This window comes from Pinus tabuliformis, chromosome 1_1 (assembly GCF_031772625.1).
Source record: "Pinus tabuliformis cultivar Carrire ecotype Pingquan chromosome 1_1, CPIR1, whole genome shotgun sequence".
Classification (NCBI taxonomy): domain Eukaryota; kingdom Viridiplantae; phylum Streptophyta; class Pinopsida; order Pinales; family Pinaceae; genus Pinus; species Pinus tabuliformis.
Window position 1 is genome coordinate 810,987,843 of NC_142297.1, and position 72,089 is coordinate 811,059,931.

Below are 72,089 nucleotides of genomic sequence, written 5' to 3' on the forward strand. Positions count from 1 at the left end.
TCCGCAAGATGATTTGTTTGTTCGTATCGATGGTCCTTTGTATGTTCAACACTACAAATTCATACTCAGCATCGATTTTTGTGCATTTTAACTTCAAACAACTTGAAATCACACATTGTATGTCATTTCGAATGACTGAGATACACTCAGTCCTTGAACCATCATGTGTTTTAGATTCATCAAGACTCATGGCCCACATCTCGCCTGTACATGGACCATTTGGCATGCTAGTACTACTGCTTCTGTTATTGCTGCTACTACTGCTACTATTAGAAAAATAAACTGTACAAGTTTCATTACCATCAGTTGGGAAAGGAAGGAGTCCCAACTGTGTGTCTGATGAGGTTGGAGTTGGGCATGCAAGATAACACACCAATGTTGTTTCGAGGAGGCAGTTTCCAAACATGAGTTCTGTGAAGGCCAATGGTTCATTCTCGCCATTAAGCGGAGTTCCATTATGTTTCATATACCTCTCTGATAACACCAGGATTTGGTTTCATTTTCCCTCGTACAAAAGCCACATGTGAGACTAGTGGGTAGCAGAATATCCATTTAGCTTGTTAGACCAGTATCTGCTGAGTAGTAGGCCATATGCTTCCGGTATGTCCACAAAAACTATGTTGATGAATTGGTGGACTTGAGTGTCATCAGATAGTCATATGATCATGCCACGTAGTCCACCAATAGCTAGTACCGATGTTCTATCAAGTTGGATGATTCTTACGGACGTTTCGCTCCATCGTGCATTGATCTTCTTGGGAATGGAAAGCAGCATAACATTGGCTGTCGTGCCAGAATCAACCAAGCAGTTGTGAACATCATAGTTGAAAACTTCAAAAGAAAGCGGGAATGGGGGAAAACCTGAGTTTGCTTCTTCCATCCAGAGTGTATTGAGCACAGTGGAAAGTGATCCAAGAGGTGTTCCTGTTCCCTTGCTGGTAGAGGTTGTGCTATCTGTCCCAACGTATGCAGCAGGATATCTCGCTGACTCTGGACTTTAGCTAACTCAAACAAACTAATGTTTGCTCAATTTTTTCATCATGTCCTCAACTATGTTGTAGTCTAGAGGTGGTAGATTCACCGAGGTGTTCGGGGTGGAACGAATGTTCGTGTTATCCGGCGGAGTGTTATGTAACTTGCTTATCATGGTTGTACTCTTGTCTGTCATTGTCTTCCTAGACTTTCTTTGTGTTTGTTGCTTTGAGGCAGCCAGTGGATCGACCTTCTTTATTAGTTACCTCACCTTCTCTTGCATTTCCCCAAGTGTAGGGGGAGCCCCTTTACTCCTAAGATTGTAACAATCATTTTTCATACAGGGCTACTTCTCTGTGTTTATCTTCGAGATTACTTGCGAGAACTAATATGCATTCACCACATGCCCAAAAATTGTTGTTTCATCAGGTGTAACCTCTTCGTTATCATCAGTGTCTTCTGGCTTCTCCTGCATATCTCCTTCCACATCAAGTGTATGACTGCAAACAGAGCTAACGAATCGCTTCCAATCTAAACAAGAGTTCTCGGGGTGAAACTCTTCGTGGAAGGAACATAAATTAGGATCAGCACACTGATCGAGTTGGAACATAGGCTTCTGTGCAAATTTGGAAGCGAACCAGTTGTTTCTTGATGAGTCGGTTGATGAACTGCTTGCCTATCTCTGTCTGGGTGGATGACTGCTTATGAATGTGTCTGTTTTCCGTTGCTTGAGTTCAGACATTTCGGTGGTCAAGTTCTTGACAAGGCGAGTGAGGGTCTCAATATTAGTTGCTTCCTTGTCTCTACCCTTGCTTGTCATTTCTTGGGGATTTCTGCTCGCATCCTTGGAGTCTTTCGTTGATTCGTCATCCTTGATGACTCCAATTGTGCACAAGTCCTTTTCAACAACAATATCTTCTTCGCAGCGTTCTAAAAGTGTTGGCTTCACAACTCACTTGAAAAATTACGCAATGGTGGTTGGCAGTGCAGAAGTGTAATAGTCAATGATGACGGAGTCACGAGGTTTAATGTCTGTTGCAAACTTATTCAAAATACGCATAAACCTCTGATTGAAGTCTTTCACTTTCTCTTATCCCTCCATCTTGAGGCTTTCCAATTCTTTGAGTAGCATGGCTTGGGTCTTGTCATTAGCAAGCTTTTCAAGGAACATACGTTTGAAAGAACCCCAGTTCTATATGGAGTTGGGTGGAAGGCTATGATACCAAGCAGCTGCATAGCCATCCAAAGTACATGGGAATAATTTGCATGATACGTCATCATAACGTACCTTAAGAGTCTGCAGCTGTAGGTAGTTGTCTAAGTGGTATTTTGCCTTCATTATGTTCTCAAGGTTGAACTTGATGTTCATTTTCTCCACTCGCTTTGGCATCTTGTGCAGAACAGACGAGAGATCCAATGGTCCCTGAGTCATCCATTCAAGATTTGGGTCAACCATCTCTTCATATTATTCATCATCTTCACCTTCTTCTTTCTCTTCCTATCCTTCAGATTCTGATGGTTTCGGATTTGAGTCTGATAGTTCGTCTCCGTCACCACCCCCTCCGCTGCCTTCCCCTCCGCCTCCTATAACAGAGTTTGATCCCAAGATCACAAGAGTGCCTTGTTCGTCTTCAAGGAAGATTAGAGGTTCCTCTCCATCTTCAATAGCTTATTCTAAACCTTCAAGAGTGGCAAGGACTGCTTCTTCCATCGTTGATACAACAACTCCTGTTAGAGTGGCTTTTGGCTTCCTAGACACGTGTGGAATATATTATACGCCTGGGATCAGTCCAACTACTTTCGTGAAATGGCAAGTGATGAGATGGACAGAGTGAAGGTGTTGATATGAAATCTCATGTTCAATTCTAGGAGGTGAGGAGTTACCAACTACAGAGTCGCGTGTAGGTGAGAGGGAGTATGAGTTACTGTCTTGACTAGATGGTTGATGAATGAGTGTGAGGGGAATTTCAGCCACGTACAACTGGCTGCCCTCCTTCTAGCGCCAGAAATGTTGACGATGTTGGACCCGCCAACATTCATGGGATCTCCCCGGTATGAAGTCCCAACTAGACCTCACATTGTTTGGTGTAGGGGTCCCATCCGGTACGATGGCCCAGTTTCCATTATCTTAAAGATCTGCCTCAACTCTTGTTTGTCAGCACAGGAGAGTGGTTTTCTTTGTCTTCAAGAAGTGAGGTTTGTGTGCCTGGTGAGTGTGAGTGTCACTTGTGTCAATGGTTCTTTCACTATCGAGGGAGAGGGTGAGAATGAGTTCCAGGTTGATTGGGAGCAGTCCCATCGTTGCTAGGAAAACACAACACAATAGGACATGCACAACTTCCGGAGGAGCAGTCCACACAGATGCGGAAGTCACAACATACAAGGTAAGGTAACACGTACAACACTCAAAATAATGCAGAAAACAGGTTAAAGAAACATGCATTACAAGTGTTCAAGATCAGTCTTACAACAAATATAATACATGTGTGAAAACGCGATGGCCTGTTAGCAGGCTTTTGAATTAAGCGAAAGTTCCAAGACACGTCATTACACCATACAGTACTAACCCCGAGTGCGGGGTGTTAGAGCCAATACTTACTCCTCAAAGAAAAGATTACAGACTCTCTTGGCTATGTGGGAGGAGCTAACATGAAAAGTCTGTTCATGTACAAATGAGGGGGTATTTATAGCCAAGGGTGAAACTGACCCTTATGGCTGTTCAACTACCCTCATGACTATTTGACTTCCATGAATTTTCAACTTACATGACTCTTTGTTTGACAACAAGTGGGTCTCTTGGACTTCCATTTACATCAAATTGATTGACAACAACCCCATAGTGGATGTGGGAGACATGACTCATGACGTGACTCGACATGACTTGACATGACAGTGTTGGTACATTCGTGTTGTTGCTAGAGTCCATGTCAAGCTACAATGTTGCTGGGTGATGGATGTCTTCATGGCATATCACATCTTCATCTCTGCATGGTGAAGTGCGCAGATTCTTCGATGGTCCTTGGTTCGCTTGATGAAGCTTTAACATGTTGTTCCTTGTTTGCATGTTGGAAGGCTTGACAGGCTCATTTGTTCACGAAGGTGTATGTTCGTCGTGTTTGTCCATTTCACATGCATCGTTCGTTCATCCGTTGGTGAACCTGTCCTTCTGCATGTTCTCCCTTCGTTCATCTCGTTCATCGTTTTTCCATGTTTGTTTGTGTACCTATACTTGCAGTCACTCATGACGAGACAACATCAAATCCAAAACCTCCTAGTCTACCATGACGCATGATCATTTTGGCTGCAGGTGACCGGGAGAGGTAGCAAGGTTTTGAAGCAGGATGATGGCTTTGGGCACTGCTGATGAAAACTTTGCAAGAGTCACTGAGTGATGAAGACGGGCAATCTGAGTTGACAGTGACTAGCTGTGAGGTCTGGCTCGACTGGGAGACAAAATTGCGCAAATTTTTGGAGGGACAGTCCAGGTTGCAGGAGGGCAAGGCAGGTGAGATCTATGCAATTTTTAGAATGAGCGGGAAGCAGGGGCTGGAAGGCCAGATTTATGCAATTTTCTAGAGGAGCGGGTCGGGTTGCATGAAGGGTCAGTAGGCATGGATTGCGCAGTTTTTTGGGGGAACTACCGAGGACACTGGAAGCCAAAACTACACAATTCCCAGAGGGAACTACTAGTTGGCTACTGCGGCCACTCATAGCCAAAATTGCACAATTCCCAGAACTGCCAGTAGGTCGCTGGAGACATTGGCAGCAGAAACTATGCAATTCCTGGAGGGAACTGGCAGTCTGGTGCTAGGGGATGTTGGAAAGGGAGACTGCACTGAGGCCGAGAGGCCAACCTGCTGATCATCTCTGGGCAATTTCTGAGCTGAGCTGACTGATGGGCAACAGAAGGCCTGCTCATGAACACTACACAATTTCTGAGATGAATAGTTGGTCGACTATCAGAATGATTGACTAGGAAATCTGCGCAATTTTCTAATGGAGACGGGGACGAGCACTTGGTGTCCATTGGGCCTATCTACACAATTTCCTCAGCCGGTTGAGCGAGTAAGGTCAGTTGCCTCTGCGCAAATTTTTAGGGGAGTCAGTCCCGGGGTGACTTTCGGGTCCGACTGTCTGGGTGGCCAGCATGAGGGTTGATTGAAATGCTTGTGGGTAGCGTAGCTTGAAAGGACTAGCTTGGTGCTTCTGCGCTGTTCTTATTGACAAGCGATCGAGTGGAAAGCGGGGTAATGGTCCGACTATCAGAGGGGAGTCTGATTGTTTGAACTTCAACAAAAATGATTAAGTGTGTGAACGATTGAAAGACGCATAGGTGATCATACGAACACACACTCACATGACTTGATGATGAAATGACCCAAAACATTCAGACGCACATGCTCAACATGACTGATTGACGGTGCAAGTGACACTCATGATTGACCGTTCATTGATCGAGACGACACTTGCACAACAGTGAATGTGACTCAGAGTGTGTGTGACAGATGCTTTCATAGCGAGCACAATAAGCACATACAAAACGAAGACTTTGAGAATAACCAGAACATGGTCGCAAGCATGAATTAGACACCAACATGCAGAAACTTGAATGAAAAGAGAAAGCAAGGCAGATACAAAGACTCACATGAGCTCACAGAGTGAATCCAAGTGTGTACAGTCATCAAGTGAAACTCTTCAAGGGAGGCTCTGAAATTGGTGCAAGCCAAAATTTTGGAGGGTGGTTGTAGCCACTATAACAGGTTATTTATGACAACAATTGATACATAACATCAATGCTTCAATCTTGAAGTTTTGTTGAAGTTAGTGGGTCTATTTGAGATGGAAGCTCTGGAAGCAAACCCTCCTAATATCTAGTTTGGGGTAGTGAAAGACTATTTGGGGAAGCATAGGCTAGTTCAAGGATCATTGGAGAAACAACTCACATTTTCTAAGGAAATTTTTCGAGTAGGGCTTGATCTAGGCCACAAGGCAGACATGTGGCAGCCATTGGACTATGGCAGCAAAGAAGAAACGAAATATGGCTTATTCCTGAGGCTTAAGGCTAGACTAAAAGTATTAGGATAATAGGGTTTACTGATGCATTAGCAATTTTTGTGTATCTAAAATTGTAGTGTGAAATTTGGAAAGACTATGGGTTTATAATCCATTATGTACTTCTTTATTGGTTTCATGCATATGAAAGGTTGGTAGAATTTAATGTGATCACCTAGGAATAGGGGAATCCACCAGGTATTAGAGCTTTTCTCTAATTGAGTTTCTCAAGGATTTCAAAGGTTGTGCTCAAGGATAATTTTAGGGACGAATGTTCGCCCTTTGGCGAAATTAAGGGGTTTTAAATTTTTAGTGGGCGAATATTTTGTATCATAGTACACTTTTACAAATCACCTCAAATAGCCCACCTTATTTTAAGGGAGAGGGTAAAAAAGGTAAATTTAGCCCTTGAAATTAGGACTTACAACCTTCCATTCGCCCATTTTCAAGAATAGGTTTTATTTAAGTGAATCCATTCGCCCATTTTCAAGAATAGGTTTTATTTAAGTGAAACTTATGGGCCAAATACCATATTTATAAAAGAGGTATGGTAAATTAATAAAAATATAAATAAATGAGAGGTATGGTAAATAAATAAAACATTTTTTATATTTACTCCATAAGTCACCTTATATACATGTAAGGGTGTAAACAAATAAAAATATAAGTAAAGTAGAGGTATGGTAAATAAATAAAACGTCTTTTTATACTTACTCAAAAGGTATGGTAAATAAATAAAAATATAAATAAACTAGACGTATCGTAAATAAATAAAACCTCTTTTTATATTTAGTCCATAACCCTCATTCTATTTATGAAAGCTCAAGAAAGAGGTTTTATTTAAGTGAATCCTATGGGCCAAATACCATATTTGTAAAAGAGATATGATAAATTAATAAAAATATAAATAAACGAGAGGTATGGTAAACAAATAAAACATTTTTTTATATTTACTCCATAAGTCACCTTATATTTAAGAACACTCAAAAAATGGGTTATATTTAGGTGAAACCTATGGCCAAAATACTATCGGACAAATACCATGGACTAGATTGTTATTAATACCATACAAAAAATCATTATTAACCCAAATATTAGAATTAAGAAAAATAAAAATGGCACATGGTATTGACCCATGGTATTCACCAAAATGGCACATGGTATTGACCCATGGTATTCACCTCGAATGTAGCCTATTTAAACGGGGGAATTAAACTAGCATGTAGCCTATGTTAAGATTCACTAGGACTTTACAAAGGTTTATTATTTAGTGAAAGACTTGCCAAGATCTTACAAGATTTTATAATTGAGTAAAATATTCGCCATGCCTGGTGAGAGATTCGCCAAAAAATTATATATACATATTATATTATTGATAAAATCGCCTTCCATTTTTCCTATATACCATGGAGATTCGCCCATTTATTATATATATAAATTTAGGGGGGTTCTTAAAATTTTCCCTGGTTGTGCTTACCTATTTATAGGATATAGAATTTTGTGCAATAGATCTTAAGAATGGCATCAACTAACCTCATATTTGAGAACATAGTGGAAGGTGTGTCAAATTTACTATCTTAGACATCATCAAAGATGTTATACCTAAAGATCCACAATATTTCACAGTTTAAAAGAAGGAACTGAAGCCCAAATGAATGATTATGGATATAATAAAGGATTATTTGATCCCTCACATAACCATGAAGAAATAAGTTAAAATATTTTCCACACCTTGGTTGGGCTCTACCAAATGGAGTCTCTTTCTATGGGACCTAGGATTCCTCATTACAACAAGGATGATTTAGTTAATTCCTCCTCAGAATTTGGATATTGCATCCAAGTTTGATGTATAATAAATCTAACTATTTACAATATCTCTCATCAGTTAAATGCAGGAAAGTGTTTAAGTTTCCATTTTGTATATATACATATATACCCATCCAATTAATGGCCAATTAACAATATACCTTTGAAAAATGTTCAACTAAACCCTCAACAATAATATATATATTTCTTCATGGAATATATGTAAATAATTTTTAAGTGAATTTGATAACTCTTCATTTTATTTTCACCTCAAGAGAGTTGACCCTTCTCTGCGCTTGATTGATCCAAGATTAAGATGGATCCAAGCATGATTCCAATGGGTGCTTAATATGTGAACAATGGGGCATCTTGGTATATGGCGTTAGCCTAATGATTGTTTTCTACTCTAAAATATCACAAATCAAGGGTTTAGGTTGAGCATGGTGATGATGGCAAGTACCGAGTAGTATGGGTTTCTACTATTCCCTTCCAACTCTAGTAAAGTTACTCTTTATACTTTAACTATGTTTTCTTTGTTCCAATTCTCAAGAAGAACCTACTTTCAATGTTAAACAATGGAGTATAGGATCTATATAGTAGTGAACCAATAGGTCCTCATTAGGCTCAGGGAGTCTAACCCAAAATCACCCCAAGTAATAGGGGTAACAAAATTCAATTTATAAAGGTTTCCCCTGTCAAAACCTAGTTCACAACAATGACAACTTGTGTGAGGTGTGGCACAAGAGGATAGTGCACCACATCATAAATCATTTCCTGTTCTAAGGGAGATAGTCCCATGTCTTCCAAATTTCAACATTGTGAAATAGGTTGCATGCAGAAGGTGCACATTTGGAAAACTTGTCAAGGCTACATTCCCAAACAACAAGAATAAACCTAGGAAATAATACCTTAAAATTGATTGGGAAATAAACCTAGTCTCCAATATTACAAAACAATAATTATGATTAGAATATGGATATGTATCAAAGATATCATGCACACCACATGGCATTCCATTCTACTAGCACAAAACATCAATCTAATATGAAAGAAAGTGAGTGCACTATTCAACACAAAACAACATTGTCAATCACCCTGGTCCAATACATCGATTAGTCAACTCTAGGAGGTACTCTTAACAAGGTGTAAAACTATCATCGCTATAGCCCAACCACTCATTGAATAGATCATGATGGTTGGAAAAATAAGGGTCACATTTACAGTGAATTAAATCAATGTATCGAGATGCTAGCTGACTATTTGGCTTTGTCAATGTTATCAAAGAAAGGAGTATTTTTATGCTACATAAGCCACTATAATTTAAAATTTTAATAATGTGTTATATTTAAAATTTGAATTATGTTTCTTTATTTCCTATTTTCCACTGTAATAAAATGTAGTTTATTTTTCTTTATTATTTGTTGTAGACGTTTTATGGCTAGATTAGAATGCAAAAGCACCAAATTTATAGAAATTTTATATGCTAGTACTCAACCAAAGTTATAGCACTTCAATATGCAAAGACAATTGGAGTGTGTTTGAAAAAAATACACTCAAAGAAGCACAACAGGTTAGAACCTCAACTAAGAAATTATGATAATTATAATTTATGGCCCTCTAACATATTCGTGACCCTCAAAACTCACTAAATTTATTATGATCATCTTATAGGTTGGATTCCACACAAATGATATAGGTCCTTCTAATGGAAAAAATACCAACCATGAGCTCTTCCTAGAACAGGGAGAGACAGATTTGATGCTACATAGCTAGCTGATATATTTGCAATTGTAGATGATTCATGATGATGATATACATTTAAATATTAAATGTCATTGATTTTTGGCTGTCCACTTTTGAGTCCTTGATTGGAAAGCTATCAAGGTTCAAGATTAAGTATCAACTTTGATGTATCATTTTTTATTTGGCATCCCCTACATCATATGTATAGATTTTTTTTCCATATTCATGTGCTGGTATGTTTATTTGAGATTGTTGGTTTATATGTTACAAAAATTGAAAAAAAAATGAATTTATTTTGTAATTTTGTTTTACATATATTGCTAAAATTGCTAATTTTTTCACCAACGTTGCTGAGAAGTTGTATTCCAAAACCTCGCCAATTTTTTCTAGTGCCAATTTTTCACAATGATCCTAATAGTGCCTTGCCAAATGACTAGTGGTTCATAGATAATGCTTAGATAGTTATCTGCAAGATTTGCAGTAAGGATCACATGACAATCTAGAATAAGCCTTTAATGATTATCAAAGAATAGGAGCATCATTATCATAAAAAAGTTCATTAACTCAATATGTTGTTATCATATAACCATAATTCCTAAATAGTTTGTTGAAATTCATGAAAAAACTACAGTGTATTGGCTTGAGCTATAAAAATCACTTTACCATCTTTTGGCTAGAAAATTCACACAAATTTTACAAAAGCCTTATGGGAACCACCAAAATATGCCATAAATTGTGCTATGGGAAGTGAAGGAATCAAGGGTTTTGCAAATTAGGTTAAGAAAGAGTATCCTTCACAGACGAAAAGTCTAGTCTTCATGTTGCCACAATGTATCGTAAGGTTTTCATATCTTTCTGCTTATTTCTAGAGAGTAATCCCTTATTGCTAGAGTAAGGGAATGACTCTATACAGATCATTCAGAATCATCAATTTTCTCATGATCAAGTAGCAATTGTATGGTGGTGAAAGTGGAAGCTAAATATAGGAGGACTTCTTACTCACCTTGTTGTTCACATTGATACATTTGAGCAAATTGAAAACAAAAATTATCGAAGTTGATGGTCTTCTTTCTCAACAGGTTTAACTCTGCATGCATAATTTTTAAGAGATATAAGAGTTGCTTTCACCCTTAAAAAATGGATGCACAGGTGAATAATGCCATTGGGTAGATGGTTTTCATTTGAAGTTTGGCTCTATGAGAACCTTTTATGCAATTTTTTTTTAAAATTTTGACACATTGGATGAGGTCAGGCATGTTGAGGAAGTCATGTAGTTCATTAAATCAACATTGAGTATCACACACTCTATTTTGTTTTGATAGGTGATTTGGCCTTTCTACACTAGAATATATCCATATTAACCCTAGAATTATCCAGCATTGTGAAGGATCAAATCCATCAAGGTGTGAATCCTTTTTATAGTGAAAAAAATTGAGACTTCCACCCAAAAACAATTAATTCAAATCCCTTTCTGCAATTGATAGATGCAGGGTTAAGATAAATACATGTTGGTTTTCTTTTTTATTAATTTTTCAGATTCTCTTTGACACGTGTGGAGGGAAAATTTTATTCTATTTTAATTGATATGCATGACACATGTCACCACGTTGGGCTATAGAATGTGCTTCTCAGCACAAACATACAACCAAAAGGGAAAGAATAGCACTTGATGGACTATTTAGAGGAAATTGGTGATGATATTAGGAATTAATGTTTGCACATTTTATTCTTACACCAATAAATAATGGGGCCAATAAACAACTTGAAGAATATCATGCACACTTACCTAAGGGATCAAGCATCATGAAAGGGGTAATGACATCAGCATTGGCTGCTGGAAGAAATAGTGAAAAATCCTAACCAAAGAGGGTAAATGACAATGGCATCTAAGAAGAGGTGGTGACCACTCCTAAATCGACAAAAGATTTCATCTTATGTTGATGACAATGGAATCTAAGCAGAGATGGATTCCATTCCTAAACAAAGAAGATTACATTTGTCTTCTATTAGGGATGCATATGAAGGAGATTATGAGGCTAGACAATATCTAGCATGGAAGACAATAAAAATGACCCAACATATATTTGCCTCAAATTTCATATAAAAATGTCTTGCAATTGGAGGACCTATTTTCTTCAACCCATACAGTCTAAATTTTCATTGTGAGGCAGCTCTATTACAAGAGACTACAATCTTTGTGTGTCGAGACAAGTATCAGGTAGATATACTGAAAAAGTTGTTAAATACCTCATACATAGCTTATTGTTCCTTCATGAATGAAAACATCATTCAATATCCCTTAGATGAAAATGAGTGACATATGGATTTCTAAAGAAAATATCAAAAGATTTGGTGTTAAGCTAGCTAGACTTGAAAGTTAATACACTCATTCTTGAGACCTAAGTGATCCTTGATAGATATTGTCCTTTTTTGTTTGCCAATGGAAAAATAAAGTCATAAATTAAAATTAGGCATATCATCAATAAACTGCAAATAGTATTTTAACTTATTTAGGGAATCAACCAATGTAACACAGGGTAGCACATTCCAAAACATGACTCCCTATTGAGGATGCCATGGGAATCCCATACATACCTAGTATTTAGGGTACTTCAGGGTATACCAAAACTACCCAAAATTTGCATCCTCTACATGGGGTTACCTACAAAGGCAACCTGTGCACTCAAGGGACACACATAAGTACCCACAAATGACACCCATGTTTTAGGATAATCTAATAAAAAACCTTAAAAACCTAATAACTAGTTTCCCACCCTTTTCTACTCAGTCCCATCAACTCTCCTATGCTCTATAAACCTAGAAAACCACAAAGATTAATGATTATTTCCTAACTCCCACATACCCTGTTGTTTCTTAAAACTTGTTTTTTTGTGGCGGTTCTAGATATAATGGGTGCATATCCCCACGTACCAAAAATTTGGCACATGATAGGAATTAACAATCTAATTTTAAAATTAAGGAATATAGTATTATCCAAGTATTTTATAGTTCATTCACTAGAAGGATCTACCCTCATAATATGCTAGGTGGGCAGGGATTGAAGTAATATTGCAAATCCAACACTCCAAATTCTTTGGGGAAAATTAATTCAAGGAAGAAAAACAATTAGGATGTCTAACAGTTGGCATTCATAAAATTTTGAGGGCAATTTTACTTATCCTATTGCAGAGTAATAAAAGATTCTGTGATAATTTGGTTCTTGCTGCAGAATCATAACTATTGTCAGCTAGATGCTTAGACATGAAATTTATTGTGTTAAATGATGTTATAATTTTTATTATTGTTGATTATATTGTTGTACTTTCTTTTTCCTGCGTTATTATTATTTTCATTAGCATGTTGCACTAAATTTAGTGTTATAGACATGTATTTTCTTAACCATGATGAATTGGTAACTCATTAGAGTAATTTTGGTGATGCCCAAGATCAAACCTCTATAGCACCAAGAGTATATCAAATATCCTCAAGCCCGATATATCAATAAATTATGACTTAGCAAGAGTTGAGACATCCTAAACCACACCAAGGAGCTTTAGCCCAAGAGTTGCCTACACTTCGAGCCATATGACGATGTACCAACATGTCCTTCATGGGAATTGAAACCAGGTGGAGAGGATAAAAAACCATTATCCCAACCAATTAGGAACTTGTATTTAGTGCAGTATCTACAATTCGTAATAGTTTGTTGCTCATAAAAACAATGTCCAAGACCCAAATAAAGACATAATTCACATCATATTTCAAATCAAATACCAAATTTCCAATTAGGCTCATAATAGTGCTCCTATGCTACAAAGTTAAGCCAAGTAATAGGTGTGATCAATCATTGAAGAACCAATACAACTCTAATGACTGATACGACTATGTATAATTTATTATCATGGCACAGTCTTACATTTAAAGATTATAATGCACAACACATCCAAGTTGGGAGGTAAGGAAATGCATCACAATAACAACTAGAAAAGAGAAGAAAATTTCAAGAAAATGTGGGAAAGGTGCAGGAGAAATGGAGGCACATCATGGGATATATTGGATGTGGTAACACATAAAACATAATTTACACACACATAATGTCTAAGCCAATAGAAATGGTAAATAAAACTAGAGAATATTGTAATGTTAGATACAATGGAATAAATATGCACATTGCAAGCACCAAATTAAATAATTTTAAAATTGGTGAATCAACGATCTTCTCATTCAAAGGAAAATTAAGCATACAACAGTACATTATCACCATAATCTAAACGAAAATATTAAAAAGAAAAAGAGTGTAGGGGTGTATCATTAACCTAGCTCAGATAGAACATCTTGATCTTCTAGATCCATGCAATCTAATAATGCCCCCATTATTGTCATTATCCCTTTACAAAGGCTCATCACTACCACAAGAAGCCCCTTTATTCAGTTGCAAAATTTTTATTTGTAAGTGATTTTTAGTTTTAGGGTTTTGATTGAGGTGTAGAATTTTTAGTAAGTTGCATTAGGTTAATAAAGGAGATTTGAGTTTTATAAAAAGAAAAATTTAATGGAATTTAAAGTTAAAACACACACATGGCCAAGGGGCAGTAGGAGATTGTCAGAAGTATCCATGTCTCCCTGTAGGAAGCAAGAGTGGTCAAGAAAAGACAAAGCATCCATCCAGGTATAGGGGATGGCCATGTTATGGGAATCCACTTTTAGTAAGACATGTCCTGGGAATTTTTCAAGGCATCCCCAGAAAATAAGGGATGGCCAAGAAAATTTACTTTATATCTTGGAAATCCCATCCCTGATGGATGTAGTGGATTTGTCGTAGACCCCTAACATTTTGTAAAATTGGTTAGTCAAAAAATTCATAATTAAGTATTATAATAAACAATGTAGATAATAAGTACATGTCATTTCGTCAAGTTATTTCTCATCATAGACATTTATCACTCTCAAAATGAAAAGTAGAATTAAAGTTCCTTGAGAAATATTGGACACATTCTTAATTTGTTCATTGGAAAAAAATATAGATGTTGATTAATTGACAAACATAGACAAGTTTTTAGCATATCTTCATCAAATTCACTTGTTTTGTACTTGTATACAACAAATAGAGACAAAATTAAGTTGGAACTTGGAATAGTGCCATTTATACAAAACGCTTGATTTCCTTAATAGATAGAGTGAGAGTTTTTCATTACCCACAAAAGGTTCAAATCCCAAGCAACATGTTCACCCCTTGTGTGCCATCTTGTTCATGCAAGCGGGTTATCCCACCCGCATAAGCAAGTTGTTCCATGTGGATGGAGTCAGATACAACTCCTAGGAAAATATGGCAGAATAGATACCCCAGCCACAGGGTCTGGATCTCAAGCCACATATTCACCCATTATGTACCACCTTGCCATACAAGCCAGTTGTCTCACTTGCATAAGCAAGCTGCTCCAACTTCCATGTGGATGGAGCTGGATACAACACCAAGAAAAATATGGCAGAATAGATACCCCAGTCACAGGATCTCAATTCAAGTAGTAAATAAAAAATAACGTTAAAAAATGGTAATGTCTTATTTATGAGTTTTAGTGGAAATTTTTTCAAGTTGCTAAAGTGGAGGATGCAGCATTATGGGCAGCATTCAAGATGTGCAAGACCAAAATTCCTAGTATTTCAAAAAAGTCGAAGTAGAAAAGTCATATAAATTTATGATAAGTTAATGAATGGAAATTATATTATGCTGGCGCTTCCCTCAACAAGTCGTAATCCCATTTGATAGCCATAAATTAACCCTAGTTACTCTGCACTAGTAAGCAGAAAACACATTTTCCAGGTGACAGGGAAACTAGTAATTCAAGCCAAGTATATAAAGAGTATTCCGACCATAGCTGTTTTTTCAATAGAAATTTCTCCCACTCAAATTTGTGCAAGAAACTAAGGGTTGGAGTGCATTTTCCAAAGAAATTGAAGTAAAAAAATACATGAATTGGTATGAGAGAAAATTGAAAGAAGAGACATACCTTCCTGCAAGCATTGGTGGGGGTGAAGCAGAGTTGGAGAACATTACCCAATCCATCTACTCTATGTAGAAATTTCAATCTCTGTTTGACTCACCTTCACTGCAACAAATATTATTTCCCCTCTGCTCTGAGAATATTGTGAATAACCATCAAACCCCACACTTTTGTTATCAACGATGTGCCTCCTACAAGCCTCCCGTGCAGGGGTTAAATTTGATAGGTCCCCCTACCCATCAGATAATTTTTTTTATGACAGTTTTATTTTTAAATCGCCCTTCACATGACTTTTAATATTTAATTTTACCCTGCATTGCAGCTAAAAGTGAAAAGTGGAGAAGACTATGTTACAACTAAAATAAGTGAGGCATTGGGATACAATTCTTTAGGACACTCTTACAGAGAAAGGCCTATGACAGTAATATGCCCAACAAAAGTAGATAAGTAACATTGTCAGGCAAAGGATCTGCACATAGAATGGAGTCAAATAATAGGAATATTATGTGTCTAGTTTGATAAAGCAAGTGTATTCACCAACTATTGACCACAATATCAATGCAAGAAGCCTCAACCTAAATTGCACCTAGGTTAAGTGAACCAAATTCCTCAATTACCAAGGCAACAACTTCAAACATGGTTTTCTTGAACATGGTTGTCTTTTTGTTGTTCATGTCACAAGAAGTGAAAACTACATACAAGTTAAATATGGCTATAAAAAAGGATCCATTAAGTAACAAATGTAAAATTCCAAAATGATACTAGTTAAAGTAAGTTCATGATACTCCATAATGGTAAAAGACTGTGTTCTTTATGAACAATTGATATGCACAACGATATGAACTAGAATATTATGAGACCAACCAATTAACAACAAAATTTGAATGATGTAGGTTCCTAAGGCATGGGAAGGAAATATATTGTTGGCAACTTGGCATAACAAACTATGAAGAAATAAATTAACAACATTAGATTTACTACCATAAAATACATCAATAAGATATAGAAAGTCAGAGCATCTATGATTTTACTCAAATACAAGTTTGAGAAGGCAAGTGATCGATACTTAAAAAATCTCCATAAGCCCAGTAACCTCCAATTGCAATGGGGAACACGCACATGACCACAAGTAAATAAGAAACCTTTGCTCCTCTCCACATTGGTACAAAGGTAGGATGCTTGAGACTAGATGGCATAGTAGCCTGCATTCTCATATACAACTTCCTAGTCAATCACAGGAAAGAAACATCATCTATAAGGTAAGCTATCAACATGTAACCTTCTCTAAACAATATGGACAAAGATAAGAAATCATAAGGAAACACAAGTCTATGTTGCTACAAAAGCACAATACCTATATTTCCAAAGCAATATTGTTATCCCTGAAGGAAAAAGCAATAATTCCCAATGAATTCAAGACTGAGAATGTTGTTGTAGTGTCCATCTTGGCCTTTAGGTTTTCACAAGATATGCCCAAGGGTCTATATTTTCTTGTGGACAAACCCCAAACCATAGTGCAGTATGTAATTGTAGTTATAGCACCTATAAGGGAGAGTCCTGCTATGGAGTTAAGATTAGACAGTTGGGACAAAACAATGCAAAGGGACATGAAAACCAAATACCATTCCACTATAGTAAGTGGATTGGATCCACCAGTTGGGCCACAAAAAATTTGTAAAATAACTTCATTGCCTCTCCACCAATCAGTATCATGGCAATTGTCATCCTATCTAATAGATAAACAATTTAAAATAGAGTCGCCCATACACCAAGCTTCTCCCCTGAAATGTTTAAAGAAAAATCGGCATTCATACATTCCTTCCATCTAGGATTATTATATCCAACATTAATATATACTTGAATCTATTAGATCTACAAAAATATATCTAAAATCTGATGTTTAGACCTAAAACTGAAGATTATATGGATGTTGCATTCGAGATAGCAATCCACACTTTAATATCCAATCAAAACAGACATGTAGCTTAAGCTTAGTAATAAATCAACCTAGATATCAAGATTGTAATTGTAGAAGGTATATATTATTGTTACCAAATGCAGCGTGTGCAAGCTCCACATATTTGTTGTAGTGTTCCCCCAAACAACTTCATGAAGCATGATAAGAACCCACAGAGTGTAGAGTTTCCACATGTATGCTATGGTCAGACAGATTATTCCCCAACTCATGTTTATATTCATGGATAAGAAAGTACAAATCACAACAAAGTTACAGAAGGAATAAACCCACAGCACCACACTTCTATATTCATAGCTCTGAGAGGCATAGGCACATTCTACAGCCAAGGTAGAGGTAGTAATATCAATGATTTTGAATCCCAACAGCTTAAAGGAATATTTAAGCCCATCAAGTGGGTGCAAAAACATAAAAAATGTTACCTTTAAGAATTCAAAACATAAAAATTGGTACTTTTAGGAATTCAATATTTATTTGAACGGATCTTGGATTCCTGTTTATATTCATGGGAAAGAAACTACAAATCACAAAAATGTTACAAAAAGTACAAATAGCAACAATGTTATAGAAGGACTAAATGCTCAACGGAACACTTATATATTCATAGATCTGAAAGGCACATTCTAAAGCCAAGGTAGAGGTAGTAATATCAATTATTTTGAATCCCAGCAGCTTAAATGACTATTTAACTCTGTCGATTGGGTGCAAAAACATTAAAATTGTTATTTTTAGGAATTCAAAACATAAAATTGTTATTTTTAAAAATTCAATATTTATTTGAACAGATATGGAGTTATGGAGTTTAGATGGATCTATTTAAATATTAGTTAAAGGTGGATCTATTTAAATATAAAACTAATAGAACTCAGTTCTAAGTTATGATACAAATCTCAAATAATGTCACAATACAAATATCAAAGAAAAAAGAAAATGCAAATGAAAACAAAGGTTGCAGAAGAAACAAACCCACGACAACCCACATTTTTATCCATTGCACTCCATTGGACTGAGACACATTCTACAGAGGCAACCCACATTTTTATCCATTGCATTCCATTGGACTGACACATTCTACATAGGCACATTCTACAACCTAGTTAGATATAACAATATCAATATGATTTAATCACACCAAGTCGATGTGAAAACTTTGAGATTTTTAACCTGAGGAATTTGATCATTTTTTAAGTATATCAAACCAAGGTCAAGGTGAATCTAAAATCACTTCAAATTATTTTGCAAAATACATCCATTATTAGGATATTCCGACACATAGGAAATAGTTAAGTATAACTTGGTCTAGTATAGAGTTAGGTAAAGTGTGTTTCTTTAATATGTACATTTTGTAACTTACAATCCGACGGTCACGATATGTAGTGATCCGACGGTTCATTCTCTCCTCGGTATTACCGACACTTGATCCGCGGCTTAACACCCGATTGGTCCATGATCTCTACTTAAAGAGCATGGAGGGTCATTTGTAGGTTAACCGTCCATGAGAGAAGCTTATGTAAATTTTCATTATTTTATTAATAAATTGCCTGAAGTGGCCGCGTTGGCTCAGGTCGTGGACTATTTCCCTCTTTGAGGGTTTTAACCACGTCAAAAGTACTGGTGTATTGATCTGTGATCTGTTTGTGATCGGTGTCCTTTGGTGTTCTGTCTGAGGAACTTACCCTGTAAATTCCTACATGGTACTAGAGCTATTTGAGGGCCGCGTCCGTTGGTGATCCAAATATGAAGCCGGTAGAACTACATCCGACTGTCGTTTCCTAGATCTATTGTTTCTGACTACTTTCGGGCCGAGAGAACTGCTGTACTGTGTTGGGAGCATCTGTTCCAGTGAGGAACCCATTTCGTTTCATGCGAAAAGGTTTCTGGTAGCCCTAGCTACGTCATTTTTAAGATCTGGAGGTATACAATGTTTATTTGCAGTTTATAGATATTTTCTCTCTGTTTATTTCGATTTCGGTTTATTTAGCATTTTTTATTACCAGATCTATACCTTTCATTTCTACGTATTCTCTTTGCCCCACGACTCTATGCGATCTGGGCAAATAAAAAACAGAAAGGAAGGATTTTTCTCATGCGTATGCTCTTTTCCGCTGCGGCTTAGTGTGATCTCGAAAAATCAGAAACATTGAGGAAAATATTTAGTTTCCGGCTAAAGCTAACTTCAAGCCGCAAGGTTCATTTTTTTTTGTATGTCCGTGTTGGGTTTTGTGTTTTTTGTTTTGTAGGGAAAAAGAGCTTTCTCAAAGCAAGCACGCAACCCAAAGCTTCAACCTCTCTCTCTCTCTCTCACACTCTCTCACACAAACTTTTTGTTTAGTTCACTTGGTCCAAAGCTAATTTATGAGAGTAGAGGTCTTGAGTTCAAGTCTCCTTTTTATGGGGGCGGATTTTTCATTTCCGCACATTCCTACACTTCGTCGGCATCTTCATCAAATTTTCTTCAAAAAGCCATAACTTCTTCATCCGGAAGCCGTTTTCAGAGCCATTTTTTTTGAACCAGCCTAATTTTTCGAGATATTTCCATTGGAACACTTAGTTTCAGCATCTATAGCTTCAGTTTCTGTTAAAATGGAAATTCCATGCCAAGTTATTCTTGACAGCACCAACTACTTTCAATGGTGGTCCTACATTGTGGATTTACTTAGAAGTAAAGGTCTCTACAGAATAGCCTCAGGCCAAGAAACCAAACCAAAAGATGAAGATAAGGTAGCTAAATGGGAAAATAGGCAAGATCAAGCACGTGGGTTGATAGGGATGTCTATTTCTCCAGATCTTAGATTCCATATTGCAGAACTTGATACTCTTGAGGAAGCGATGAAATAGATCACTAAAGTTTTTGGAATTAAAAATGAACTTAAAGCCCATCAACTCGAAAATGAGTTGCTTACATTAGACCCCAATAATTTTTCTTTCATTGAAGATTTTTTGTCCAAGTTCAAGACCCTTAAACTTCTCTTGGAAGGTGTTAAGGTTAAGAAAGAAAATAGTAGCCTTATCTATTCTGTTCTTACTAATTCGGGGCCATCCTATTCTGTGTTTGTTTCCACCTTCCATTCTACAAGAGAAGCCTTCATTTCTCAAGGACAAGCCTACAAATCCCCTTCCTTTGACTCCTTTTGTGATTCTTTAATAAGAGAACAAGAAAAACTCTTACACCTTGGTCTTCTTAATCTTGGAAACTCTTCTAAGAAAGCGTTAGCCGCCCAACAACAACCAAATTCAAAGAATCCTAAGAAGTTGTATCCTAAAAGGAATGGTCCTAAACCAAACAAGGATCCTAAGCAATTTCAGCCTCAAAATGAAAAATCATTTCAACAAAATGATAAGACAAATAAAAACAAAGGGAAGAAGATTGATAGACATTGCAACTTTTGTAATCGAGATGGCCACTTAGAATCCAAATGCTTTAAGAAGATGGAAGCCTTGGAAGCAGCAATGAAGAAGCATAATATCCATTTGGAGCACTCTTCAACTTCAACTTCATCTTCAGGAATGGAACTTTCTGCATGTGGTTGTCAAGCATCTCGGTCTGGCTATGCACTAAATGTATCTTCTTCTTCTCATTCTCATGAGTGGCTCATTGATTTTGGAGCTTCTTATCACATGGCCAAAAACAAAGCCATGTTTTCTTCTTTAAATGATTGTAACACTAAAAATATATATGTTGGTGATGATAGATCTCTTAGTGTTGTAGGGACTGGAACTGTTCATATAGACAATGGTCAATTTAATGATGTATTATGTGTTCCAACCTTATCCTGCAACCTTCTATCTATATATCAGATAACTCATTCAGGTGAAGGTAAAATCATTGAATTTTCACCTCACTATGTTGTAATTAAGGACCTAAGAGATCCTAGATAGATTTTAGCTACTGGCATTGCTGATGATTCTACAAGGTTGTATAAGTTTCAAAACTTTGGGTCATCAAATCTTCCCTCGGTATTTGTTGCTCATAATGATGAAGTGAGCAAACTTTGGCATGAGCGATTTGGTCACTTAAACTATCGCTCTCTTCAGAATCTATGTAAAGAAAATATGGTGACAGATCTTCCAATGGTATCTTGCAGAGATGGTGTTTGTTCCGGATGTGTACTTAGAAAACATCATCGGGATAGTTTTGAAAAACGTGCCTCTTGGCATGCCTTAGCCCCTTTACAGCTTGTGCATAGTGATTTATGTGGTCCACTTCCAATTGTTTCATTCTCTGGCTACAAGTATTTCTTAACTTTCATTGATGATTTCTCCAGACGCACTTGGGTATACTTCTTAAAACTCAAGAGTGAAGTATTTAGCATGTTCTTGGCCTTTAAGGCCTTTGTTGAAAAACAATCTGGACATCAAATTCTTAAGCTAAGATCTGATAATGGCGGAGAATATGTTAACAACAAATTCATCAACTTTTGCACTGAGAATGGAATTCAAATGCAACATACTGTTCCATATACTCCACAACAAAATGGTGTAGCTGAAAGGAAGAATCACACCTTAAAGGAAATGGCTAATTGTATGCTTCAATCTAAAAGACTTAGTCTTAATTATTGGGCAGAAGCAATTAACTGTGCAAATTACATAATAAATCGCACTCCTACTAAAGTTTTAAAGAATATCACTCCAGAAGAAGAATGGAGCTCAATTAAACCAGATGTAAGTCACTTTCGTGTTTTTAGAAGTGAAGCATGGGCCCATATTCCAGATGAGAAACATAAAGCTTTAGAACCTAAGGGTGAAAAATGTATTTTTGTTGGATATTCTGAAGATGTCAAAGGATATAGACTTATTCCACTTAAGTCCAAGAATGTTATCCTTAGAAGAGATGTAAAGTTTGCTGAAAATATATCGGCCTACGAGCCTAGTTTGGCGGATGTGCCACCTCTTCCTATCTCTTCTACTTTTGAAAATATTTCTTCTTCAGATGATGAAAGCGAGGATGACAATCCTCCCCCACCTTCTCAGGATCCTGCTTCAGCTCCTCAGCTTCCAAAATGGGTCTGTGCTACTCCGGATGCAACAGGTGATCTTGCCGGTGATCCTACAGATCAGCGATGTACACGTTCTCAGTTTGATAGAGCCTCTTCTTTACTGGCTCAAGCTTCAGTGGATTATGATCCTGACACCTTTGCAGAAGCTTCAGGCCATCCATATTGGGAAGCAGCTATGAATGAAGAATATCATTCATTATTGGCAAATGATACATGGGATCTTGTTCCTCTACCAAAGGGACATAAACTTGTTAGATGCAAATGGGTTTATAGAACCAAGTATGGACCAGATGGGAAAGTTGATAAACCTAATGCTCATCTTGTTGCTAAGGGTTTTTCACAAGTTGAAGGCATTGACTATATTGAAACCTTCTCCCTTGTTGCCAAAATGAACTCTATCTGCCTTGTTATTTCCCTTGCTGCCTCTTTCAAATGGGAAGTCCATCAGATGGATGTTAAATCTGCCTTCTTGCATGGGGACTTGCATGAAGAAATCTATATGGAACAACCTATTGGATTTATAGAAACAAACTCCAGCCTTGTATGTCGGCTTAAGAAATCCCTTTATAGTCTCAAGCAAGCTCCTCGAGCTTGGTATGCCGAAATGGATAACTTTCTTTTAGAAAATGGCTTTTCTAGGTGTCATTCTGACAATACTGTCTACACCAAGAAAGTGGGCAAGTCTCTTATCATTCTTGTTCTTTATGTTGATGATCTTATCCTGACTGGTAGTAATCCCAACCTTATAAACCATGTGAAGACTAGCCTTAAAAGGAATTTTGAAATGACAGACTTAGGACACTTACATTATTTTCTTGGTCTTCAAGTCTTGCAATCCAAGGAAGGTATATCCCTTTCCCAGTCCAAGTATGCCTGTGATATTCTACGCCATTTTCACATGGAAGAATGTAAGCCAGTCCCTTCTCCCTTTCAGTCTGGAGTCAAACTTTTAGTCACTTGTACTTCTCCTGAAGTTGATGCTACCTTATACCATCAACTTGTAGGAAAACTTTTGTATCTAACCCATACTCATCCTGACCTTTCCTTTGCTGTTGGCCTTGTTGCTCGGTTTATGCAAAACCCACGTGAAATTCATTGGAAAGCAACTAAAAGAATACTTCGTTATGTTCGAGGTACAGTTCAGTTTGGGATTCATTACAATGATGAAGCATCTCCTCTATTGGTTGGTTTCACTGATTCCGATTGGGCTGGTGACCCTGATGATCGGAAGTCTACTGCAGGTTATGTGTTCACTCTTGGTTCAGGACCTATTACATGGGCTTGCAAGAAACAAGGTGTCATTTCTCTTTCTTCAGCAGAAGCAGAGTATCGTGGTGCCGTAGAAGCTAGTAAGGAAGCCTTGTGGCTTCGTCAGATCCTGTCAGAGTTTGGCTTTCAGCAGCAACATCCGACTACACTTTGGTGTGATAATCAAAGTGCCATTCAACTATGCAAAGATCCAGTCCAACATCAGTGCAACAAACACATTGAATTGTACATGCACTTCATCAGAAAGCTCATTCACGACCATGTTCTTGAAGTGCAATATTGTTCAACAGATGATCAAGTTGCAGACATCTTTACGAAGGCTCTCACAGAAGCGAAGTTCACTAAACTTCGATTTATGGTTGGAGTTCAGGAAGTTGTCACTAAGGGGGGATAGGTTCTAGTGCCTCCTTCCTTCTCCTATTGTGTCATATTTGTAAATCCTTCAATCCTATCCCAAGTTGTTCTTAAGGGGGGATGTTAGGATATTCCGACACATAGGAAATAGTTAAGTATAACTTGGTCTAATATAGAGTTAGGTAAAGTGTGTTTCTTTACTATGTACATTTTGTAACTTACAATCCGACGGTCACAATATGTAGTGATCCAATGGTTCATTCTCTCCTCGGTATTACCGACACTTGATCCGTGGCTTAACACCCGATTGGTCCATGATCTCTATTTAAAGATCATGGAGGGTCATTTGTAGGTTAATCGTCCATGAGAGAAGCTTATGTAAATTTTCATTATTTTATTAATAAATTTCCTGAAGTGGTCGCGTTGGCTCAGGCCGTGGACTGTTTCCCTCTTTGAGGGTTTTAACCACGTCAAAAGTACTGGTGTATTGATCTGTGATCTGTTTGTGAGCGGTGTCCTTTGGTGTTCTATCTGAGGAACTTACCCTGTAAATTCCTACATCCATGTGATCTGACATTAGATCATTATTTTGATGAATCTCAAAATCAATTTTTTTAAAAATCCCATGAAAACATGAAAGAAAAAAGACAGAGAAATCAAGAACATTCTACATACCATCCCAAGAAGGTAAAATCCATTGACCACTGCAAGAAAAAAGGTCATTAGTGAGGGTCGAAAAATGTCACCATAAGCTCATTGGTGACAGTCAAAAAAGCCTTCATCACCAAAAACTAAACGTCACTAAAGGTGGCGTTGCCAAAAGTATAAGTGTTGCGGTGACATTCAAGGTCTGTCACCAATAATGATTTATAATGATGGATAGTGACCGTCACCATTTCATATGAGCAATGTTGACAGATCTTAGCCTCCGTCACCAAAACAATGAACGTCACCAAAGGTGGCGTCAGCAAAAGTGTAGGTGTTGTGGTGACATTCAAGGTCCATCACGAATAATGATTATAATGACGGATAGTGACAATCACAATTCCATCTAAACAACGACGATTTATTGTGATGGACTTTTCATGGTTGTCACTATTAATGCATATATATTCTGGTGTTCATTGACCGTCACCATTTCATGTGAACAACAACAATTTATGGTGATGGACCTTTCATGGTCGTTATTATTGATACATATATATGGTGGTGTTCTTTGACCGTCACCATTTCATATTTTGGTGAGGGTCAAAAAATGTTGCCATAAATTTATCGGTGATAGTCAAAAGAGCTTTCGTCACCAAACAATAATCATTGCCATTTCATATCAATATCAAGGCATGATGGAATCAAACCACCAACCTTCTGCTTGAAAAGCAGGTTCTCTTCCATTGAGCTAGCACCCTTTAAAAATTTAGACTTTAAAAAATTAGACCTTGAAACTTTATAGATTGTAAATTCTACAACTTTCAACAAATTCTAAAACATTGTAAAGTCTTGGAAATTCTCTTACTAAACAAATAAATAGCATCGAAGTTATAGGTCCCTACCTAATGGTTATGGAAGTTATGAAAACTGGGTGGAAGGAAAAATAATTACATATAAGATACTCAATATGTTTAGTTGAATACTCAATTAGAAGTGAAACTTTGAAGACATTTATAACCTATAAATGACTTATAATTATCAAACCTAAAATCTACAATCACATCAAATATTGATTTCTAACCTTGTGAATCATGTAAATCTGTTGTCACTGATTTTCATGCCTAAAAGTAAAAAAATAATAATATTCATGATGCAATTATGAGCTACATGCTTGAATCCTACTGGCTATGGGGTCTAGAAAACTAATCGGAAGTGCTTATCATTATTAATTAATTCAATATGTCAAAATACAACAATAAATAAAAATGATCCTGAAATGTAACCAATAAATATATCTTAAAATTGTAAGTGAAATTTTTTGGCTAATATCCGTAGTGCACACTAGGATACACAAAACGAAAAATAACACATACACTCCATAATAAATAAATAAATTAATAATACAATTTCTTTAGAACTGAACATATTATATTAACATAAACAATGCACAATAGTTCACAAGTTTCAAATGACATGCATAGTTTCTAATTTATCTGTTAGGAAATTATAAGTAATTGAAGAGGCTACCATAGGACAAACTTGAAATAGAGAAGCATAAATCACATTAGTATAAAGTACAAGGATATAAATAAATTAAAAATAAAATCATTGCAAGGACATCAAAACACTTATTTTCACTTTGTATTAAAACTATTCCATTCCATACATTACCATGGCTATCTCATCATTACTAGTTTTCATTTTCACTTCCATCTCATTCTATTTTCTTTCCATTCCATATTCATCCTTGTTCATTTTTAATAACTTTTCATTTAACCCTATCCACTAAAAAAAAAAAATCCATCTAATTTCTCACCAACAAGAAAATTTTGCAAATTTCGTTTAGTTCTATAGGGAGGCTATAGGATTGAGGAAAAGCTACAAGTATTTGAAATTTTCATATCCAAGCCTTCAAATTTTTAATATAATATCCTAGAGGCATGACTTATACTTAACAAAAAATGAAAATTTGGAGTATCTTAACATCTGCATGGTACCTATACATAGTCATGTAGCAGCTTCAACATATAAAATGCAACATTGTACATAGTATAAATCACACCATTAGTCACTATGGGGCTCATGTCTTACACGTAAGAAGTAACATGAAGAAATTATATAAATGTTCTCATAATTGGAAGAGATACCATAGTCATATGAGACAATCAACAATATTAATCGAAAATATGATGCAATATCACATCACTAATCAAGGATAAACGAGAAAAAATAGAGTTTAACCAAAGAGTGCATTAAGTAAAGTGAAAAGACAACTAAAGAAAATACATGACTAAAGGTTAAGAAGTGACATGAAGAAATTATATAAATGTTCTCATAATTGGAAGAGATACCATAGTCATATGAGACAATCAACAATATTCATCCAAAAGATGATGCAATGTCACATCACCAATCACCAATCAAGGATAAACGAGAAAAAATAGAGTTTAACCAAAGAGTTCATTAAGTAAAGTTTAAAGACAACTAAAGAAAATACATGACTAAAGGTTATGATTATATTCTTGGTGTTGATCCATTTAATTTTCACCACCCTTTTTTCTCAACCATGCCTACATGCCAATTTACTTCTTGTCAATTTGCTACAAGAAGAATAATTATTTCTACAGAATTAGTTACGTGAACGACTATAAGATTGCAATGATATACAAGAAACTCCAAATAGGAAGTACAATAAGCTCAATAGAATAAAAGCACAACAATGGAAAGTCATTTCGTTTTGTTTTCCCTCTCTTTGACTATTTTTGGGATTCTTCTACTACAATTGTTGCTAGAATGCATATGTTGATTGTTCAAAATTTAGAACCCTTCCTATAAGAATTTCCATAAATAGAACTACAAGATACTAAAATCAAGTTTATAAGGAAAGGAAAAACAAATATAAAACAATAGGATAAACCCCTTTGAACATATTTTGCCATTAAGTAATAAATGTTAATTTAATTTTTTATTGTCGATTTTTTTTGAATTTCAAGGTTTTCGAATTGGAAAATGAACCCAAATGAGGTGAATTAGCATGGAACCCATTTAATGATTTACATAACTAAAAGACTTACATTCTATGATTGTGCCAAATTATCTCATTGCAAATTGCTTTAACAAGAAGAAAACAATTAATAATGATCAAACAAGATGGCTTAGGAGGTGTCAAGACATGCAAAAGCCCACTCTTCTTATAAATCAAGACTACTCAGATCACTGGTTCTTCATATCAGTATAGTGGTTAAGGATATGCTACACCACAGTAGCCTTATAAATGGATGGTACATGATCTGCCACAAACAATTACCAAGTTATGTGAAAATGTAATGTTGCCAAAGCTTTATGGGCATAGACTGCTACCTAGTACAATATTTTGTTTGCTGGTCCTCTTCATTCAAAAGTGGCACTCGTTTGGGAACAAAATGGATTATCAAAGATGCCTATGTAGGTCTTTGCAAAGATTGACATTTGTAAGAAAGATGTATATTCTCTTGAGATCATAGCCAAAGAGAAAATGCTAACTCTCCACTATTCATCGACATTGCCCTTTCCCAAGACCAATCGTTTCTTTAAAATCCCAAATTTGGTTGCATTAATTGCAAAATCAAAGTTCAAACCGATGGCCATTCTTGCTGTATTTATTGGTCACTCCCTCAAGCTGGGTTTTAACATGGATATAACCAATTCCTCTTGTGATTCTCACATTGTATCTCCTCACCAAATTCTACCATAAAACAATGCTCACTTATTTAGCTGGTTAAAAGGACCTTGACGTCCTCCTATTTTGCTGGAATTTAATAAACATGATAAAGGCAACATTTTTTGATGTATAGAAACCTTTTGTACCATATGAAAGTTGCATTCAGAATTTTCTCTTCAAAAAACATTAGAAAACTAAATGAAAAAAATATAGGCTTTCAAATGTCAAAACCTAAATTAACAAATGGTTCAATCAACAAGGTAGCCCATTCCATTTGATCTTGCAATAAGGAATTCCTCAATTAAAAATCACTGACGTGTTCAAAAATTTGTTGTCTATACAATTATAAGCACATAAAATTGTGATGAAAGAAATGTTATCAAACTCAAGTCTCAAACAAGGTTCAGACATTGGTAATGTTGTGGGGACAGCTAAGGAAGGAATGCATTCAATCAAGAGCCCAAAAATTCCAGCAGTTGTACTGAAAATAGATCGTGCAAAAGCATATGATAAAGTGAATTGGATATATATCAGCTCTTTTGTTGTTTCAATTGGGTATAAATTTGCAGTCTATCTGTTGGATAATAGGATGCCTATCATCAGCATCCTTTGTTGTTCTGATGAATAAATTGCTTCAGTTTTTTTATGCCTTGACAGGCCTATGACAAGGATGTCTCTTGTCCTCTTTCCTATTTCTTATAGTTGTTGAAGGGTTAAGTATTTTTAATGCCTCAACAAGCCCATGACAAGGATGTATCTTGCCCCCTTTCCTATTTCTTATAGTTGTTGAAGGGTTAAGTATGCCGATAAAGGATGCAACGAGGAGAGGGTCATTTCACATTTCCTCATTAGATGACATTATGATTTTCAATCAACGTTCCATTGGGAAATTAAGAAGCATAAAGGAGATTATGTATATATATTTCCAAGAAAAAATGTATGAGGTCAACATGATGAAGTCCTCAATAATGTTGAAAGAGGAAGAGGAAAAGGTAAAAACTCTTTGCTCCTTATCACTGACTCTCATCTTGAAAGGTAAAATCAAATAATTACAAGTATGCACATTGGCTTGGGCTATTGGACAAAGTTGACGCTAGAACCTCTATATGGTGAAATAGATGGCTGTCACCCGGTGCTACGCTGGTAGAATAAAGTATTCCTCTATATTGGGTATCTATTGCACACATTCCCAAAGTCATTATTAGCAAAATTAGGAAAAATTGTTCCAGGATTCTATGGATAGGGAAAATGTCAAAGGAAGTTAAATGGACAAGAGTGGCAACTCCAAAATTCAAATGAAACAGGTGGATGGAGGTTGAAGAATCTAAATGCATTTAATATGGCACCAATGGTTACAAGAAGCCTTAAGAGGTTAATTTATAATGAAGGGCTATTTTGAAAAGTGATAGAAATTAAAGTGTTCAAAAGGGAAGTCAATGGAAAAAATGGTTGAGAATGGAAAGGAAAATTATTTAGAGTGCTTCAATTGTCTACAAAACTTTGGTTAGGGCATTCATTATAAGAGGAAAATGAACAACTCAAAAAGTAGGAAGAGAAAATAAAGAGAAAATTGGGGAAGATCCTTGGATTGGCTATAAAGAAAATTTTACATTCTCAGAAGCCCTTCTAAATGTTCTGCACTTCATGGGAATATTCTCTCTAAAAGATCCAGCAAGTCCTATTGGAAGAAATGATTAGTCCAAAAAATGGAAAACAGTAGAAGTCTTGAATTTACAAGAAAAAACAGAGAATATGTAACTTTGTTGAATCACAGTAGGAAGACATAATTATATGATTAAAAAATCAAAGCAGAAGGGAGTATATAAATAAAATTGGTTATTCAACCAAAATGGAAGAATCTCAAGGAGGAGAAAGAGCCTAGTGGTGGAAGATGACCAGGAAGTTGGAGAACCCTTTAAAAACTAAAAGCTTTCCCCAGTTAGGTATGGCTAGTAAAATCTTAAAATGGGATAATGGCCAAAAGAAGATTTAGAGTTGACCATGGCAATATATATTGTACAAATTTCATGAGGAATCTATGGATAATCTTTTTATCACCTACTATTCTTCTAGATATGCTTAAAATGAACTATTAAAGTTGTTGAAGGGTTAAGTATGCTGATAATGGATGCAACAAGGAAAGGGTCATTTCAGATTTCCTCATTAGATGTCATTACAATTTTCAGTCAAGGTACCATTGGGAAATTAAGAAGCATAAAGGATATTATGGATATAAAATTGGTTATTCAACCAAAATGGAAGAATCTCAAGGAGGAGAAAGAGCCTAGTGGTGGAAGATGGCCTGGAAGTTGGAGAGTCCTTTAAAAACTAAAATATTTCCCTAGATAGGGTTGTCTAATAAAATCTTAACATGGGATAATGGCCAAAAGAAGATTTAGAGTGGACCATGGCAATATATAATGTACAAATGTCATGATGAATCTATGGATAATCTTTTTGTGACCTACTATTCTTCTAGATCTGCTTAAAATTAAGTATTATAGTTGTTGAAGGGTTAAGTATGTTGATAATGGATGCAACGAGGAGAGGGTCATTTCACATTTCCTCATTAGATGACATTATGATTTTCAGTCAAGGTACCATTGGGAAATTAAGAAGCATAAAGGAGATTATGGATATATATTTCCAAGCAAAAAAGTATGAGGTCAACATGATGAAGTCCTCAATAATGTTCAATGAGGTAGAGGAAAAGGTAAGAACTCTATGCTCCTTATCACTGACTCTCATCTTGACCATGGAATAAAATACTTGGACTCTAAATTAAAACCAAATGATTATAAGTATGCTCATTGGCCCTGACTATTTGACAAAGTTGAAGCTAGAACATCTATATGGTGCAACATATTTCTCTCACCTGGTGGTACACTGGTACAAGTATTCCTCTGTATTGGGTATCCATTGCACACATTCCCAAAGGCATTATTAGCAAAATTAGGAAAAATTGTTCCAGGATTCTATGGACAGGGAGAAGGTAAAAGGAAGGAATCCCCCAGTTAGGTTTGGGTAATAAAATCTTAACATGGGATAATAGCCAAAAGAGGAGTTGGAATCGATCGTGACATTATATACTATACAAATGTCATTAGGAATCTATGGATCATCTTTTTGTCACCTACTATTCTTCTAGATCTTCTTGAAATGAAGTATTTCAAATATCAAGAGGGACAAACAAGTGGGACTAGATGTCTTCAGTAGAATGACTTTACTCATGGATAACAAATAAATCTAAAAAAATATTTTTGCAACTTGTTCGTGCTTTGCAATCTGGGGTATCTGGATTTTGATGAATTGCATATTTTTAAAGGTCTTCAAATGAACCTGCACAAGTAGGTCACAAAATTAGGGTCTCTCTTAAAGGGAGTTAGAATCCTCTGAAAGAAATACTCCTAAAGAACCAAACATTGGTTTGGATAAGATCCAGGGTTTCTCAAGGAATACTTGCAGGTATCTGGAGATTCCAAGATGTTTTTTGACGGGGCAAATAATAAAATGTAGAATTAAAAATATGACGTTATTCCCAATCATGAATCAAGTTCTAGAAGTAAAAAGTTGTTTTTATGTAGAGAGTTCAATACAAAAGTAAATCAACTATCTAAAGAAGTTATATTATAAAGGTGGTTCCTATCTAAGCAACAATTCAGAGGCACTCAATTTTCGAACTCTAAAATACCATTTTATTGATGCAAGAGTTGAAAAGAGTTTTAAAATGGTCTTTGGTAGAGATTTCTATTTTGTTCACTAATTCAGATATCAACCTTGGGGCTGTAAATAATTTTGTACAAAAATAAAGAAAATGCATGTATTCAAGTACAACAATAACATAGATACACAAGTTAATTAATGTCCACAAATGACCAAAAAGGTAAGACAATAGGGCTCAAAAAACAATGATGACAAATTCTAGGAGTGTTGAATCATAAGTGCTAAAAGGTAAAGCATAATCTAAATAAGTTGAAATACCGTATGAGAGATGTAAACAAAAAAAACAATAAATGACAAAAGAAAAAGCCATGCATGATAAAAAACAAGAATGGGGCTAGAGGGAGATGGTGGGAAGCCCTAGCATACACCAAAAAGACAAAAGAGGATGGAAACGTCCCTACAAGAACATCTACCACGATTGACAAGGTTGAACTACAAAACCCTTATAGGAAGTTTAATATGATTGTCGAGACTCTCTTGACACTCAATGCCACTAGAAATCCTTAATAATGATAGATTGGTTGTCAGAGATGGGAGGGAAAGAAATTGGAAAGCATTGAAAACAAAATGAGACATGTGATAATATAAAGGACATGGAACGCTTTGAGAGACTTGTGAGGGCAACACTACTCACTAAAAAGAAATATGAGATTCATGGCCTCACAACTTTTAATATGATTGTCGAGACTCTCTTGACACTCAATGCCACTAGGTAGCATTAATAATGATAGACTAGTTGTCATAGATGGGAGGGAAATCAATTGGAAAGCATTGACAACTAAGACGAGAAATGTGATAAGATCAAGGACTTGGAACTCTTTGAGAGACTTGTGAGGGAACACTACTCACTAAAAATAAATATGAGATTCATGGCCTCACAAATCCCTAGTTAACAAGTTTTAATTAGAGTTCGATATGATATAAACAAAAAAAATAAAGTAAAAAAGAAATTCAACAATATACACATTAAAAATCAAATTGTTGGGCCTTTGGTCTTCCACAACCTCCCTCAAATCCTAGAAGATTCAAAATCAACAAGAATCATCCTCCTCCCCAACATGAGAGTCCAATCATGGACATGAGTACACTCATTAGGAAAGGTGGCCATCAATCAAAGTGGGGGACTTATAATCCAACCACTTGGGAATTGGCTCAAAGCTAGGTTAATTCGAGCAAGCTTGCGGTTTTCATTGTCTACAGACAAATCGATGACCTCTCCCTCATTGAATGATCACAGTGCACATCTCAAGCACAACAACCAAGATCTCATGGAAAAGAATGGGGAACAAGTCTAGGAACTTGGCATGTTTAAAAGGATATTGATAAGAGAACACTGACTGGTTTTGCAAATCACTCTTCTAACAATTGGCAAAATTCCTAGATTTTCTGCACTTTGGTTTCATCAGCTACCAATGATTTGAGCCTTTTCCTGAATGGTTGTAAGGAGAGTGTCTCTCCAAGTTTGTGTTTTCTTGTTTTGCTTCATAGTCAAAGTGACTCTCTAGTTTATTCTCATTGTACTAGTTCCTTCATGGGTTTTAAATTTAAATTTTCCATCTTTGGGTTTGTGCTCCTTTGACTCATTCTCCTATATGGGAAATAATAGATAAATCTTCTCCAACAATGAAATGTGATAATCTCTCAATGCAAAGATGGTGAGGGCATACTTCAAACTAGCGAACAAGGATCCTAATGTTGTGCATCCAATGTCTTCATGGATACTTATGTCTAACAACAAGACTATCCCTTGACAACATGAAGTGCTCAAAATAGAAAGACATCTTAAGGTGCCTCACAAGTATAATGATAACTCTCCTATAGTTTGGATCCTATGAAGGAAAGAGACAAGTCTTTGGAGAGTCTCAAAGGTGCAAAGGATGTGCCCTAAATTATTCATGTATGATGACCTAAGGAACTAACTGTTTGTAGGCATCATACACCATAGCAGAGAAGTGTCTAGACTTTCTCAGCGTTAACCCAATCAAACAATTGCATGCTAGGACCCCATTGCTTCCTAAAACTACATCTTCAATTATCAAATTCCTAATACAAGGGTGTTTCCCACTATCACCACCACAAAAATTACTCTCACTTTATGATTCATGATGAGATCAAATGGGGGCTCCCTACTTCTGTTTGGATCTTTCATGAAAAACCATGTACGGATCTAGCAACAAGGCCAAAGAAGTAAAAAATTGAATTGAAATACTTTCTCAATGTCAATGTTGCTAAACAACATAGGAAGTTGTTGCCCATAAAATATATGTACATCATGGTGATATCAATCTCACTAACTCATAAATAGAAAGGTTAAACACTAACTATTTAAAATAAAAAAATTCAAATTTCCGGAATGAGGCTCTTAAGAGAACTGGAAAGCTGTATAAACTGGAGAAACAAGTCATTTGTGACCTGTAAGCAATTAAAGGAAGCAAAGCCAATAATGAGAAATTCTTAGAGCACACAAGCAAATTAGCATTTTACAATAGCTTCAGTGCAGGCTACTGCATAATATAAATGTTAGGAGGAAAAATAGAGGTGCCATCCTAGCAGACTGCCAAATTTTTCTAACTTCAAAATAATTTAATGTAGTTTCTCATCAGCGCTATTAGTGTTGATCTTGATCGAATTTGATGCCCTGTAAACCTATCCAGTTATCGCCATTTTTTCTGAACTTGTAAAACTCTCTGGCTTCCTTTCATTCCATACGTACTATGTAAATACTAAAACCTAATAGATTAGCTTTCTTCTGAAAATACATGGACACTATCTAATGAATGTTCCATAATTTTCAAAATCAACTAGTAGAAACTAGTAAACATCCTAACATTTTCCAAAATATATTCTAGAATGCCTAAAGAATTTACCTAACAATTACCAAAAATAACCAGAAACCTGTTGATTATGAACTTATGCATCAAACAATGTCCTGGTCCTTTATAATTATTGTTGTAAAAAACATTGGCACAATCAAACCCTCTAAAAACCCTACAACAAAATTCACAAAATTTTGTAATAGTAAATCCATATCAAGAAAAATGTCACTTTGGATTTACCATTTGCATTCCTGGGTAGGCATTCCTTAAGGCATTGATATATGGTTCGAGATGGAACAGTAAGCTATGTTGAGCAATACGAATGGGATTCAAACTTACTAATAGATCATAAACCCTACAACAAAATGCATTAAAATTTCTAATAGTAAATCTATATCAAGTAGAAGGTCGCTTTGGATTTACCATTTGCATTCCTGGGCAGGCATTCCTTGAGGCATTAAGATATGGCTCGAGATGGAAATAACAGTAAGCTCTGTTGGGCAACACGCATGGGATTCAAAATTACTAATACATCACAAAACGTATTTCCTACAGAGTAAGGATTATGGAAGATATGTTCCCGCAAGGCAATCATTTGATTAGAAGACTTGTACACAGACATTCATACACCAAAGAGACACAAAAAGTGAGATATCTACAAGCCAATTCCTAAATGAATTTCTAATGAATCACCCTATCATCAAAGACATGTTCATTCCTCTTCAGTTGGTCGAAATGCATACAACTAGCTAGAAATGCCAAGAGTAGGAGGTTCAACAGACACAAAATATTGGATTCAACTTTAATGTGCTTGCCTAGTACCAAAGTGTTCCCTTAAGCCACAAATACGCAAGCAAAGATTTAGAGGACTACAACTAGTTTATTTGGAGAGAAGTATCAATGGAACTTGAGAGAAACAAAACCTAGTGTCAAATGGTGATCCATTGACACATATGTATATTTGTAACTATGAAATACAATCATTGCCCGCCTTCATCAAAAGGGGGCCATTTGGGTATAAATGGGCAACCCAATGGACCGTGTGCAATGAGATTGACGGGATTTCTTTCTTACAAATAAGATAGTGTGAAGCAACCTTTCATCAAACTACTAATCGAGTCCATTCGAGAGAATTAACAACTTTAGGTTTGGAGTTGGCTATCAATGCTTGTCTCCACACTACAGCAGGAGAGGGAACAACCATGTAACCAGCCTTTGGTTGATGTATCACTCATGAAGCACTCAATAACATTCTTAAATCAAATATGCTGAACAAGCAGGGTTACAGAAGCAAGCAGATGGACATGACACTATCAAAAAACATAGTAGAAACAACTAGGAAAATAATAATAATAATACTCTGAGGATATACTTTCTTACTCTCACTCTCAAAGGATGCACAAACAAAACCCCCCTCACTTGTACCAGAAAAACCTAGCTAACCCATATTAACTAAAATAACATAGCTAGTATGAACCCTGCAGTGCAAAAGACCTAATGAGAAACCAATCCCTATCCTGACCCTGATAGTGACACTGTCATTAAAAAAACCCTATGCTCTTCCATTATCAAATATCACCCTTCTTGTCGGCAATATAATCATAACAGAAAAATGAAAGTAATATGTGATTCATAATGATTACTAACCATTGAATCTAGCCATATAATCTATGTTTCTGGAGGCATCGTAACAACCATTTTAACAGTTCAACCACTTCGACAAATAAAACTTCAAAGAGAGGCATAAATGAAGTGTAATTGTTGAAGGAATCATGTACTAAAACATCATAGCCAAGCCATTTTGAATAAGGGACAAACCTCAGCTAAATACCCTAGGTCGCCATTAATGGCCTTGTTTTCATATCCCGGTGGTGGAAACAAGAGGCAGTGAGACATTTGAATTGTTTGGATTGTATTAAATGGGTATCAACCTCTTTTGAAAACCACTGAGATTCCTCTTGGATCTGTCACTGTGTCTCCCAATAGGGCTGCTACACAAGAGAGTTTTTAAAGGAAATGTGAATTTTCACGTCTCAACAGGAAAAATAAAAAATGGTTTTCAAAATCAAGAAGGAATATGTTTTTACTAGTTTTACTAACTTCAATGCTCCGATGTCAAAAATCTCCTCAGTTTAAATTGTTTAAAAATGCAAACCCAAATCCATGCTTCTCAATGGTACGCTCATCTGCTGCAACAATTCATCAATTTGAAAAGATATTCAGTTGAGCTATTCATAAAACACCATAAAACTGCCGTAAAATCCTCTATACTCTTGAAATGAAAAGTATCTTACCTCTCTGTAATATAGGGTTGGGGTAGCCCCAAGGGTTAGCTCAATCGGTCAAGCCGGGGCCTCGCCAATGGGAGGTCACAGGGTCGAAACCCGAAAGCTCTTGGGGTTAGGTCTGTGATGGCCGAGGGGTGTGACCCCCTTCGGGTGGGGTCCACCCTAGAGACTTTCGATCCTGGACGTAGCGGACCACTGACCATGGTATCCGTGAACCAGAAGTGAAAAAAAAAATATAGGGTTGGGGTTAGCTCACTATTTGATTAAAGGGTTTTATATTTGTATGGTTTGAGTTGCACCCAATTGTGCTTTCGCCAAATTCTGGGCCCACTTATGTACAAAAATCACTAAGGGCTCTGATCCTTCAAAATTACTTTGCAAGAACAATCCAATGAGTAAGCCAGGATCGCAAAACCTAGGTACTCAGCAAGCCGACACTTGAAACATTTAAAGGAAATTCAATCCAGCCAAGCATAGATATTTAGTTGGATGTGAGTAAAGAGATGAATGGGAGTTGAAATGGAGGTTTCAAAGTAGAGGGATCTGTGAAATTGAGCTCTCCTCCTGCTTCTGCCTTATAAATAAAACCTACCCCTTCCCTTCGACTGAGTTTATTTGTGTGTCTCTCAATTTATAGGGGCTCAATCAAGGGGTTTTAGGGTTATGCAGAGGGGAGTGGTCTAACGAGGCGAAGGAATTGCCTGGACGACCAAAAGTGGTCGAAATCCAGGAAGAAAAAAATTCAAAAAATCATGTAGAGACAGTGTTTGAATCGTGTTTTTGATGGTGGAAATGGATTCAACACCATAAAAAACGTCTAAAACACCTAAAATTTGGAAGTTTAACAACTATAACTTGGATTTACAAAAATCTTTGCCGGATTTTCTCTAAATATGACCGGAATTTCCATAACTTTCCCGGCAATTCCTCCTGTGAGTTAGACTACGGCATTCAGAGGAAACAAATCTAGATTAATTGCCCATGTAGGGTGCTTTGCATGGTATGGAATCTATGGGGGGACTCGTAGCACTCTAGAGGAAAAAATAACATTTAAAAATTTGGTGATGGTTGGATGCCTATGCCCACGCTTAATATTTTATATTGCTCCATTTGCATGAAAATGACCAGCTAGTTTATAATTGATCTTTATAATTTTTCCACATCATATATGAAGCCAATTAATGGTCCTTCTACACATGGCTTCTCATTTCTTCACCGACTCAAAAAAAGCAAGTGGAATGATCCGGATTTAAACAGGAATGCAATAAAATACAAAGATAACCATAAAGACAGATATGCAGCGGAAATAATACTTCATTTCATTACTGTAAAATACTGAAATGTGCTTACAAACAGAAATGGAAAGAAACCAGCTAGTGTGATGGTAGCTTATCTCTGAGAAGAGATGTGGCGGCTACATGCCTCTGAACTGTTCCGAACTGTATTACAATGAGGCTCGAAGGCCTATTTATTGTTGAGAAACAATGGAAAACCCTTCACATCCCGAAACCTAACCCTAGAAGATGAAACGCCAAATTGTGGGCCCCGTTTGGGTAAATTGGTACATCAATTTCCCGGGGTTGTAACTTTGGCATACGATCTCCGTTTGACGCGTACGATAGCTCGTTAGAAAGATCTATCCGAGTAATACCACTTTGGGAGGCAACATCGGTCCATGGACCCATGTTGCCCCAGAATCCCAAAAAACGTCGTTTAGGGCCTCAAAACGGCTCCGGAAGTTCAGGACCCGAAAAACTGCTAAAAATAGTAAACTGTGCTACAATTTAGGAAACTAAAAAGACTGAAAGAGACAGTTGTGGGGGTCCAAATGGGATAGGTGGGTGGCCACCAACATCCACCTGGATCATGGAAGATATGCCCATTGGTCCCCATGGAATCAGAAGGAAAAGCAAGAGGAGTGTTAAAGAAAAGACAAATGTAATGTATAAAAATAACTAGCATGAATGTTGACCAAAATTCTACCATAACATTATGTTCTTTTTTAAAAATAGTTAAAATATTTTAACATAACATTACATTGTGTTGTTCTAAAAATATTTGAGACACAACATTAGGTTAAAATACGGTGGTAAGTACTAAAGAGAGTGATGGTTGAACACGTAGTTAAAATTTTATTCATTTATTTAATTATTTTTATTATATAATTTTTTTTTATTCTTTTGTTTGAAAAAAAAAATGTTGTTAAAATTTTTGCATTAAACTTTGTTGTACATGAGGTTTATTATCAGATTGAATTGCTTTTTATGTTTTGAATTGTCTTTTTATTTACCATGTATACAGCTTGAGTGGGCCTAATGGTTAAGAGCATGTGTTTCCTCTTGAGAGGTCACATGTTCAAAACCAGAGGGGGGTAGAGTATGTATGCCTTCGTAGACTTAGCAGTCAAATCATTGTAGAGGTGGGTCCCTTGTCCCATAAACAAGGGGGTCTCATACACCAATTTGGTGTCTAGCTTGGCCATGACCTTAAAATTGGATAATAATCAATTTTATTTATACACATTTCTCGTGTTTTTTTATGGATAATAATTTGTAATTATAAAAATGGAAAAATAAAATGAAATATTCATTGTAATAGTAGATGATATTAAGATATAGTTTTTAAGTTATAATACTGATATTATTATTAGAAAGACTATATATTAGCAATTGCATCAAGAGGTTCAAAGGAACGTTGATAGGAATGGGGGAATGTGGAAGGAAATAGTTTACACATTATTGTTTATCATTATTATTGTTTATGTCCTGCTTGTCTCCTTAGACGGGATAATCTTGACTCAAATTCACATTCTTGTTCCCACTAGAATAATGATTATTCATGTTATTATGATGACCATCACCAAAATTCGTCGCTCTATTTTGTTGGTGCAATGGTAGTGTCCAATATCGCTCATCGTCATCCCAATTTCAAGCCTCCCGGAGCGGCAATGGCCTGCGAGGAGGAATATTAGTCTGAAAACCTCATAATTTACCCTCAATATTTGCAGCACCAGGTTGAGGGGTGACAATATCGTTGGACTAAAAGTTAGGTTTGGACCAAGTAAATGTTCCACCAATGTTTCCATTTCTTGTTGGGTTAGCAAGATTAGGCTTTGTCTCTTTCTTTCCATAAATGTCGTTGAGGTTTAGCGAGGCGAACTTATTATTCCCTCTTCCCATTCAAATTTCACAGAATGTCACAACAAATTAGATCGAATTCAAGGAAATGGGAGATAGATCCACTACAGCACGCATTTCAGATGCTCACGTCGAATCGTACCAGAATTGATGTCGAAGGTTTCATTGCTAAGAAATGCCCTCCTGCTCCTGCTGCTCTAGCTTTGTGGAATGGCGTCGGGTTAAGGGATTCCAAGGGTAGAGGGTGGATTTATGCAGGCGGGAGTTGGGAGGATGGGAGCGAAGAAGTGTCAAGCAGATGCGGCGATGCTACAAAGGCCATGGTGGTAAGGATGTATGCAGGCATGTACGCAAAGTGACCTCCACTCAACTTGTGCCACATGTCTTATTTCTATTTTCCTGAACGACGAAAATGAAGGCTTTTGATTGGTTGGGCTGAATAGTGTTTGCCCACCCCAATCCGGTAAAGAAAATGCTTATCGGCGTAATAAGTATTGATAAATTTTTTAAATAGATGAATATAAATATTAAAGTGAACTATTAGATTAACATATAGGACTACATAAGAAGGAGGTTATAATGTTTTTTTGTGTCATAAGAAGGAGGGTGGTGTGAATGATGTAGGAGATAAATAATATGTCAACGAGTAAAGGTGATTAAAGATTTCATCATTGATCACCTTATATGGTCTTATGCTTGAATCAAAAAGGGATCTTAACAACAACATGAATGTGGCATTGGTGGTGGAATTAGGAGAAGGTATAGTCATTTACATGGTTGGAAAAATATTAAACATCAAGGTTATAAAATAATTATTAAAGTAGTGAGCCCTATTCACAAGTGTTTTGACATTCGTTGTGCTTATGTTGCGCTTGTGTGTATGTTCATGTGTAATGACAAAGCTCGTCCAATCCAACATAAAATGTATGGAAAAAATGATATCTCAATTAAAATCAATTCTCATTATATTTTATGAATTTTGAGAATGAATTTAAATTTATAAATACCACATCAAACTCAAAGCGAGATCATAAGTGAAAATAAGCACAAAATGTAATATCATTTCTGCTTGTATATATTTGTAAATGATACCTCTATTTAATTAAACTACTTGTATCATGGTGCCCAAGGAATTTACATGAAAAACTGAAATTTTATGTGAAAAAATTATGAAATGAGGTCCTTACACAATTTTTTTAATTAGGCAATGCGAATGGAATACATGAAGGATTTCAATAAAGTGAAATAATTGTGGATGAGTATTGTGCCTTAATCACTGAGGCTTCAAGGATCAAATATCAATATAATTTATTTCTCTCTATCAATGTTGTTTTTTTCTCTGTTAGCAATGAATTAATTTTGATTATTTTTCTTGTATGCAGTGAATGAGAGAATAAAGAGTTGAGAAAACAAGTAAGGTGCTTAAATGAAGCCCTTATCCAAGACCAGGGCCTTAAACCATGGAGGAGTAAAGGAACCCTAGCTGAACTAGGAGGAACAAATCCTTCAAAGAACAAATGGATCGAGATTGGAAAGGTGAGGGAATTGTACCCTCACTTGTTAGACAATTGAAAGTGATCTTTTGGGGTCCAAAAGGCTTCCAACGGGGAGGAATGATCAGGTGCTCAAAAAGTAGCTCAAAATTCAAAGTTTTTGGATCAGTGTGGACCCTGAATGACAACGGAGTGCTCATCATTATAAATTCAACGCAACTCATTTCGTGTGGAACAGACATCGTATGCTCCTAGAATCATGTTCTGTTCACTTTCCCAAACAGTGGATTTTTTTTTTAAATTTGGCAACCTAGTGAGCAATCCGTACTTCTGATGTGGCACTAACTGTGCGGGTCTATGTCACAGGTTGACTAGTCAACATTATCCTGCAAATCACCTTGTGCCAAGTGACATGTTCTTAGTGGATGAAATTCGGTGTTTTTGATTGGGTGGATTGGTGGCCAACCATGGGTTGACACACGGCCCAACCAGAAGTCACCATGTGGTAGCTCGAGGGCACCAAAATTTTGGGTCGAGTCCGGGTAGCAACAGTGGGGGTCGAACCTGCAACTACCAAGGCACAAGTCAAGATCCATACGAATACGCCATACACATAAGTCTTCACCATATATTTCGTCGACGTTTATTTAAATGTTATGAATGCACCATTCGGGGGAGGGGCCAGCCCACGAGGGTTGACCCTTGGTCGCAGAAACACCATATGACCACCAATCGGAGGGGAGTGGGGGCTCGACCGGCAGGGTGGGTTGTTGGCCTTAACCTCGAGCACGTAGCTCCCATATGGCGACAATTATCATAAGTAAGGTGTTGGAGGCTAATTAAAGCATCCGACAATTTCGCCCGAGATTCGATGAAATTGTTGCTCCGTTAGCGCATTTTGGGGAAAATTTGTAGGATGGTGTTAGATTTTGGGAAATTTGCAGTGCGATTAGCAAAAACCTGGGAAAGACCATAACTTCAAATTTTTACCAAATTAGGGGCAGAAAGAGGCTACACAGGAATTTTTGGGCATTTTAGAGCCATTGGAATAGGTTTGAGAGCTTTCTGAGCATTGTAAACTGATGTATTGACATATTTTAGCATAATAGAGAGGGCCAAGCCATTGGAAGATGGACCAAGGAGACATAGCCCAGGAGGGGTGAAGTCCTTCATCATGTGTTGTTATGATACTCTTTATGGTGATGCTTATGTTTGTTATTAGCTGTTGTTCAGTTATTTTTTATGATAATTTGCACATAAAATTTACATAAAAGCACTCAAAAACTCATGTTTAAACTTGCAATTAACCTCATGAATCCTTAAGCACATTAAGAGGAGCTCCAATCCTTTAAGAAGATTTTGGAGGATTTCATGGCATATTCAAGGGTCACATGTATAAAAGAAGAATACCATATCCAAGAATAAGAAAATTGGCATTTGTGTCAAGTGTTAGGAAGTGTCATGGAAACACAAGGGGAAACTAGCTCAAAATGCATGGAAATGAATGAATAAGAGTGTGTGATAGGGAGTTTCAGTGATTTTTAGGTGTGTTAAGGAGGGAGTGACAAGGTTATATGCTAGGCAGTTCCAAGAAATGCTAGATTTCTAGGGAATGTCAGGGAGTGCTAGAGAGTGCCAAATCATGCCAAGGATTGTAGGGGGTGCTAACACATGCCACATAGTGCCAAGGGATTGTTATATGCGCCAGGTGCTATGGCATGTCAAGATGTAAACTATGTTGCTCATTTGTTTTGTGGCCACAATTGGACATGAGCCTTGACATGGTAACTTGTAACTTGTTAAGTTGGATAAGTTGAAATTACACATGAATAACCTAAGATGAGTTATAGTCGGTTCTTAGGTGAACAAGGCATAGTCTAGTTGTAGTAACTATAGCTTGGTCAAGTTGTTGTAGTGGAGGCAAGACTTGGTTGGGTTCCCAAGTCCCAAAAAAAGTAAGGGTAGTTGTGAGGATATTATAGCTAAGGAGTGCCAGGGCATGCCAAGGAATGAAAAGATGTGCTAACACATGTCGAGCATTGCCAATGCATGTTGAGGAATGTTTAGGGAGTGTTAGGGCATCATAAGGGAGAACTAGGTCAAAATACATGGAAATGATCAAATAAGTGTGTGTGCTGAGGAGTGTCAATTAATCCCATGTGCCTCAAGGAAAAAGTGTGTTAGCAGAAGGTCAAAATAGTAATTTTAGGAGGCAAGCCTATGGTTACAATTATAAGGGTTTGGCCAAAGTAGTTCCAGACAAAGGGATACTTTGGGTTGGGCGCAACAATGTTTTTCTAATGACTTGGTTGGGTCCCCAAGTTGCAAAAATAGTAAAGCTATCTATGAGGGCATGACAATTAGGGAGTGCCAAGGCACGCCAGGGAATGCTAGGAAGTACTAACATGTGCTAAACAATTCCAAGGCATGTTAGGAATGCTATACAAGCCAACTGATAAGGCATGCGAAGATGTGCCAAGTGCCATGGTGTGGCGCAATTGTATGCTAGGGCCAAGTTCCAAGGAAACACAAGGGAACACTAGTTTCAAATGCATGGAAATGAAGTGTCAGCCAGTTCCAGGTGTACTAAGGAGGGAGTGACAAGGTATGCTATGCAATGCCAAGGCATGCTAGATTTCTACGGAAGCATACCAAGATGTGCCAAGTGCTAAGGTGTGCCAATGTGTGCTAAGGAGTGTTAGGGAGTGCTAGGGAAACATAAGGGAGCACTGGGTCAAAATTCATGGAAATGAATGAATAAGAGTGTGTGATAGGGATTGTTAGCAAGTTCTAAGTGTGCTAAGGATAGAGTGACATGGTATGCTAGGCTATGCTAAGTCATGCTAGATTGCTATGGTGAAATGCAACCAAGATGTGCCAGGTGCTAGGGTGTGTCAACATGTGATAGGAAGTGTTAGGGAGTGCCAGGGAAACACAAGGGAGCACTAGGTCAAATTAGTGCATGAAAATGAACAAATAAGAGTTTGTGACAGGAAGTGTCAGTGAGATACAGGTGCACTGAGGGAGTAACAATGTATGGTAGGCAATGCTAAAGCATGCTAGAGGCCAGGGAAAAATTCTAAGTTGTGCCAGGTGCTAGGGTGTGCTAATGCATGCCAGGGAGTGTTATGGAGTGTGAAGGAAACAAAAAGAATCACTAGTTTCAAATACATGGAAATGAATGAGTACGAGTGTGTGACAAGGAGTGTTAGTGAGTTCTAGGTGTGGCAAGGATTGAGTGACAAGATATGTTAGGTAGTGCCAAGGAATGCTAGAGTGCCAAGGAAACATGCCAAGATGTGTGAGGTGCCAGGGTATGCCAATGCATGCTAGTGAATGTTAGGGAGTACCATATAAACACAAGGGAGAACTAGTTCAAAATCCATGGAAATGAAGAGATAAGAGTGTGTGATAGGGAGTGTCAATGAGTTCCAGGTGTTCTAAGGAGGTAGTGACAAGGTTATATGTTAGGTAGTGCCAAGGCATGCTAGAGTTCCAGGGAAAGTCAGGGAGTGCTAGGGTGTGCTAGGGAGTGAAAATTGTGCCAAGAAATGCAGGGGATGCTAACACACGCCACATAGGGCTAGGGAATTGTTAGACGTGCCAGGTGTTATGACATGTCAAGATGTGTATTGTGTTTCTTAGTTGTTTTATGGCCATGATTGGACATGAGCCTTGACTTGGTAACTTGCTAAGTGGGATGAGTTGAGATTGGAAATGAGTAGCCTAAGATGTGTTATAGGTAGTTTGTAGGTGAAAAAGGCATAATATAGTTGTAGTAACTATAACTTGGTTAAGTTGTTGTAGTCAAGGAGGGACTTGGTTGGGTTCCCAAGTCTCAAAAAACCTAAGGGTAGTTGTGAGGGCATGATATCTAAGGAGTGACAGGGAATGCCAAGGAATGAAAAGGTGTGCTAACAGATGGCAGACAATGTCAATGGATGTTGAGTAGTGCTAGGGAGTGTCAGGGGAACACAAGGGAGAACTAGGTCAAAATTCTTGGAAATGAACAAATAAGAGTGTGTGCCAAGGACTGTCAGTGAATTCTAGGTGTCCCAAGGATGAAGTGTTTTAGGAGAAGTTCAAAATAGGACTTACATGAATCAAGCCTATGGTTGTGATAAGGTGTGGACAAAGAAATTTCAGAGAAAGGGAAACTTTGGGTTGGGAACAATATTATTTTTCTAATGAGTTGGTTAGGTTCCCAAGTCACAAAAAAAGTAAGGCTATCTATGAGGGCATGACAACTAGGGAGTGCCAAGGTGTTCTAGGGAATGTAATGTTCCCAATTCGTGGAAAAATGTAATGCTAGTTGTGAGGGCATGACTGCCAAGGTGTGTTAGGGAATTCTATGGCATGCTAACATGTGCTACATAGTACGAAGGCATGTCAAACAGGCTAAGATGTGTCATGTGTTAAGGCATGCCAAGATGTGCAAGGGTGTGACAATGCATTCCAAGGATTGTTAAGGAAAAAAAGGGAGGAACAAGTTAAACTACAAGGAAATGAACACATAATAGGGTTAATAAGTCATCAATTTATCTTTTCCATGAGAGGCATGCTAGGCACACCAACACTAGGTGCTAATAGGTGCCAAGTGCCAAGTGTCAGTGCATTCAAAGTGCCAAATATTCCTTTGTTGCTTCTAATCTACTTTCCAATATTATATCAAATAAATTTAATATTGAATCATGCCAAAGCATACCAAGTCATCTCAATGCATGCCAAACATGCTAAGACTTTCCAAGTTCCAACACGTGCCAAGTTCCAATGTGTGTCAGCTAGCGTGATGCATGCTATGAAGTGGAAGAGCATGTAGAAGAGTGCTAAAGTGTGCTAGAGAGTGCCAATGCATGCTAAGGAGTGTTAGGGAGTACTATGACAACACAAGGGAGCACTAGGTCAAAATGCATGGAAGTGAATGAATATGAGGGTGTGTCAGGGATTTTCAATGAGTGCTAGTTGTTATGCCGAGGGAGTGACAAGGTATGCTAAGCACAGGTAAGGCATGCCAGGGAATATTAGGGCATGTCAAGAAGTGCTAGAGTGTGCTAGGTAGTTCTGCAGTGTGCTAAGATGTGCCAAATAGTGCCAAGGCATGCCAAGACATGCTAGAATGTGCAATGCACTAGAGTATGCGAATATGCATCAAGGAGTTTCAAGGCAACAAAAGGAATAACTAAGATAGAATGCAAGTAAATGAACACATAAGAGGGTTAATAAGTCTGGATTTTATTTTTTTCAAAAGGGGAATGCTAGGAACACTAATAATATGTTCCAATACATGCTAAGTGCCAATGTGTGCCAAGTGCTAATGTATGTCAATGCAATATTATGCCAAGGTGTTCCAGGGAATGCTAGGGACTACAAGGCATGACAACCCATGATAGGAGAGTTATGATATGCTAGGGCATGCCAACATGTTCTTGGGCATCCTACTCATGGCAAGATGTTCTAGGTACAAAGATGTTCCATGTACAAATATGTTCCAAGACATGCGAGGTGCCAAGGAATGTTATTGTGTTCCAAAGCATGTTAAGGTGTGCCATGAGTGTTGAGGAGTGCTAGGTATCTCTCATTAATAGAATTGATAGAGCTTGATTATGTATTAAATAATATATTTCCTACACACACTAGTGGAACTTTATCTAAAGGGAATTTGCTAGATAATAAACCAAATAGAGATGAATCATGTGTTGACTAATAGGAAAAATATATTCTTATGACTTGAGGGAAATGATACACACTAATTACTTCTTAACAAATTGACTAACTCTAACCACTATGGCCTTGGACACATAATGAAAAGGACTCCAGAACAATGGTCTTAAATCATTATCTTTTGACAAAAAATATAGTAACAGGTACATAGTGTCATAAAAAACGCATTGAAATGATCAATGATGATGAACATTTTTTGACTATCACCAAAATAAACCAAAAAGAGCATTGGTGAGGGTCAATAAAAGATCGTCACTAGAAGTGTCACCAAATAGAGAAATAGTGATTGGCCTTTAACAACCCTCACCAAAAGTTTCACAAAGGAGAGATTTAGTGATGGCCCTTTAACAACCCTCACCAAAAGTGTCATTGGAAATGGATTTGGTGACAAACCTTAAAGGACCATCACTATATATACTCACAACAACTCTTTTTTAAGGACCTTCACCATATGCGACATTGGTGACGGACCTTAAAGGTCCGTCACAGGCATGACCCTCACCAATGGCCTTTTTTATTGTAATGGGTAGAATAAAGTCCTGAAACACAATCCCTATATTGAGATTATGAAATGTTGCAGAGTAAGAATTCCGACTCCTAGACTTTGTGATGGGTAGCCATTTATCCAGAGGATTTAACTTAGTGATTTGCCCAACCTCCTCTAGATAGGTCTTCATATTGTTCAAAACCCTTTGCATGGGAGTCTCAATGGGGCTCAAAACCCTGGGAGAGATAAGGGAAGGAGTCCATGGTGTCCTTGGAGTCTTGGGAGTCTTGAGCAGAGGGGACCTGGGCATGAAAGGAGACACCAAGGATGAAGGAGGGTAAGTGCTCCTAGTTTTCTGAGAAGGTCTAGGGATTCATGCCCAGGGTAAGAGCATGAGAATGAGAATTTGTAGAAATCTAGTTGTTGGGAGAACAAGCGCCAAGGTTGAAAGGTGGTATCTCCCATGGGCATGGGCGATATTGAGATCAGTTATCATTCTCCCCCTGATTCCTCCTTAGTCCCCAAAGGTGCTTGCAACCTGAAGCTCCTCACAGAATCCTCAGATGAATCCTCTTCTTCCTTATATTTTTTGCGCCCTGTTCCCATTTTGATAACAACAAAACCACCCCCAAGTAATCATCATATCCAACGCAGACAACTAATTGAGTATACAAAACATAGGCTACCCACATTCCTCACCTCACCATACTTCTCTATTCACGAGATTCTCCTCTTCCTACTTCACCATCATCATGGGAAACTCCACTGTCATCGAGTACTGCAACATAATACAATGCTATCAATGGTCATGCGCTCAAAACAATGAAAATGATATACCAATGCACGAAAAATGCATGAACCCATGAGCCCCAAAATCTTATCCCATCTACCATATCTTATACTAGGAAGTTGGAACCCCCATTGTTGTTGTAACTTGTAAGTATTATGTTATGGTATAGCTTACAGATATTTGTGTTCAGTCAAACTGTAATGATAGTATGAGCTCCTGCTATGCCTTCCCAAGTGTGACAAACATGCAAGTCCAAAGGCCCGAAGTATTATGAATGAATGATATTTTCTATATGGTTGTATTTTCTTCGTATTGAGATAGTGTGAGCGTGGACATCTGTGCTATCCATGGAGAGAAAGAAATGGAATCCTTGCTCTTGGAGGCCACGCCATATCATGACTAATGTTTTTAATGTTTCTAAATTAATTTGTGAGGATTTTTGAAATGGCGGGTACCAATCCAAAATAGAGTGACCAACTTTGAATACATTTACCCATTTCTGGAGTAAAATAATGGTGGACCCGACTAGTGAACAAATATATATATATATATATATATATATATATATATATATATATATATATATATATATATATATATAATATAAATATATATTTACGCTTGTCAATATGAAACTTTTCAAAAAAAAATGGAAGTTAGTAATGAAGTGTTTATTTTAAGACAAGTTGTATTTTACGGGTAAAAAACATAAAAACGTATATATCGGCGTCAAATTTAAAGCTTGCTCCCATGAAAAAGAAAATGAAATGCAAGGAAATAAAACCCAAATGAAAGTCGCATTAATTTTGAATTCTTCTTCAAGTGCAAAGAACTCAGTCTCTCAGATTTGATTTTGACTAAAAGTCACTCACACAAGTAAAGATCGGGTTATTCAACGTAGATCTTTTTTAATGGATCTTTGGTCTTATGTTGAGATATGGGTACTATAGGGGTATTTCTCACCACACATGGGAGTTAGTATCTATGCTATGGTTAGGAGAGGAAAACAAGGGCCTTAATCCTTAAATTGGTCTTTTTCATGCTCAATTGCCATGAAGAACACCTCTAGCTAGGAATATAGGAATTTAGTATGTTTTGCATAATAAGAATGGGTCTCATGGCCTTTACTAAGAACAAGGAAGGAAACTAAAAAATGGGACTTAAGTTCTAAATATTCAATGGCCATTAAAAATGCTTCAAACCACCACATTAATTATATTCTCTAAAGGATATTATTTGGCCTCTAGAAGGAATGTGTCTACCATTCAAAATTTTGCATACCATAATTGGGTCTTGGAGCCTCATCATTTGACCTTAATGAAATTAAGAGGCTTTCAAATCACATATGATGCTTACAAGTGTAGGATTGGTCAAAATAGGAACATAAGGGTCTTAGGCCTTATTTGAATATTTTATGATTAAGCTTTGCAAACTAGTTCCAAAAGAACCACACATGACCTCTATAGGGGATCTTAGTCCTCTATGGAGGATATTTAGTACCATTAGAATGTTTTACATAGTAAGAATGGGTCTTAGGATTGTACCATTGCAAAGGGATTAAAACAATGGCCTCAACCCCAAAATGAAACTTCTTTGGCTTGCATTGCACTTCAGTATCAAAATTGTAATTTTCCATTTTCGAAGTGACAATTAAAAATGAATAGCACAAATGACTAATTCATATACTTGTTGCACTTGTTAGTTGTGCGTATTTTTATTCTTGAACTATATTAGTCATTCACATTAATCATTTGTAAATTTATTACTTATTATCTAGTCATGTATTTTAGTCCTTGACTAAATTAGTCATTCAAGTTAGTCTCTTTTAGTTGGGCCACTTATTATCTAGTCATATATTTTATCCCTGGACTAAACTAGTCATTTAAGTTAATCACTTTTAGTTGGGTCACTTAAAATTGCTCAAATTTAGTGGTAATTCACTTGAATAATTGTGGTGACTAACATTTTTAATTGTGTAGTCACTGATCTCTCATTTTGTACTAGTGTAAACATTTGAATAGGCCAATCCGATTTAGCATGATATATATATATATCTATATATATATATATATATATATATATATATATATATATATATATATATATATATATATATATAACATCAAGATATTAATGCTATAACCATAATTATTAACTAACATATAACAACAAAAAGTTAACATATAACATGCTCATCAACAACATATAACATAATCATCAAGTTAACTATCATAAAACAATAATAGAAATGCATACAACCACAGGTTACTATCATTCATGACTATCTGACACATGTGCATATGACTACACTAATCAACTAGAATTTATCATACATGTAACCATAATAATAATAGAATGACAAGCATATCAGTAACCCTAATGCTTATAACAAACATTAACCAACATACCTGCATGCCCACCATACAAACCTGTATGATGATCTGCTCTTACCCCGAAGTCCATTGTTGCAACTTCACTTTAATGATTTGCATCTCCTTCTCTATCTCAACCAACACATTAGCATCATAACATACCAATATCATCATGTTAACTTAATTGCATACAATGACCTTATGTACAACAACAACCTTCAACATGAAAATGCATGCATAACAACATATAGACACCAACATGCATAACAAATGCATATACAACCATACACTCATGACAACACATCCCAAAACAACACCATCAACCTTCACATGGCAACATCACTACAACCATGATCAACACCATGCAAATGCAACAATCACATGGACTAGAAGCATAAGGAACACATATGAAACTGACATGAATGCATGACTAACACACTACCCATCTAGTCTAAGGGGTGAACCATGCTCTGGTACCACTCTGTGGTATCAGATATGACCCAAAGAGAGTGAACCCACTCTGATACCACTTTGTAACACCCTCCTCCCACATCTACCCAAGTAACCATTCAACTAGGGTAAACATGTGACAAGAAGTTACTGTGATGTGATTTTACTCCCTATGTGTCATTTAAGGAAGTGTAATAGGTGGAACACATAGCATAGACCTTCCACATCAGCAACAGAACTCCCAGGAGCCATCCCCAACCACTCAGGTAACCATCCCTAGATACCAACTAAATTTTTAGTGCATCAAACCCTTGGACGATCGCTTGATATAGAAAAGGGTGTGTCTGGGAGGCTCCAGAATCTCCCACAACAAGCGCAACAAAGCTTATGGGGAATTGTTCCCTAAGTGATATGCCTACGACTCCAGGATTTGTGCCATCTTTTAAGGACCAGAGCCCAGGTCACTACCCACAACTCAATGACAAGTTTAGAAATTAAATTTCAGAGTGGAACAAAGATATGTTTGCAAAAAATTTGACAAGAACTAGACTAGACCCCTACTAGCCATGACAAGCATTTCGTCAAACATGTCACAAACATGAAAGGTATAGGTCTTAATAATAGAACTGAGCATAAGGGTCTCATACTTATCTGAAAACCACTAAGAAGCATTGATGCCTCAACACATTGGCTACAATTTCATCTATTATGCCATAGGTACATTGTTCATTCATCTACAAGTAAAAACATGATGAGAGCCATACATAGCCACTTTCATAATACATGATCATAAACATCATAATAACAACATAAATACCAAGGAAACAACAACCATATAATCCACATATAGACCAGTATAATACTCATGAAATGAAAAGGAGAAATAACCTCATATCAATGATGCAAATTCCAACCATGTTTGGGACTTTCATGAACCACCTGACCATAGACATGGTTGAGACAAATCTCTCTTCATCCAATCACCCTGTGCCATATGGAACTATCCATCAAAACCAAACCATGGCTTCCAAAGGCCAAACCACCTCAAACCATAAAACAATGATTCCACCTCACGGTCGAACATCACAAACCATCACCAAATCGGTCTTTACCCAAGCCTTCTAGAGCTCCAAAGAATTTGTTCCAACCAAGGCTTTTAGGACTAGTAACTCAACCCATAATTGTCATTGGGCTCTAGAGAATTTGTCCAACCAAGGCTCCAGGACTAGTAACTCAACCCAAGTTTTTATAGGGCTCTAGAGCACTTGTCCAACCAAGGCTCCAGGAACTAGTAATTCAACCCACAACTAAAGGAACATGAGAACCAACCAGAAAAAAAAAAAGGAAAATGAAACCAAAACACCATGGTTATCTAGGAAATGGAAAGGCTAGGCAAATCCATTTTTAATCTAGGAAATCCTCCATGCCAATGATAGATCATAACCAAGAAACCACATGCATATGCCATGCATTCCAAAACTAGTGAGGAAAACATACATGCAACTCAGTACCTGCAAGCAAAACCCATTGTAGCTGCTAATCCTGATGTCCTCTTGTGATTTCTTTCTCTTCCTTTTCCTTATTTCTCCAAGCATCCAAGTATGCCACACTCTCCAAGACTGCTCCAAGAAAACTCTAAGTGTCCAAGAGTATGAGAGAGAAATAATAGAATGAGAGCTCCAAAACTGAACTAACAAAAAACTTACATTGACCAAACCCTGCCCACTAATCCTCAGAAGCCTTTTTATCAATGAGGACTCTATTTTCTTCAATTTCCATTATTTTCTTTCATTTTCCTCCTTACATGCAACTTGTGACCTTTCACCTTCATTTTCTCCTAATTTCCATATTTTCATAAATTAGTGTCAAATAAAGGCTTTTTCCTTTTCAAATCCTTTTTCATTACCTTTGCCAATTTCCTTTAGCCATAATAACCAAAATGAACACCCACTAGGATGTTCTTCCTAAAATTCAACTTGGAATACGTGTCCAATGACCATGGTCTTATATATTTTTCCTTTATTAACTTTTTACATGGATTTGTGACAAGGGATGTTACAAAGATTTAACATGGAAACACAAAATGGAAAAACCACCAATCTATTTTTTTATTATGAAATAAAATGAGCTCCTACTCAATTACATCAATTTTTTATTTTTTATTCTTTATTTTTTATTTTATTTATTTATTTATTTATTTTTTTAATTTAATTTTTTTTATTTTTATTTTTTATTTGTCTGAGAACCCACTCATAGGAGACCCAAACCCCCTTCATATTAGCAAGCCACTACTTTCCAAGAGGATTCAACCTCTTATAAATGTAGGCCACAACCTACTTCAACCAACTATCATATTTTTTACATAATTTTCATAATAAGAACAATGGCCTACTTCTATTACAAAAAGGCATAAAGAAACAAGTTTTTTGTATTTTGCAACTCCTTCCTCTCTTCTATGAAAATACACACTCAACTTCCCTCTTCTTTGCACCTTCCTCAACTACACACACAACTCTTATCTTATTCTACTTCAACATTAGAACCACACAACACAACACACCCAAGTGTACACCATACAAGAAACTCTCTCCTTCAACTAATTCACATAGTTCAAGAACATACATTAATTACATCAAAGCACACAATGGAAAAACAATGTAGCACGATATTATAGGAATTAATTACACGTGATGGATATCCTTCACTATTACTTGTACATCAAAATGAGGAGGCCCATGCTGGAGCAATGAAAACCATTTACTTCATTAATTGTGATCAACACATTCAATCAATGCCATGTTATCGACCCTAATTCCTTTGCATGAGTGATTAAGTTTTGTGACCTTATTGATTCTTTATAATTAATCTTTAAGAAAATTTTGGCATTTATAGGTTTTAGCAGAGTTTTTCCAACTCTTTTGCACCTCTAGAAATGACATAACTATCGAATACAGTGCATGGGCTAAAATAGATGTCAATATCTTCAAATTTCATATACCCATAAAGTTAATCCCTCAAAACCTTTCATCACATATCCTAAAGGCCCTTTTGGACTCACCATAGTGCCTTTTTATTGAAATATGCTTGAAATCCCTTAGTCGCTTAACACACAAAAACCTTGCAAAAACTTTTCCCTAGGCACAACTTTGTTTATTTGACGAAACCATCAAATTTTGGCAATTTCTCCATCCCCCAAATTCATTACCTTGATGATTCTCAATGGTGTGCCTTTGAAAACCTCCAAGGTAAGGACTTTGGGGTTACATGTCCTGGTGGGTCCCCCTTTCTCCACTCTTACGCCATTCCATAGCCTTACAAGAATATGTGGCCTTGCCACCTTACAACTAGGCCTTGCCTTGTTCTCGCCACCATGTCCCAATGCCTGTCACCGCGTACATTTCAAACCATGCCACAACGAAAAATCCTATGGAGTAACCTCTAAGGTGATGTGGCCTGGTGGGACGTCCACAACAAATATGAGCCAATAGAATAATAGTCAAGATTTCATTTTACACCATCTCATGCCTGGGTCCCATGCCACCATGTCCATTGCCCTGTCGCAACATGACTTTTGAACAAAGCCACAATGAAAACTCCTAGAGAGTAACTTTTGAGATTTCATGTCATGTGGGATCGCGTGCCAACCACTTGCAGCTTTTTTGATTTATTTGTAATTCCAAATGTATGCCACCTCTTCTGCCATTGTTTCTCGGACTTATCTCCCTAGATATTTCTACCTATGCACCCTTGTAGAATTTGAGGGTGAATTTTGAAGGATGATGGGTCCCTGCCAATATGTTGATTTTTCTACCACCTGTGCCAACAACCACATGTCATGCCCTGATTGGTGTCATGTGTCATCCATTTTTAGCGAATTTGGCCACCAGAAAGTTCCAAATATGTATTTCATGTTTCACAGCCTTAGAACGTCATGTGTTCATTTCTTATGTCATGCTAATGTCATCCCACACCTATAAGTTGCTTACGTCATCTTCTACCATCGTTGCCACCTATGCATCCACTTGTCTTTTTCATCTAATTAGAATGCCCCATGTGGCATTGTGTCATTCCACCAATAAAGAGGAGAGGGGGTCCAAGGCCTTTGTTCTTCCATGAATTTCTTTATTTATAAATTTTAAGGTCCAAACAACAATTTGCTTCTCATCATTTAACATGGATTTTCCTTTCCCCTAATTCATATTCTCAAAACATTTCATATGAGACCCCTTTTAAAATCCTAGGGAAAAACTTATAGGGTGATGTGCCCCATTGTGTCCCCTAGCCTGAACCCTCCTACTTTTCTATTGGTTCTCCACTCTACTCCTGAGCCAGGTCACCATGAAATCCCGTATCCCCAGGACTTTGGTCCTATAATCCTTCAGAAACTCCCAGGGATAACCTTCCAAGGTTACTTGTCCCTTGTGGGACCATGCACTTTCCCTCTTAACCTTGTGACTTTTCCATCTTCAGGCCTGCACCAACTCATCTAGCCACCTCACCCCATGACTATTTCCTTATCTTTTAACCTATGTTACCATTGAAACTCCTAGGGAAGAAATTCCATGGTGACATGTCCCAGACGGGACCCACACAATATACCACTTGACCTTGAGATTTTGTTGGTCCTCCTCCATGCCATCGTGGATACACTTTCCACCTATATGTTGATCATACTGTGGGACCCATGGTCAAGTCACCAAGTTTTCCTTTTGGCCTAGTAACCTTGATCGGCCATATCTTTTGATCCTCGAGGCCTTTTTTGGATTTCAACATACTGTTGGAATTTTATTTCCAAACACTCTCTAGCTATGTCATTTTCAGGAGCATCTCATCTAATATCTTAAGGAAAAAATACCTTCAAATCCTAGGACTCCCACCACCATAGTTATAATATTTTATAGCTTTTTTACTTATCCTTTTACTATGATGGTTCTCTATCAAGGACTGAAACAACCATAGGACTCCACCTGAACTTGACAAATCATGCATCTACAATCCTTTCCCATTTGAAATAAATTCCAACATTATGCTCAACAATCGCCCCCCTTTTGCACTGATGGAAATAGTTCTAAACCTTGTTGTAACAACTTCCCTTAAAACCAAGCAGGGTTTTCTCCATCTCTACACTCCCTCTGCCATCAATAATTATTCTACTTAGAAACTTATTCTACTCGTTTGACATCAATGAAAGAAACCCCCCCTAAAAATTTGCAACTTACCCTTTAATTGAACCAACAAGATGAGTAGCTATAAAAAAATCAATAAAATTGAGTCATTTAAATGTAGGAGAGATAACTCTTATTTGTTGCCTGAGATATGTCAAAGGGTTCTCATACTAGAGGCTTTTTGAATATATCTATAAGTTGGTCATTAGTGGACACATATTCAAGTCAAACAACATTAGCAACAACATGTTCTCTTAGAAAATGAAAGTTAATGGGAATATTCTGGGTCTTAGAAGGCATGAAAAGATTTTTGGAGATGTGGATAGCACTACCTTGATGTCATTTAAGGTCTACTTCATCTAAAGAATTTGTACGCAGTAGGTGGTTGTAGCAATGTATCTTCATAAGTAGATAATGACATTGAGTCATGTTTTTTATTGACCCAAGGCACAAGACAATCTCCCAAAAAAAATGCTACTCTAGAGGTGCTTTTCCTTTCATAAAGAATTACAGAAATTTTGAGGTCTAGAATGGGCCTCATAAGAAATATTATAAAATAATTATAATGGAAATAATAAAATAATATTAGATTACATCATCAAATTTTAGGGGGAAAAAAGAAAAAACTAATTATTCAACTCGTATTTTCAACATATCGCCCTATGGTTTACTCAAATTTCAAGTACAAACACTCACTGGATACAGAATTTAATTCATCATCCAAGGATTACCCATGTTGCATACTTTCGATGGACCCGCTACAAAAAAATGAGAAATACTTGAAAAAATGTGATTGCAATGACATGTAATTTTCATGTTTTGTGTAGCAGGGTCCATCAAAAGTATGCAACATCGGTAATACTTGGACGAGGAATTAAGTTCCACATGCAATGAGTGCTCCCACGCGAAATTTGAGTAAAACTGTAAGGATATAAATTGAAAATACGAATTGAAAAAGTAGTTTTTTTTTTTTACTCCAAAAATGGTGAATCAACCCCCGTGGTTGAGATCATCATCTTGAATCCTATTGGTTCTTATAAATTTGATTTTGGTTGTACATTTTTGTTATGAGGCCCTTTTTTGACCTCAAAACTTTTATAATGGTTGATTGCTTAATCAACAATAGCATAAGCTTTTAATTTAAAGTATTTACCTCTGGCATACCATAGTCCAAAATATGTTGTGCCTTGCAAGTATTTGAAAATCCTTTTTACAACATTGACATGCCTTTCTCTAGGGCAGGGTTGAAATCTGGCCACCAAGACCACTTCTTGCATGATGTCTGTTATTGAGCCAATGAGGTACAACAAGCTTCCAATCATTTATCTGTAGTTTGTCTGATTTACAAGAGGAGTTTCATCCTCTTTACATAATTTACATCCAATAATCATTCGGGTACTAATTTCTTTGCATTCTTCCATACCAAATTTCATCAATGATTCTCTCAAATACTTGAATTGAGCGATGAAGATGTCATTTTTAGATTGACTAATTTGCAGGCCTAGGAATAAGGATAGTTCACCTATCATAGACATCGTGAATTATTTCTGCATTGAATCAATAAACTGGTGTTCCATCTATTCCAAATCACTTCCAAAGATAATATCATCTACATAAACAACAACAATCAACAAATGACCATCTTCAAATTTTTTATATAAATTGTTATATGCAGTCCATCTTTTGAAACCTTATTGCTTAAGGTATTTTTCCAATTTGGCATACTGATATCTAGGGGATTTTTTTAGCCCATACAGAGCCTTTTTTAGTCTGTAAACATAATCTTCATTCTATGAGAGCATGAACCTTTTTGGCTATTCTATATATACTTCCTCTTCTAGATCTCCATTGAGAAAGGCTAGTTTCACATCCATTTGATATACCTTGATGTTCTTATCACTGGCAAAAGCAAGAAAAATTTTGATGGCTTCCAATATTACTACAAGTTCACAGGTCTCTTCAAAATATATCCCTTATATATGAGAATACGCTTTGAAAACTAGTCTTTCTTTGTTTCTTATCACTTGTCATTCCTCATTTAGCTTATTCTTAAGTACCCATATGGTGCCTATAAATTTTTTGTCCTTGGGTCTAGGGATAAGTTCCCAAGTGTCATTATTCTCAATTTGATCCAATTATTCATTCATTTCCTTCACCCAAAATTTGTATTCACTTGGATGACTGAGACTTTTGGGCTCGATTTGTGGAAGCGGAGCAAGATTTATGCAGCTTGGAATGCCAAGAAATGTTCTCCTAGTTTGAACACTAAGTCTATGATCACCTATAATTTTACTTTCTGCGTGTTTTTTATGCACATATATGGAAGGAGTTTTGTCCCTTTATGTTTCATCTTCTTCATCGTCATCTTCTTTTGCTTCTGCTTCTTCTTGATCCAATAATTTGGAGGCTAATTTTTCTTCTGCACTTGAGTTATCTTTTTCTATAGATGTCTCTAAATATGGAATTATTTCATCCACTACAACGTCAATGAAATATTCAACTCTTTTTTTCCTATTATTGAAGCACTTGTAGCTTTTACTCTTGGTTGAGTATCCGAGAAACATACCCTCATTAGCTTGAGAGATGAATTTTCCAAGATCCTTATCATTTCTCTTGACATAAAATTTGCTCATGAATACCTTGAAGTGTTGCACTGATGTTGGTCTCCTTTTAAATAATTCATAAGGAGTCTTATCATTGTTAGGTGTAACTTGTGTCCCTTTTTCTAGATATATAGATGCTTGTGTTGCTTCTCCCTAGAAGGTGTTTGGTGTTAAGAAATGTAAAGGGCTACACTTAGGATGATTTCTCTTCATCTTGATAACTGCTTGTGATGTATTTTTACTTTTTTTTCTAGATTATTAGTCTCTTCTCTTATTATTATGTTTTTATTAACATCAAACAACTACCAAAAAAAGAGGATCAACAATACACAAGAACATAGGATGTAGGTAGCAAGATATGGCCAAAATCTCTCCACTTCAGAGGAAAACCCAAAAATCTCTTCTCTTCTTATAGATTCTTCAAATGATGAATTCCAATACTTCTATACCAAGACAACTACCCTTCCAAGACCAATTCAAACCTTCCAAGAAATGTGCTTATTTGATCCAAGACAAGCCCAGTAAAATACCTTCCAACTGCCCAATTTTGACCCCTAGGTACAAAATGTCGGCCTCCACTACAGGGTTAAAATTTTAGGCCTCTGCAAACATTATTTCTACCACATGTGTGAGCAATTTAAGTGCTTCCAAGGCTTCCTTTGACCTTAGCGTGGGTTCCTTCTCCTTTTAGGGCTTGTTGGTGACCTAAGAGTCCCTTCTTCAATCTTCTTTCTGCAACTTTCACAACTTCTACCTGCAGCTAGAAACCCTACCCTTCCCTTCGCACATGAGAGAGAGAGAGAGAAATAACCCAAAAAAATTGTACTTTATCGTTCTATCCTTCTTCGCTTGTCTTTATTCTGCTTCTCTTTCACTTGGATGATGACAAGTGAGTGAGTTTGCATAAGAGGTCAAGTTCCCTCATATATATAGGCTTCCAAGGAGGACACCATGCCCTAATGAGGATAAATTCTTATTTGTTAGGCCAACTTGGTCTTGGAGGGGATTTTAACACTTTGAAGTACAAAAATGTTTCTTTTGACATGATACAATGTGCCCAATGGTCTCTTATTCATATTAAAATGACTCTATTGACTTGTTGACACTAGTACAAACCATAGAAGCACTCAATGGGTGCTTGACTTCTAATAAAAGGACCTTGAGCATGAAACCCATGCTACAAAAAAATTAAAATAATAAATTTTCTTTCTTTCTTTTTACTATATACAAGAAACAAGTGTACATTTCACAATTATGAAGACCAAACCTAGTTACACATTTCAACATGTGGAACCTCCCCTTCATCCATCATTACTCTAGCCATCTCTTGAATTGTTTTGTTCTTTCTCTCTACTAGTCCATTCTGTTGTGGTGTTATGGATATTGAGTATTGCCTCCTTATGCCATGGTCTTCACATAATTATTCAAACTCTCTTGGGGTGAATTCTCCTCCTCTATCTGATATTAAGCATTTAATGTTTATATCTTTCTCATTTTCAAATTGAAATTTAAATATCTTAAACTTGTTCATAGATTCTTATTTTTCTTTCAACAACATTATCCAAGTGGCCCCGGTAAAATCATAAATAAATAAAATAAAATATATTTCTCCTCTTTGCCTATTTTTTCTTGTAGGACCATAGATGTCAATGTAAAATAGCTCCAAAAGTTTAGAGTTTGATGATTCCTTTGTCTTGAATTGAGTCCTTTTCTGCTTTCCAAATTGACATGACTTGCTCATTGAGCTATCAAGCTTTGACAGTCTTGAAAATCCTCTAACTTCTTTTATTTTTTTGATCTTCATTAGCCTGTAAAGATTTATATGGCCGAGTCTTCTATACCACATCCAAGTTTGATTTATCTCTATGGTAGCATCTTACTCTTGCAAAATTTTCTTAATATAAGCCAAATGTGTGATAATGGCTACAATGTGACTTTCTGATCCGAAGACTATGAGATCCAAAAAGCATAGAATGGGAAGCTTGTGGGAAAGGCAATCATAACTCAAAAAAATGTGTATATGTTTGATGAGTTTTGATTGCCTTTCCCACAAGCTTCCCATTCTTTGTTTTTCGGATCTCATAGTATTTGGATAAAAAAGGAACATTGTAGCCATTATCACACATTTTGACTTACACTAAGAAAATTGTGCTTGAGGAATTCTAGATACAACACATTTTGGGCTATGGTATTCTCATCAAGATTGACTATGCCCTTCCCTTTAATTTTTGTTGCAGCATTATTTCCAAAAGTGACATTATTCCATTTATATTTTTCTTTTAGAAACAAGAATTTACTCTTGTCCCCAGTCACCTATTTAGAGCAGCCACTATCCAAATACCATTTATTTTCTTAATCATGTGTAAATAGAGCAAGTCCATGTTCCTTGTTTTTCTCATTTTTTTTGCTTGCAACTCCTCTTGTACCTAGTGAGTTATGGTTGCTCAATGTACTGTGGTTTGGAAGGGCAATCAAACCTACTTTTTCACTCACTTCCCTTGTGACCAAAATTATTACACTTTAAGCATTCCATTTCATCCATCAGGGGAGAGAAAGGATTCCTATTCTCGGGAATGAGTTATGAGTTCTATAATTTTGATAATTTATATATATGAAATTTTCATCTCTTTCAACTTCAACAATCTTGCAATTAATGGATTTATTTCGAAAGATATGGAATTTATAGTAATAACCATAGAACAACTTTGGGTACCTCATATTTAAAAATTGACGAACTTGAGCAGATTTCTTGTACCTTTGTTGTCTTGTTGACTAATTTACATCTCTGTGTGGAGGAGTATTTGAGAAGTTAGCATTCTTGTTCCGATGTTGAGTACTTCTCTGACTTGCTTTTGATTTATTTTCATTGACTCTGCCTTGTAATGCTTTTACAAATCTTTGGGGGCCTACATATCCTGTAGACCTAAAACTTGTATTTCCTTTATAATATTTTTGTGATTCAGAGTATCCTAAACCTATCTGGTTCTCTAGAGACCTTTGAATCCTCAAAATATGATTTAATTTCTATGTCCCTTTAGCAAGTTTTCTATAGAAATCCTTCTCAGTTTTGGACTTCTCAAGGTTTATTCTCAAAAATATGATTTCTACTTCTAAGTTGTGACAATTCTCTTCCCATTGAAGGATCAAGTCATTTAGAACCCATTCCTTTATTTTTTCTTCCTCCAACTTGAATTTAGGGACATAATTTCTCTTTTACTCTTTCTGAAATCATCTCTTCCTATTTCTTAATCATCTCTTATTTCAAGAGTCTATTCTCATCCTCTAGTTTTTCACATCTTTTATTTTTCCTCTAACTGAAGTTATAGGTTGTCTTTGCTTTTAATGAATTTTACAAGTTTTTCTCCTTCATAAAAAAAACTCCTCATTATCAGATTTGTACATACCTTCTTCAGCTTGAAACAGATGCTCTTTTAGTTGCTTTTTATTCTTTCTAGACTTCTTTAACTCATCAAGAGCACTAATGATCTTCCCTTCGAGATCCACTACTCCTTCCTCAAGGTCTGAGTCATCCCATAGGGGATTCATTCGGGGAGAAATATCATACCACACGGGTTCATATTGGGGGATATATATTGATGTAAAAATGATGTAATATATTAGGGGATATATATTGATGTAAAAATGATATAATATATTGGGGGATATATAGGGGGTAAAGGGTTTTTATATTGGCAGGTATAAATGAAATAAAAGGGTATAAAAAATATTAATGAAAAAAGGATACCTACAATATTTACTGAAAAATAGGTGTTTCTTAAATTGGTAATTTGTATTGGTTACATATTGGTACGGGGTTAAATTATGTGATTTTTAGAGATATTTTCCAATATGTAGTCAAATTAAGGTTATTATTTAATATGATGTGGACACACGTGATATGTCAAAGTTTCATTGAGTGAAGCCCCCGTAAGTCATCCTTGGATTTGGAGTCATCTTCAAATTCCATAAGTGATCATTAATTAAGCACACCTTTTGAATAATCTTCGTTGTTTTCTTCTGATGTAGATCTACCCTATAGATCTACCCTATTCATAATATAGCCCCTTCTTCTTGAATGATTTCTTCTTCTGATATTTTCAAGATTTGTCTTTGGGATTTTGATCTTTTTCTGGCTTTTCTTTATAAGGAAACTTGGAGAAAAATATCCAAATCTTCCACAATAAAATCATTTGAAGGGTATCTTTCCCTCAGACTTACCTAAAAGACATTTTAATTTGCAGGAAAAATGAGCCAACTCTTCATCAAATTCACAACTAGAACATTCTTGGTGCTATTTTCACTCTTTTGTCTTCTTAGACACTTTGAATGTTTCCTCCATTGGTTCATTCTTCTCTTTTCTTAATCCCATCTCATAAGCTGTGAGGGTTCCATGTAGTTGGTCCATTGTGAGATTCTTCAAGTCTATCAACTCCTCAATGGATGAGATTTTGGCATTGAATCTCATAGGTAAATATCTCAAAACCTTTTAAAGAACTACTTCCTCTTTGAGATCTTCACCAAGTCCTATGATCATGTTTGTTACTTCATCAACTCTAAGAAAATATTCTACTATGCTTTCTTATTCATTCATCCTTAAGCCCTTGAATCTCATTATGAAGGTTTGAAAATTTGCTTGCTTGACTTTATCATCTCCCTCATGACTCTTATTAATTTTGTCTCACACTTCCTTGGCTGACTTATAGTGCATTACCTTTACTAGTTCAGATTGACTAAGACCAAAGAGAATGCCATTCTTGGTTCATTAGATAGTCTTACCATATGCATCTTAAACGGGGTTGCTAGGATAACATGATAAACTATTATAGATCTCAAAATATTTACCCCTAGGGACATGAGATAGGCCTTTGTCCCAAATTAAAAAACATAGTTTGTCCCATCAAAGAATAGTATCCTACTTAAGTAAGCATCATAATTATCTTGTATATACCTGATTCCTTATAGATCTACATTCTAGTGGCTAAATTGTTCCTGAAGGAACCAGGCTTTGATACCAATTGTTGGAATGAAATTATTGAGAGGGGAGATGAATCAGTAATTAATGCCAATTTTAACTTTTAATCATAATTCTTATTTTCCCTTTTAAATTTGAAATCACTCATGTGAACCTTCACAGCTAAATACATAAGAAACAATGTAAACCATTCACATCAACACACAAAAAACATGAGTAACATACACAAATGGACACATATATTTAATGTGGAAACCCAAAAGGGAAAAAACACCAATTTGTTTGTTATTATGATGTAATATGAGCTCCTACTCAACTACATCAATTTTTTTGTGAGAACCCACTCATGGGAGGCCCCAACCCCCTTCATATTAGCAAGTGGAAACTTTCCAAAATGGTCCAACCTCTTATAAATGCAGGTCATAACCTACTTCAACCAATTGCATTATCTTTAATACAATTTTTAGACTAAGAACATTGCCCTACTTCTATTACAAAAAGGCATAAAGAACCTAATATACTATCTTATACAACTCCTTCCTCTCTGCTCTACTTCACTCAGCTTCACTCTTCTTTGCACCTTCCTCATCTACGCACACACTCTTCTCTACTTCTACTTCAACATCAACACCACACAACACAACAAATCCAAGTGTACACCATAAAAGAAACTCTTTCCTTTAGCTAATTCACATAGTTCGAGAACATACATTAATTACATCAGAGCATACATACGAGAAACAATGCAACATGATATCAGAGGACATAATTACACAAGATGGCTCTATTTCACTATCACCTGTACAACAAGATGACGTGGCTGATGTTATAGCAATGAAAACCATCGACTTCATTAACTCTAATCAACACATTCAATCATTGCCATGTTGTTGGCCTTAATTCCTTTGTGTGAGTGACTAAGTTCCATGACCTTCTTGTTGCTCTGTAATAAATCTTTGAGACAATTATGACATTTACAGGTTTTGGTAGAGTTTTTCCAACTCTAATGCACCTTCGAAAATGGCATAACTACCGGTTATACCACATGGGCTAAAATAGTTACCAACCAATTCAAACTTCATATGCCCACAAGTTTAATCCATCAATGCCTTTCATCACATAGCCCAAAGGCCATTTTGTACTCCCCATAGTCCCCTTTATTGAAATACGTTTGAAATCTCGTGGTCACTTAACACACAAAAACCTTGTAAAACTAGTCCGTGGGTGCATGTTTGGCTAATTGATGAAACCATCAAATGTTGGAAATTTCTTTGTCCCTCGTATTCATTACCCTAGTGATTCCCAATGATGCACCTTTTAAAACCTCTTAGGTAAGATCTCCAGGGATACATGTCTTGGTGGGTCCACATTTTTCCACTCTTACACCATTCTATAACCTTCCGAGAATATGTGGCTTTGCCACCTTCTAACTGTTCCCTGCCTTGTTCTTGCCACCATGTCCCAATGCCTAGTCACCCCACTGCGTCACAATGAAAACTCCTAGGGAGTAACCTCTAGAGTGAGGTGACCTAATGGGACATCGACAACAAATATGAGCCAATTGAATAATAGTGAGGATTCAATGTTACGCCATCTCATGCATATCTCCCATGTGATCCTGTTCGACTGCCTCATCACTCTGGGATTTTTGAATAGAGATGCAACAAAATCTCTTGGGAATAAATTCCAAGATCGCATGTCATGTGGGTCCACATGCCAACCACTTGCACATCGCTTACTGATTTGTAATTCCAACTAGATGCCACCTCTTCTGCCATAGTATCTCAGAGCTATCTCCCTAGATATTTCTTCCTATGCACCCTCGTAGATTATAGGGTGAATCTTTAGAAATGATGTATCCCTACCATCATGCTAACATGTTTGCTACCTATTCCAACTACCATGTGTCATTCTCTAGGTGGTTCCATGTGTTATTCATTTTTGACCCACTTCACCACCTGAAAGTACCAAATCTGCATGTCATGTGTCGCTATCCTGGACTACCACATGTCCATGTCTTACATCATGTTGATGCCATATTGAACCTATAAATTTCTTACATCATCTACCACCATTGCTACCACCTCTGCATCCACCTGTCTCTGTCACGCAATTAGAATGCACCATGTTTCCTTGTGTCATGTCACCAATATGGAGGAGAGGGGGTATGAGGCCTTTGATTTTCCATGAATTTATTTATTTATAAAATTTAAGGCTGGAATAAAAATTTGCTTCTCATCATTTAATAGGTACTTTCCTATCCCTCAGATCCATCTCCTTATAACTTTTCACATCATACCCCTTTGAAAATCTTAGGGAAAACATTTAGGGGTGGTGTGTCTCATGGGGTCCCTTGCATGAACCTTCCTTATTTTATATTGGTTCTCCACTTTTCTCTCGCACTAGCTAACCTCAGAATCCCCGATCCCTGGGACTTTGGTGCTAGACTCCTTCGGAAGCTCCCAAGGAAAACCTTCTAGCGTTATGTGTGCCCTGGGGGACCATGCACTTTCCCTCTTGAGCTTTTCATTGGTCCATCTATGCTCTTATTCCAACTCATCTTTTCACCTCACCTTGGGACTATTTCCTCAAATGCTTCAACCTACGATACCATTGCAACTCATGAGGAAGAAATTCCAAGGTGACGTTTCTCGGACGAGACCCACCTGCTATACCTCCTGAGATTCTATTGGTCCTCCTTCATGCCATCATGGCTGCATTTTCCACCTATATGTTGACCATGTTGTGGGGCCCATGGCCATGTCATCAAGTTTGAATTTTGACCTAGTAACTTTGACTATCCATATATTTTGATCTTGGAGGAATTTTTTGGACTTCAACACACCATTAGAAAGCTCTTTTTGATCACTTTCCAATTATGACAGTTCTAAGAACATTTGAGTTGATATCCGAAGGAAGAAATTACTTCACATCCTAGGACTCCCAACCACCATAGTTATAATATTTTATAGCTTCTTTACTTATCTTGTTACTATGTTGGTTCTTTATCAAGGATTGCAGCAACCATAAGACTCCCCCTGAACTTGACACACCATGCATATGCCATCCTTGCCCATTTGACATCAATGCCAACATTATGATCAACAATTTTTGGAGGCATCATTGGGTGAGGATACTCGAACGATGAAGGTTTTCCATCAAATATAAATTCAAACTTTGGGGTCTTCAAGTCATAGTTAAGCCCAATAATAGAAGTTGGTATGAAAGACAAACTCAAAAACTAGATAAAAGGATACTAATACTAAAACCATGTGAATATTGTCATTTCAATAGCAGTTGCCATTCTATCACGATTGGACCTAGCAAGTACTTTAATAGTTGCATTCTTTCTAGATGCATTTAATATACCAGAAGCCAAAATTGTATCCATAGCCATAACCATATTCGTTGGTATTAGAGTTCCTTGGCGAACATAAACAACTACATATGATGTGATAGGCTATAATAGCGAAATGGATTCACTCAATCCTGCTCCAACACTACTCTCCTTGAATAGGTAGTGGACACTAAGATTCGAGAAATTTGATCTATTGTAAGACACCTTTTGAACCTCTAGTGGCTACTTGTGTTAAATTCAGAAACAAAAGGCATATTTGGGGTTCCTTTGCCCAGAGCGAATAAGAAGTCCAACTATAGTGAAACCCTTGAGAGTAGACACATCCCTAATCATAGAGAACGAAATCCTCTTAGGATTTTCATCCCTAACTAATGCTAATACTATAGTGAAGTCTCCCTCCTTAATGGAAAAGTGAGGAGTTATAACATACAAGTACTTGGTCCTCACAACTAATGGATGAGTCAAGGTTTCCTCCTAAGTGCCCAAATCAAATATGAAACCGACATCTTGGATCTCACTTGAGACCTTGTTGGGCTTTTCCATCTCTTTCTAACATAGTTTTATTCCTCTAAGTCAACAACAACATTCACTTCAAGAAAATAAGTAATCGCCAATGAGGGAAGGGAACCCCGTACTAGAGGGGCCAACTGTTCTTGACAACCCATTGAAGAAACTTCCTCACTCTGAGCACAGCAAAAGCTTTGTAAACTCAAACCCAAATTAGAAAGACTTGGTGTTCCAGACACAACCTTTTTATCTTCAAAAACCATAAAAGGTTCCTAACTAATATTAGAGTCAAGGAATAACTTATTTTTTTAACCCTTACCCAGAGTAGCTGAGTAGTTGGGTTTTAAATAGCCTAGCTAATGACAATGCAAACATCAAAATGAGACTTTCCATAAATCCAAGAGTTGGCATAACAATTTATCACCTTGAGAAATCTCTATCTCTGTAGGGATTCCTAAGGACACATCCATTTCTACCAGGATCCATAGAATCCTTTTATTGAATGCAACCAAAGCCAAATCATCAAAACATATGAATATATCAAAGATGTTGGCAACTTTTTCAACAATCTATCGATTCTTGAGCTCTAGAGGAAAACTTTCCAATTTAACCTTTAGATTTTGTGACTTGGGTTTCTCCACGAAGGGGTTAAAACCAACATGACTTCTTTGGAGCCAAACATTGTCACGACCTATCACCCAGGGCTTCTTGAGGATCAATTCAAGGTCCTTTTCTTCCATGAAGTGAAATTGAAGCTAGCTGTTCATGAGCATATATATGTTGAGTGCATAATTGAGTAGTGGTTTCCAAGTTTGGGACAACCAGTTTAGAATCTGCTCCTTATTGGGGATGAAAAAATTGAATTTTCCCACCAACACACTTTTCTGTAGAATGGTCACCTGACCCATGTCTATGTCGCATCCCATAGTAAGGGTTGGCTTCTCAACACAAGCTCTCAAAACTTTGGAAAATCTTTTACCCCTCACCGCTTCCTCTAGAAATTTCACTTTGGACCAATGCAACTCGTCTTTCTAGTACTATCCAACACTCTTAGGCTTGTATGCTCAACCCTCCTAAACACATATCGTGAGCATGCCAAAAGTTCCCCACTTCTCATTCTTGGCACCACTAGGGTTTTGTGGAACCTTCTCACGCTCAAAGGTCAATACTGGAGTTTACAAAGAAAAGTGATTCAAAAGATAGAACATAACCCTTGGTTCATCACTAGCATGAGAAATACCCTAGTTACTCAGAGTAGACACCACCTTCTGATCGTTTGCCACAGTGTTAAATGACAAATATATCTTATTCACTTGAAATAAAAATTCCACCTCATGTTTAAAAACTCCCTGCCCTCTTTCCTCACCCAAACCTTCACACATATCCACAACCTCCATCCATAGTTGTAAGAAAACAAAGCTCAAACTCAAGAGTAATCGGATTGCCTTCCAAACCAACCACCCTCGTCACAAAAATTTCCTAAATACTTAATTAAGCATAAGCCATTGTGAGCTATTATTTATTGGAGAATAATATCTTCATCCTTATTTTTTTTTTTAAGTTTTCTTTCCTATATTTGTCTCCCATTTTCATTCAAAATTATCACAATAGGAGAAAAATTGCACGCAGGTACCTCTAGAGATAATGCTTTGTTTAATATAAAAATAAAATCAACTTTATTTTTTTAATCAATGAATTACTCTCGACTTTGTTGAAGAAAACATAAATTATTAACAAGGTTGCAAAGTGATGTGAACCCTCACTAAACTCTTTGTTTTCTATCCTTTTAATTAAAGTAAACGAGCCATATCATGGTTAAACAAAATTTCTTGCTCTAAAGAAAAGTTATATGAAAAGGCTTGATGTCTGTAATCTAGTAAATTACTTTTATGGTTTAACACAATTATTTTCTCTGCAAAGGAGATTCTATGTATAGACAAAGCTTAAGGCTATCATATTATTTGCCCATGCTCCATGTGCAAAACTCCCCCCGCCACCATTGCCAGAAGAAACAGAGCGGTGCAGGTGGCTCTTGACATACGCAGGGACGCCACACAAAAGAGTAGCCAAACTCAAATTTTCAATGAATCAAATTCGTGAAAGACGACAGGGTGGTCAAAGATATTTGGTTTGGATTGGAATTTTGTGGTTTCTCTAGAACAATGGGATGTGGATAATGTGATAATTGAACTTTGGTCTCAAATTTGTTGCCAAACAATACTTTTATACAATTGTGACTTATTTGTTAGAACCCATTTGGTTGGTATGGGTTTAGTTAAATTTGAAGGGAGGCGTTATTGGTGGAGTATAAATGATAAAATTGTTTTATTTAATATTAAAAAAAAAAAACTAACAATAATAATGAAAAATTAAACTGTTATTTTATTAAATTGATTTTTTTAATTTATTATATTATATTTAACTTAGTTTTATTCAATAGATTTCCAGTTCACAAATATACTTATTAATAAAATTGTTCACCAATATACTTAGGAGTGGGGTTATTGGTGGATTATAGATGATAAAATTGTTTTATTTAATATTAATAAATATTTTATAATAATAATAATGAAAAATTAAGTTGTTTTTTTATTAAATTAAATTTTTTATTTATTATAATATATTGATTATAAATATATTTATTTAAGCATTTATAAAACTGGAAATCAATATAACCTTATTTATAAACATGAAATATTACAACAATATTTATCAAACCATTTTAACCAATTATATCACTAATAATATTTTCAATACAAAATAAAAAATATATTTTACTGACCACTAAAATTAACCTTAAATAATTATTACTTAGATTATATTTTAAATATTTAAATTAATTAAAAATTTATAAACTTTGAATTATATAATTTTTAAATTTTTTATATTTATAATCAAAATTTAAACTCTACAAAATAAATAAATTAAAGACACTTAAATCTTATAAGCTTTTTATTAAATGGACCCTTTGGATTCTTCTTTACAAATTTGTGTATACATATTGTAAACTAAGAATTTCAAGTTTTTAATAAATTATTCATTTTTTTAACTTATACATATTCATGTATTAATATAATGATTTAATATTAGCGGTACATGTAGAAGTAGGAATTGGTCATTTTTTTTATTTTTAATTAATTAATATAATATTTAGTATGTAATTTTGAAAATATTTTGTTTGATTTTGGTTTAGTTTATTACTTTATAATATAGTTATTGTAAATTGAGTTGTCTTTTATAGGATTATGTTAGCTTAATTTATGGAGATTTTAATTTTGAATCTCATAATTTACATAATATTTTATATGACAGTTATAGCCAATTGAATTGTTTTTCATGGAAAAATATATTTTTTGAGCCTTGAATCTCATAGTTTATACAATACTTTGTAACACAACTATAAGTACATAAATGGTATCTCATAAACAAAATTATTTACTTTTAATAAACCAACATAGATCCATCTTAAATATGGATCTAACATGAGAAAGAGAGATCCAATTTCTTCAAGTACAATTTTTTTAATAATCTGACATTATTTAAATGTTTTGTATAGTTATATTTTTTAAATTTTATATTTAAAAAATAAAAAATTGGCGGAAATTTCAAATTTGATAACCTAATACTCTTAAATAAATTTATTTAAAATAATTTATTAAATAATTTTTCCCTTTATTATAAATTTTAAA

At 36.3% G+C, this 72,089-nt stretch overlaps 1 pseudogene; it reads right to left on the reverse strand.

The window, feature by feature from the left end:
- Nucleotides 1–16,606: 16,606 nt before the first annotated feature.
- LOC149216518 (lysine histidine transporter-like 8) lies at nt 16,607–48,789 on the reverse strand (annotated as a pseudogene).
- Nucleotides 48,790–72,089: the final 23,300 nt, after the last annotated feature.